This window comes from Aegilops tauschii, chromosome 2, assembly GCF_002575655.3.
Source record: "Aegilops tauschii subsp. strangulata cultivar AL8/78 chromosome 2, Aet v6.0, whole genome shotgun sequence".
NCBI classification, from domain to species: Eukaryota; Viridiplantae; Streptophyta; class Magnoliopsida; order Poales; family Poaceae; genus Aegilops; species Aegilops tauschii.
In genome coordinates, this window is record NC_053036.3 from 227,063,816 (window position 1) to 227,135,904 (window position 72,089).

General features: G+C 47.6%; 1 protein-coding gene across 1 annotated transcript; it reads left to right on the top strand.

Annotated features, from left to right (window-relative positions):
• The first annotated feature begins 13,747 nt into the window (after positions 1-13,747).
• LOC141040904 (uncharacterized) lies at positions 13,748-30,118 on the top strand. Its single transcript, XM_073507020.1, has 3 exons — positions 13,748-13,795; positions 13,850-14,092; positions 29,627-30,118. Exons 1-3 carry the CDS (start codon positions 13,748-13,750, stop codon positions 30,116-30,118), a joined length of 783 nt encoding a protein of 260 aa, XP_073363121.1.
• Positions 30,119-72,089: the final 41,971 nt, after the last annotated feature.

Sequence of the window (72,089 nt, forward strand, 5' to 3'; positions counted from 1 at the left end):
GAAATTACTATCCTGACTCTGACCCATGTAGCCTATCGGCCCGATGTCCGAAGGTCTAAACCGGTGTAGGTTTGTAACTTCACCAAGACGCCAGTATCAACCACCTCCGAGAACTATTCATACACCGTGGGCGCCTAAACACCCATGCGTTCGGCCGAAATCTATCCCGCCCACTATTTGGGACACCCTATATTACTGTCCTACCCCTAACCTGCAAGATGTCCAAAATTTTAGATGGGGGCAAAGTTTGTAACTTCCCCCCAATTTCAAACAAGCGCGTCCCAAACCGAAACACTGTTCCCCCTTAGTTCCCCCTCCCTCCGTTTCCCCATTCATATGCCGTGGGTGCCAAAATGCCCTCTCCACCAGTCGCGAAACCCTAGCCTCCTCCGTCCTCCACCCCATCGTGCCCAATCCACCGCCACCTCCTCCATCATGCCGGAGCCGGTACCCCGGCGCAATCGTCCAACACAACCGCAACCACAACGCCCTCAAGGACATAGCAGGTAAAGCTGAGGCAGAGCTGCCTCCATGACGCCGATGTCGACGTGCGCTATACCAGAACCACTTTCACCACGCTGTCATGTGCCTCATCGCTGTTGCTCCACTGTCACAACCGTCCACCGCATCGGAGCTGTTCCCGCTACGCCGTCATTTACCGCCTCGGATATGGTTCCCCGCCGCCGACATATGGCCACCACACCACACTCAACAACTTGGCCATGGGTTCGTCCAAGGCACCAGAGGAGGAAGGAGAGAAGGCAGGGGAGCGGTGGCACAGGCCTGGTTTGGTCGCCGCGTGACGCTCACCGTGAGGGAGGCCGACGGTAGCAGAGGTGCTGAGAGGGGTGGAGCTCCACATCGACGCACCCATGGAGGTCACTGTGAGGCCAAGAGGGAGAAAGGGAAAATCAGAGGAGGCGAGAAATCGAGAAAGAAAGGGGAGAACGAGGACGAAGGGGTCCTGGTGGTGCTGCTGCTTGCAGCCGGCGACGAGCTGCTCGTGATCCCCTCGGGATCGAGCAGAGGAGGCGCTGGTGGATTGAGGGGGCTGTTGATTGGTGGATTCGGGATCAGGAGGTATCCCGAGGTGAGTGGCGGCGAGGGCGGCTAATAGGATGGGACAAGGCTCCTAATTTCTAGGGTTCGGTCGGATTATATAGGTAGGGGACTAGGTTTTCGACTATTTGGTCCCTCTGATAATAATTGGACGGTCCGAAATAAATAGATTAGGGAGTCCAAAAATGAAACCAAACATATTTGGGGGATGTTCGAGGATGATCCAGATCCATCGGTCATGATAGCCCGGTTCGGGTTCAGGGAAGTTTCGGACGCGCATGTGAGGATCTGACAAAAGACCACGGATACAAGAGGGTTTGATGGGCTCAGAGAAGAGAGCGGTCCGGTTGATCTGAGAGGAGGTCAACAGGGACAAGGAGGAAGGGAGAACTACACGCGGATGCAAGTTTTATGAAAAGATGTGGATGTAATGCTCAGGATGACATGATGAAATGCAACAAACAATTAGAACACACGACGACAACGAAAACATGGAAGGCTTCTGGAGCGTCGGTCTCGGGCTGTTACAACTCTCCTCCACTTACAAGAAATCTCGCCTCGAGATCTAGGGATGACAAACGGAAGAGGAAGAGGAGGTAAAACTAAGTTGCTCCTTCGACAAATGAGTGAAACCATGAACCTTGAGAGTTTGAACAAGTTGAAAGAAAGAATACAATGGAGATGAAGAAGATTGCAAACAGTCCATTGGACAAGAGGAACAAGGAATATGATGAGAACCAAGAGCTTAAGGGACAAGATAGACTTTGAAACCACTCCGATTAACGAGAGAGAGAGAAGGAATAAGAATGAAAGAATTCGGATAGCACTCCGGCTGAAAAGAGATGCAAGAAATAGAACATGAACCTGACAAGAGGAGATGATGCTTGATGATAGAAACAACACAGTGCCACCAGAAGAAATGAAAGAATGGAAATAAATGAATGGAGAAGAACATGTAAACTTGGAAGAGTAACATTACAGAAAAGGGTTGAACGGAGTTGTTGAAGAAAAACAACAACAAAAGGATAAGCTTGTTGTGTGCTTACGAAAAACACCTCAAAACTTGAGGTGAAATTCTGCCACTACCAAATGATTGATCAGTTGAGAGGAACCAAGAGATGCAAACTTCTTTCGCCGAGAGGATAGGAGAAAACTTTGGTCATTGATAAGCACCACAAATAGCAACATTCCTTTGGGAAGTCTTTTAGGTGAAATATATACCAAGATAATACTCCAAACACAAGATTGATGGATTTAAAATATCTCATTCTTGATAACTTGTGAATCATGAAACACAAAGGCAAATTTTCAAGAATGACATAACACCACCTCAAAAGATAAGGTATAAATAATTGCATTTTGCATTGCAAGATGAAGAATATTTGAGCTCCTCCAACCAAATCTTGAAGAACACTTCGAGAATGAATTAAATCTTGATGAACCATCATGAAGAAAAGTCTAGAAGGACTCCGGTAATAAAAGTATTATAGAAAGAAAGAGGAGTTTACAGAACAAGGTGAAGCCTTGCAATGATTTAAATGGAGATTCATGACGAGATAACCAAGAAGCTTGGAACTTCGGGAAGAAAAGATGAAGCACTTGGAACCGAGAATTTGATATCATGGAAAAACTCTGAAAGGAGGAATTACATCATTTCCACAAAAACAAGAATAAGAATTATGTTATGCTTATCCTTCATCAACTTAAATTGATGGCAAGCAATGGATTTGCCATACTACTTATTCTTCTTGAAAAGATTGAAGAGAGATATAGCGTAAGCTCAAAAGACCATCGATAGGAGTTTGATAACAATGAATGAAATGACACGAGAACAATGGAAGAGGAATCTTGAATGAACCACTGTAAGAATATGACAATGAACGAAGATAGAGTATGAATTGCCGAGAAGAATTAGAAAACGAACGAAGATACTTGAGGTAATTTAGATGCAAGAGAACGAAGAGATCACGAGCTGAAAGCTGAGAATGAATAATTCCGAAATGATGGCCTTCATAGGAATAAAATGGAAATAACTCATGAAATGCTTCAGATGGGTATGAAAAGAATTCTCACGATTGGAAATGATTTGAGAGGATGACAGCAAGCTAGAACCATGAATCTTCAAGAGAAAGGACAAAGATTTAAGAGAAACTGTTCTTCGGTCCTCAAATGTTGAGAATGACGATGAGAAACACCACCATGAATTGTTGGTGCACTCCAGAACAATGAAGAATAGAAATGTTGAACCAACGATTAAAATGTTTTGAAAGCGATCTTGGAGAAGGAATATGACTGATGATAATTCATTATTACATCAAACTTTGAAAAGAATTTGAGAATAACTCTGAAAAATTTAGAAGAGTCAGGTAAGATCCTGGGAAAAGACCTGTGGGTTAGGGCCCAATCAAAAGAAAACACCATTGAACGATTATTAAAGAGAGATTGCACCGGTTGATTTAAATGGCTTGAATGAGATAACAACCTCCAAATAGCTTGAACAGATTAAGAACGGAAACACGAATCTTTGGAGATATCTTCAACACTTTGAAACAAATGAATAGCAATAGGTGAATGATTGAGAGGTGCACGGGCATGAAAAGGCATTTGAAACGAGGAAAGGGATATGATCAACACCGAAAGCTTGCATTGAATCCACTAGAAAAGAAAAGTGAACGAAGAATCATAAACTTTGTCGGTGCAACGAAACCTTGGCATATGTTGCCCAGACTGTACACAGTCACGGAGGCAAGGTTGCAACAACAAGACAAGACTAAGCTATGGAAATAGCTCTTTAAGGGATCAAAGGGCGGATCAAGAATACCAAGACAAGACAGAAGAGCAAGGCATCACCAAGGAAAAACCTCCCTTACCGGGCAGGCAAGCCTAGTCAGGTCGAGGCCACACTGAGGACAAGTCTCAAGACTCCCCCGACAGGCTTGCCGAGGATGCCGAGGGTGGATCAGCCCGCCATGGCATCACCGCTCCACCGCTTAGCGATAAAAGTCACTTATTAGTGCGGTGTCGAGCCACCAAGTGATTAAGTGGCTGTCATCTGGCACGTGGCAGCCATTTGGGGAGAAGATTCACCCTGCATGACACCTGTCTAGAGGCATGTCAGGCAGACAGGGCGAGAGACAGCTAAAGTGGCGCGGCAAGGCTTGCCGGGCTACATCCATGACGTGGCACTAAGCGGTGCACTTAATGTGCCTTGTCCTGTCTGCAGAGTTAGGTATGATATCACTGTTTGCTATCTAATAAGTGCATAATGACTGATTGTCACTGTGGTAACCCCTTAGCCTATAAAAGGAGGTCCATGGTGACCTGAAACAGGATTCGGACCCTTGTACACTCTTATGCGCATAGCTGCTCTCCCTGAGTTAACCTTGCCGGGCTTGAGCGTTGCGTGTTTGTCACGGTCCTCCATCAAATCCACCAAAGTAGGAGTAGGGTTTTACACTTCGCAGCGGCTCGAACTTGGGAAAAAACCACTATGTCACCATTGCCGTGCTGCCCCTGTGACCTCTGCTCTTTGTGCAACGTGCCCCTCCCCCTTGACGAACCACAAGGGGACAATGGCCCCATAGGTGATCGTGTTATGCCACAATATCTTTGGTGCTCCAAGTAGGGGGAGCGCTTGCGTGAACCCGAGGTTGTAAGCGCGCCTCAATCTTCATCATCGTCTTCTTCATCGACGGCTTCATCATCCATGGCGCCCAAGAAAAAGCCCGGCGCTGCAGCTCACCCGTCCACCTTGAAGGCCCCCTCTCATGTAGCCACTGATGCCGTGGGGGCTACAGAGGCGCATGGGGATGTGGACGCCGTGGGGAATGTGACCTGCGTAGGTGGCGCCATTACCGTTCCCCCAGTGGCCGAAGCGGGAGCAGGAGGCGCCGGAGGAGGACATCATCAACAGCACCCTAGTAGCCATGCTCCACAAGATGCGGGTGGGGAGAATATTCCATCTCCGCCTCTCCACCTCACTGAAGGACGCAGCCGTAGCGATGGCACTCGCTCTAGTGTGAATCGCAACCCTCTAGCTGCCCCTACTGCGGGTGTGGCTACGAGGGCAAGTTAACCAAGACAATGCGTCAAATGGGGTCGTCAATCCACAAACGCATCCGCCTCGTTGCCACGCCACCAATACTAAAAAATACACTTCTGTGATGATACGTGTTTGTCACAGTAGGTCATGTTTTCTGTCATGCATGTACATCCATGATGATTTTATGACAGAATCAAGATAGTCATACCTGTGCTGTCGTAGAAGTGTTCCATGCCATTACCAAAATTATGATCACGGAAGTGTCCACTTTCATGATGATAAATGGTGCATCATGGAAGTGCTTTCGTCAAGGGTGACCGACACGTGGCATCCACCATAACGGGTCGCCGTTAAGCTATCGGGTCCGGTTTTGGATCCAATAACCTGCTAACAGCCCAGACCAATGAGGATTTTCCATGTGTAAAATTCTCATTGGCCGGAGGAAACACGTGTTGGCTCACCGTTGGGACAGATGTCATCCATTCATTGGACAGGAGGCGCCTATGATACGTTGACACGTGGCACAACTCAACATAGCCCATTCTGGTGAAAAGGCGGACCCATTTGACTTGGTCAAAAGGTAACGGGCCGGCCCATGGAAAGGCTGTTAACGGCCTGTTCGTATATAGCCCATTTACGGCCAGCTAACTCACGGCCTGTTACGGCCTATCGAAATTAAGCCCAGTAGCTTGATGTGGGCCGTCCAATATGATTCCATCCCGTTGTAACTTCCAGCCCGTTGTATGGCCCATGATGTCTTTCGGCCCATACGAGGCCATTTGTAACTCTTGGCCCATTAACGGCCCGTGGTGAATCTAGCCCGGAATGAATAGTGTACCGCCTTAAACCCATTAACGGCCCATTATTCCTTTGGGGCGTTTCCAATTTCCAACCCGTGTTATCTTTCGGCCTTCTCAGGGCCCATTTATTCTTGGGCTCATTTCCAGCATTCGGTTACTTATGGCCCGTTACTGGCCTTTTCTGCTTGTGGGCCAAATTCAGCACGTGGTTACAATCGGCCCGTTTGCGGCTAATCCGTTGGGCCGTTTTCATAGCGTCATAAAATACAGCCGATTACCGACGGCCCATGAACGGATGATTCCAAATCTAGCCTGTTTACGGCCCATAATGCGGTCTGTTATTGGCCCATGTTTGGCCGATCGATCATACGCCCCGTAGAAGGCCCATTGATGCTATGGCCCGTAGAAGGCCCATTGTTTCTATGGCCCTTAGAAGGCCCATTGTTTCTACGGCCCATAGGAGGCCCATGGTAACTAAAGTAAATATGTAGCCCATGGTCATTGTTCCCTAGTTTAAAAAATAGGTTATTGCAGCCACTAGCAAACCGCGGAAAAAGAACTACACTAACTACAAGCAAACAAATAAACAAGACAACAAGGAAATAAATAAGCAACTAACTTATGCTTGGCTATCATGGATATTACACATATTACATCCACAGGGCATCAAAGATCACCACCAGTGCAAATATAGGGAACAAAGCAGCATATCATATACACTGGTTGTCAAAGTTGGCGACTAGTGCAAATAAACGCCGCAGCAAAACAAGTGCAGAACTGCAACTACTTCAGAATAGCTCAAGAAACAATATCTTGGGTACCCATAATGCTGGCAAGATGCTTAGCAAGATTATTAACTTTCTCTTGTTTGGTGCTTAAACCAGCCAGCACTTGCTATTGCACCAGAAAGTATGCATCTGAATTCTGCAGGGACTTTCTCAGTCCTTCGGCTTCCTGTCGCATAACATCTGATCGATGTCTTTCAACTTGAAGTTGAGACTCAAGAAGTCGAACTGATTCAGGCAGCAAGTTCGAAGAGCTGGTGCCAGCAGTAGTAGCCAGTAACTCGAACACTACATCAAGACATGACTTGGGGTTGTCTCAGCGTCTTCAATATAGTTTTTATCGGCTTTCTTGGAGACCAATAGGGATGTCTCACTATCTTGAACCTTATCTGCATTACTTCCTTTACCATTGCAAAATGGGGTACTCTTCTCCAATATTTTATTCACGTTCTAAAAGACAAACAAACAAACACATCACTGGTTTACCATGTTGTATATGAAACTCATTTTGGTAAACCAGTTCAGTAGTAAGGTGGACAGGATAACATCATGAAAAAAACATATATCTATGTAGTATGGTCACTGTATGGTCTATATCGTTCTAGTTTATGTTGCCAAATCAAGATAGAGACAGTTAGAATCATATCTATTTAAGACAAAGCAGCATAGACAGAATATAAGTGTGGGAAACTACACAGCAATAACAACACTTGTAATGTGCATGGCATGAGAACATAACTATTTATTCAATTGAAACTGAAATCAACATAGAGCAAGTTACAACAGCAAACACGTTAAAGAAACAGGTTTAAAACATACCTGTTGCACCATTGGAGTTTCAATCGCATCCTTTAAATTTGAAATTAGTTGGTATGAGTAAATACAGTGATGCAAGAGCAAAGTAGTATGAACCATACCTACAGAACCTGACCTGAGAACAATGCTTCTTCTGCTTTAAGCGTTGACTTGGGGTTCGGAGTGGTGGTTCTCGTGCTTTGGGCACTGCATTTGCCTTACTAACTGCTCGTGTTTGGGTTCTCTGTGGTGGAGACAGTGCTGTGTCAACTGGAATTGGGTTACTATCTGCTGGGGTTGGGGTTAGAAGGGGTGTAGCTGGTTCTTTGTCCAAATGGGTAGGGGTACAATCTGCGTGAGTCTGGGTTATGTGTGGTGGGGCTGGTTTTTGGGTAAGTACAACCGTGGTTCCATCTGCATCGACAAGTAGCACGATCTTTTCTGAAGACCATGTTTTTACTCCCACAGATACTGCCATCACCCTCTCCAATTGAAATGGCTGATAAAAAAGAAAAGTAATTGAACATACAGACATTGTAAGATAGACAGGTGCAATGGATAGTAGGGAAGAAAACAGGGCATGAAATAATTCACATTTATGTTGTCTGACCAAACAGAATAGCAGGACCTAATTTCACATATATGATGGCTAATTAAACAGGATAGCATGACACAATTTCACATGTATGATGGCTAACTAAACAGGATAGAATGACATACTTCAACATATGATGACTATGTAAACAGGATGACATGATATAACTATACAATGTGTCTATTAAAGTGGTTGGCATGCCATAAATCACAAACATGCTGTCGATGGAAACATGATGGCATGATATAATTCACGGATAGAATGACATAATTCAAAATATGATGACTATGTAAACATGATGAGATGATATAACTATATTATGTCTTTAGAAAATGGGTTGGCATGCCATAATTCAGATACATGCTGTCTATGTAAACATCATGGCATGATATAACTCAAATATATGATTTATATACTGAGCAAGTGAGCCGAGGGCAATCGCATACATGATGTGTCAACTAAGGAGATGGCATTCAATATTGTGTATATGATGTAAAAACTAAGCATTGCAATACAACATATGCATGATATGAGTAATATAACCCTGCCAAGTTTGAGCATACACCTCAGGGGGGTAATAGGATTGGTCATCTGCCTCTGAATCCTCCTCTGAAGAGCTATCTGTAAACAGCAAGATATCTGCTTCAGCAGGTAGCATTGTCTTCTCCGAAGACCTTGGTTTCACTCCAGATTTCTCCATCACCAATACAAATGGCTGATGCACAGGAAGAGCAGTTGAATATACAAACATTGTCGACAAATGCAACGAGAAATACAAAGAAAGGATGGCATGATATAATTCACATATATGACGCTTGGCTAAACAACATGGTATTTTATAATTCACATATATAATGCCATGCAACAAGATAGCATTGCATAATTCACATATATAATGTCTTGCAACAAGATGGCATTGCATAATTCACATATATGGTAATTAGACAGAAACAGGTGGCATTCGCACAAAGCATGTCTAAACTAAGCAAATGACATAGCAATGAAAGATACCATACACACGATATGAGCAACATAACCATGCCAAGTTAGAGCATGCACCTCGGGGGGAAATAGGACTGGTCATCTGTCTCTGAATCCTCCTCTAAGGAGCTATCCGTAACCAGCAAGACATGCACTTCGTTAGATAGCATTGTCTACTCTAAAGACCTTGTTTCCACTCTAGATTTTTCCATGACCGTGCCGAATGGCTGATGCACAGGAAGAGTAATTGAATGTACTAAAATTGTTGACAAATTTAACACGTAATAAAAAATGATGGCATGATATAATTCACATATAAGATGACTGGCTAACCAGGGTGGCATTGCAAAATTCACATATATGATGCCTGGCTAAACAAGATGGCATTGCATGATTCACATATACGATAAAGAAAATAAATAGATGGCATTCACTCACAGCATGTCTAAACTAAGCAGATGACATATTTGATGTATAAAGTAAGCAACGCAAGGCACCATATGCATGATATTACCAACATCAGCGAGCCAAGTTAGAGCGAAGACCTCAGGGGGTAAACAGAAGTAGTCTTCTCCTTCCGAATCCCCCTCAGAACTGTTATCTTCCTCTTGATTACAATCCAAAATGGGTGGAGGGGGGGCTGCCTTTGCGCCCACCATGGAGCCACATCTGCATGAAATTTTATTGCACGCAAGGCTCGTCTCTTTTGCTCTACATGTTCAGTTCCATTTTGTACAATAACTGATATGCATAGGAATAAAACATAGTGTGATTATGTAAGGAGTGCATGCACAAATCAATTATAGTAGGTAGATAATAGCTTTAGTTAAAAAATATAGAAACTGGCTCCTTTAATGTTTGTTTGCACCCAACATGAAACTCATAGTAGACACCCGAGATTAACCAGATAGTAGACAGATAGTACTAATTGCTGCCCCAATATGTACCCCACAACCATTTATAAACTCAAGTTTCAGCATTAGTTTGGACCTGACTCGGAGTATAATAGGTGAACACGATGATAAAGTAGCATGTCATCATATTAAGCGATGCATAGCGTAAGCAAACACAGAAGAGTGCGACCTCTCCTGCGGACCCGTGTAGTCCTCAAGGTCATCTGCTCAGTTGATGATCGTAATGCAGTTTTCGTGGCTGCCGGCGGCGGGGAAGAAGATATGAGGCAGTGAAAGACAGTCTAGAGAGCGGATCCCTATTGTGGTGAACCCTTCCATCGTTGGAGCAACTGAGCTGGGGTGGAACACAATGCAGCAAGAGCAGGACAAACCACACAAGGTTTTCTTTGACACATATCTGTAACAGAAGTAATTGTGTAAGAGCTAGTTTGAATTTGAGGATTCTAACAATGCAGGGATAGGAAATAGACAGGAATAGGATAGGAATGCACGTGCAAAATAGAGAATTTAAAAACACAAGATTTCTGCCAATCTGGGTGTTTGGTTCACAAGAATTTGAAGATCACTGGATGCAAAGAAGCATGGTGAGATTAAGTCAAACCACAACAAAATGTACGGTTATAATTATGCTACAATCTCTTAGTCTTGTGATTCATGAATAGGAATTTGAAAAGGAGTTGGAAATTAAAATTCCTATGGTTTTTCTTTCAAGTAGACACTAAAGGAACAAATCCTACAGTTTTCCTTTGCTCCATTCCATTGAACCAAATGCATGAATAGTAGTACCATAGGAAACTTTCCAATTCCTATGTTTTCCTTCACTTTTCCTTTCAAGCACTAGCGATTCTAGTAGGCAGGCTTGAGCAAGGAAAAGCCTACACTCAAAAATTGTTTTTGTGCTACTTCTACTACTTTGGACCCAGGCCACTGCCCTACTAGCTCAACTCCTAGGCCCATCGACAAATGCACAGCTCAAACACGCAGAGATAAATAATGATGGTGTTCAAGAGAGTCCATCACGGATAGCTAAGTTGCCTGGTACCTCACAGCTTGTCATATAGTAGGATAAAATGATCGTATTTCACGTTACTACGTGTGCTCAGTGGACAATATATATAACATGTAGAGTAAAAAAGAGATGCAACAAGTGTCCAACCTCTTTGGCGAAGCCATGTCGATCTCAGCGTGATTGGGTTGGTCGGTGAGGATGCTCCGGCTGACTTGGCTGTCGGAGGAGGGGAAGAAGATCTTAGGTGTCTGGAGATGGAGCCCGGGGTATTGCTCCGCTGTGATGGAGGGTTTCGTCATTGGAGCAGCTCCGTTGAGTTGTACGACGCCGAGACTGAAGCAGGACAAGAGAGACAACGTTAACCTGAGTGGAATTCTAATAGCATCTCCAATAGATGATGACAAATACATAACCACAAAGTGCTAGATGTAAAATACATTAGCCGCTCATCTCTGAACTTAACTGTCGAAACTAAATTTAGCTATCGAAACTGAACTTAACTGTCGAAACTGAATTTTGCTGTCTAAATGGAATTTTACTGTCGAAACTGAACGCACTAGTAGTAGAAAAGGAGTAGCAGCAGCGCGCGCGAGAGCCGGGGCAGCTGGTGGTGTAGCAGCATCAAGTGAGGCTACACGTTAGTCGACTGACTTTTTCATCTCTAGTCAGTTGATTTTCCAGCCGTTGGATACAAAATCAAGGGCATGCAGTTCATCTTCAACCTCCACTCCCCTGAGCCAATAGCCACCACCAGCCAAACCGCCGCCCCCGCCGCCTGCCCCTAATCCTCACCCCACCGCCGCCCCGGCCATCCCTCTAGCCCCCCCGGGTGCTGAGCTTTTTCTCCGGCGATCCCCACGCCACCGCCCCGCCACCGCTGGCGACCACCGCCCCCACCCTGAAACCTAAGATAGATAGTGGCGTACCTCTCCGGCGATCCCCCTCCCCGCTGCGGCTGGTTCTTCCTTAACTCCGGTGCCCCCCACCCCTTGAAAATCGACTGACACAAAAGTCGATTCAGTCGACTGAAGTGTAGCTAAATCGGAGCAGCATCGCAAGCAAGAGCAAGAGCGAGAGCAGCAGCGCGAGCAAGAGCAAGAGCAAGAGCAAAAGCAATAACAAGAGTAGACCAGGCACGGGACCGAGAGCAAAAGCAGAGCAGCAGCGCGAACGAGAGTTAAAGTAGCAGCAGCTCCTACTGATGTGGATGTCGCCGCCGAGGGAGCGACGCCGTGGAGGAAGTGGCCGGCGACGCCGCCGTGGATGGAGCCACGCCATGTCGGCTCGGGACCGAGCTCCGGCAGCACCGTGAGATCGAATCAAGAAGAAAATGTGGCGATTAGTGTACAACCTCTTTGGTGGCGCCGATTAGGCCTCAGCTTCATCCATGGAAATGGTGATGATGATGCTCTTTCGGTGGTGTAGGTGAAGACGGTGGTGCGGGAATGGAGGTGGCGCGAAAGACGAGGGGAACGTCGGGGCAGCTCCTTAGAGGTGGAGGACGGGGTGGCTGAACCAGCGGGACGATCAGATCGACGATGGATCCTCATCCGGTACGGTGGATGAGGGACGTCGGGGTGTTGCTGTCGACGACGTCGTCGGGGAAGAGGCCCCAGCTGGGTGGCGGACGGAGGAGGTGTGGGGCTTCGTGGGTTTTTGCGGCCTCGGTGTACGAATGGGTGGGCTGATGGGATGGGAGTGGGGAACCATGGCTTAGGGACGCACTTGTTCGTTATGTGGGGTATGTTATGAAAGAATCCCCACCGATTTGAGCTAGGCGGTTCTTTCGGTTTAGGGGTATCATGGGCATTTCGCGTGTCGGGATTTCGCAGGAGGTGGGAGTTTTCCCGAGCGTTGTAATTTTGGGATAGCAAGGCGTGGGTTGAGATGGAGGGAGTTTTCGGAGCACAACGAGACAAAGATACATCTTAAATATTTCGGTGTTACAAGGCGTGGGTTGAAGAGGCGGGAGTTTTGCAGCATGATATACATAGATGTTAGCTTGAAATTTCGGCATAACAAGGCGCGGCTTGAAATTTCGCGAGAACAATCTTAACGTGTACCAAAAAAAGTCAATTCGCACCTCACCACTAGAGAGAGCCATGTCCCGTTTAACTATATTACTAGAAATGCATTTGAATACAACAAAAGAATAAAAAAATCAGGACAACAAACATAATGTGTATAGTACCAAAATAATTTGCACTCCCCTCAACAATAAAAAACAATGTGTGTTGTCTAGCATATGGACTAAATTTGAGTACATTTTCCCTGTTTGAATGGGATTGTACTCGGGTTAGTTATACAACCATCTAAATATTATCTTCACAACACATGACATGAATATTGGAGATGTAAATTCCTATATAAATATGAACTACATGTACATACGATCTCAAATTAAAAAATATATATATATATATCCATTTTATGTTGAATTCAAATCATAGTACATGTATGCTCTAGCTAGATGTTCGTAAGCTAAACCATATACGATACTACGTACAAGGTGTTTTGTTAACAGATAGCCTAATTATTTTTTAGATATTGTTGATATCTCTAACAGATCTCGGCCTGATCTTGCTATTCTTCTTGTGCAAGACATGAGCTGTTTGTAAGGCTATTTATAGCAACTATTCCAATCAATGAAATCAGTTGCCCCAAACCGAGATTTCCTCCTGCCGTTCGTAGTTTGGGCTCCTTCACGGTATCAGCTACCTAGATCACATCCTCTCCAGCTTCCGCCGCCACCTCCCCTCCCGCCGCCATGAGCTCGATCGGCTACACCTCCGCCTCCTCGGACTCCGACGATGATGTCTTCGAATAGTGCGGCATCCCCATCGCAACTCAAACCCTTCCCACACCGCAGCTGCAGGCTCTCCGAATCCGTGACCACGTCCTCACGCTGGATTACGAGAAGGAGAACTACGGCATCTGGAGCCGCCAATTCCTCACCGCCCTCTCCAAGTTCAGGCTTCGGGATCACATCGACGCCTCCCCCACCCAGGGCACCACCGACTACGTGCTCAACGACTTCGCCATCGTCTCGTGGTACGACGCCACGGTCACGGCCTCCACTCTGGCGATCGTGGAGCCGCGCAACGCCACCGCCGTATCTCTTTGGCGCTGTCGGTGTCAAAACCGGTGGATCTCGGGTAGGGGGTCCCGAACTGTGCGTCTAAGGTCGATGGTAATAGGAGCCAGGGGACACGATGTTTACCCAGGTTCGGGCCCTCTCTATGGAGGTAATACCCTACTTCCTGCTTGATTGATCTTGATGAATATGAGTATTACAAGAGTTGATCTACCACGAGATCGTAATGGCTAAACCCTAGAAGTCTAGCCTGTATGACTATGGTAATGAGTATCTCCCCTTCCGGAGTAAGTCCTCCGGTTTATATAGACACCGAGAGGATCTAGGGTTACACAAGGTCGGTTGCAAAGGAAAAGAATCTACATGTTCGGTCGCCAAGCTTGCCTTCCACGCCAAGGAGAGTCCCATCCGGACACGGGTGCAGTCTTCGGTCTTCGTATCTTCACAGCCCATCAGTCCGGCCCATGGCTAACAGGCCGGACGCCTGAGGACCCCTTAGTCCAGGACTCCCTCAGTAGCCCCCGAACCAGGCTTCAATGACGAGGTGTTCGGCGCGCACATTGTCTTCGACATTGCAAGGCGGGTTCCTCCTCTGACGACTTCCAATTAATGTATTCGTCTTGTAATTCAATGCCACACCCCTCGGCTTCTGTGCATTTATGTCTTCAGCTTCCACGCGTCGGGCGAATGCGGACGGTCAGGGTATTTTTTGGAAATAACACCCCGGCCATGCAAGGAAGAGCGTCTATTTAAAGGGATTGGATCTCAGACCCATTCGGCACCACGCAGAGAAAATTCTCAGAGATTGCTAGGAAAGACTAGTCGAACATGGCTAGCATCCCCCGCTTCTCTTCCTGTTCCAGCCCAGAGAAAGGCGAGTGGGAGAGGTGTTCCATATCTCATGGCCAGCTGGAGAAGCTGCAAACACAGGGGTTTCTCCCCCCTGCAGATCTGGTCCCTGTTCGGACAGGGTTGGCTTCCTTCAATGGCAAGACCCAGGCGGAGGATTTCCCCAATCCATCTGCGGGGGAACGAGTGTGTTTCGTCCCCTATCTCCTGAGGGGCGTGGGGTTTCCCATTCACCCATTTCTCCGAGGGCTTCTGGAATATTATGGCCTCCAACTGCACAATTTTACCCCAGCCTCCATCCTGCACATTGCAGGTTATGTCGCTTTATGCGAACTATTCCTGGGTTGTGAGGCCCATTTTGATCTGTGGAGAAGGTTGTTTTGCCTTGTCCCGCGCAACCACGAGGGATCGATATTTGAAGTGGGCGGGGCCGAAGTATGGCGTATTGCTGAGACCGGATACCTATCCGGCACACCGGAGAAAGCTTCCGAAGAGTGGACCTCTGAGTGGTTCTACATAGATGACGTCGTACTTCCAGATCCTTTCCGGAGAGGTCTCCCCGAGTTTGCGAGTGTTCCTCTAAAGAAGCGCCACAGCTGGCGCCCTCGAATCCCCGAGTAGGAAGATAGTGCGGAAGTTCGCTAACTCCTGAGCAAGATCAAGATGCTTGCCTAGTACAGGTATACGATAGTCGAAGTGATGGCGACCTCCATAGTACGGGGAGTTCAGCCAGTCCAATATAGAGGACTTCCCATGTGGAATTACAATGGGGAAGATGACGCCTCCCTCTGCGGCAGGAAAGGTCCAGACACCCCTGCCGTCCTAGCCAAAACATTGGCCAAACTGTTCAAGGGTGAGGAAGAGGAGTTCATGCGCATCACGCACAGAGAAGGATATTCCATGTACAATCCTCCAAGCTGGGTGAGCTCCCAACCGTTTGCTCCACTAATTCCTCTCCCTGAGCTTTATTAACCCGTCCATTTATAACAGCACTAGCGAAAGACTTCCGAGGGGCTTTACAGCCGCGCCCCGCAGCCCGAGGGCCACAATCGGGACCTTGACCCCGGATTCGAAGAGGATCCGGATATATTTGTGGTGCTGGAGAATGGTGTGTTTTACCAGGCGAGCTACGACGGCATCGAAGTGGCCATCATCGCCGATTACCCTGGTCCTCTCCTGTAACACCCCGGATGTAACTTTCCATATTTGTAACTCCAACTCTTGCCATTTTCGGCTATGTGTTATGATATTCCCTCCGTGGTCGGGTTTTGTTTTTCGTTTTGCATTTTGTTCATGTCATGCATCTCATATCATGTCATCATGTGCATCTCATTTGCATACGTGTTCGTCTCATGCATCCGAGCATTTTCCCCGTTGTCCGTTTTGCAATCCGGCTCTCCCACATGCACCGGCGCGTCCATCTTGTTGTTCCTCAAGGCTGTCTTGCCAACCTCATAGTCTCTCCTACTTTGGAAGATCAAATTCGTGAGGCACCACTTCTTGATACCATGGTGAAGAACGTGAAACGTGGTATCGACAAGGGTCTTTCCAAATACAAGTGCTATCGCATTGATGACAGAGACTCTTTATTCTTCGAGGACCGGATTGTGGTTCCTAAAGGTGATCTAAGGAAAGTCATTATGAACGAGGCGCACAATTCTCTTCTTTCCATTCATCCTGGAAGTACGAAGATGTACCATGACCTCAAGCAGTCGTATTGGTGGACTCGAATGAAGCGAGAAATCGCGCAATTCGTGAATGAATGTGATGTCTGTCGAAGGGTGAAAGCAGAACACCAACGACCAGCTGGTCTCCTCCAACCTCTTGCTATCCCAGTATGGAAGTTTGATCATATCAAAATGGACTTCGTGACTGGTTTTCCCAAGTCCAAGCGCGGAAATGATGCTATCTTCGTTGTCATCGACAAGCTTACTAAAGTGGCTCATTTCCTTCCAATCAAAGAATCCATCACAGCAGCTCAGTTGGCAGAGCTATACACCTCCAGGATTGTCTCCTTGCACGGCATTCCACAATTGATTTCTTCAGATCGTGGAAGCATCTTCACTTCTAAGTTCTAGGACTCCTTCCAAAAGGCCATGGGCACCAACATTCGCTTCAGCACAACTTTCCATCCTCAAACTAGTGGCCAAGTCGAGCGAGTCAATCAAATTCTTGAAGATATGCTCAGGGCTTGTGTCATTTCCTTTGGCATGAAATGGGAATATTGTCTTCCATATGCTGAATTATCCTACAACAACAGCTTCCAAGCGAGTTCGGGCAAGGCCCCATTCGAGATTCTCTATGGCAGAAAGTGTCGTACTCCTCTCAATTGGTCAGAGACTGGTGAACGCCAACTTCTTGGCAATGACTTAATCACAGAGGCTGAAGAAATGTGTAAAGTCATCCGTGAAAATCTCAAAGCCGCGCAATCGCGCCAGAAGAGTTACTATGATAGCAAGCACTGTGACTTGGCTTTCGAGATCGGAGACAATGTCTACCTCCGCGTCTCTCCAATGAAAGGCACTCGTCGTTTTGGTATCAAAGGGAAGCTTGCCCCTAGATACGTGGGTCCTTTCAAGATCATTGGCAAAAGAGGCGACCTCGCCTATCAACTTGAGCTTCCTTCCAACTTCGCGAACATGCACGATGTGTTCCACGTGTCACAGCTTCGCAAGTGCTTCAAGACTCCTGAGCGCACCATCAACTTCGAAGAGATTGACCTCCAAGAAGATCTGTCTTATCATGAGCACCCTGTTGCTATTCTTGAAGAAACTGAGCGCAAGACTCGCAACAAGTCAATCAAATTCCTGAAAGTGAAGTGGTCGCACCATTCCGACCGAGAAGCCACCTGGGAACGCGAGGACCACCTCCGTTCCGAATATCCGGAGTTCTTTCAGTCCTAGATCTCGGGACGAGATCCTCTCGTAGTGGTGGAGTGTTGTAACACCCCGGATGTAACTTTCCATATTTGTTACTCCAACTCTTGCCATTTTCGGCTATGTGTTATGATATTCCCTTCGTGGTCGGGTTTTGTTTTTCATTTTGCATTTTTTTCATGTCATGCATCTCATATCATGTCATCATGTGCATCTCATTTGCATATGTGTTCGTCTCATGCATCCGAGCATTTTCCCCGTTGTCCGTTTTGCAATCCGGCACTCCCACATGCACCGGCGCGTCCCTCTTGCTTCTTTTTGTGAGTGGGTGTTAAACATTCTCGGAATGGTCCGAGGTTTTCCAAGTGGCCTTGGTACACCACCGGTGGACCACCTGTCAAGTTTCGTTCCATTTGGAGGTCGTTTGATGGTCCAACGGTTAACCGGGTAACCACAAAGTCCTTTTGTGTTGTAGCAAAACCCCCTCCAAAACAGCCCAAAACCCCATCTAAGTCACTTCCATGCTCTAGGTCGTTCGATCACGATCGTGTGGGCGAAAACGGCACTCCATTTGGAGTCTCCTAGCTCCCTCTACCTATAAAAACACCTCCCCCCGAATTTTTTTCGCAGATCAAACCCTAGTCTCTTCCACCCCGCGCCGTCGGACGTGTCCGGTCCGGCCAGACGAAAGCCGCAGCCACCCTCGCCCAACCACTGCGCGCCACGTGGCGCCCGTAAAGGGCGGCTCTGCCGCCGGCCCGCGAGCCCGAGGCGGGCCTGCCGAGCCCGTCGCCCGCGCCCGAGCTCCTCCTCCGCCCGAGCCCGTGCGCCGCCTCGCCGTCCTCGCCGCGTTCCCGCCGGCACCGCCGCGCGTCCCCGCGCCCCGCCGCCCGCAGCTCCCAGCCGCCGCGATCGTCGCCGTCCGCCCCGACGCCGGCGCGCCGCCTCCCCGCGCCCGAAGACTCCGGCGACCGCGCCCCCGTCTCCGGCCGCCGCCATCTCCCTCCTCTCCACTCCGGTCGCCGCCTCCTCTTCTTCTCCGGCGAGCTCGCGCCGCCACCTCGGCTCCCGAGCACCCGATCCAGATCCGCTGCTAGGTTGACTTCTCCCTCCCCCCGAAAATCCTTTAAGTCCTGATAATTTTTACAATATATGCTCATGTTCATTGCATCATAACTCTCTGCATATAGCTTCGTTTCGTGCGTGTAATATATCGAAGTCTTTGTCTTGAGTTGCTCTTCATTTTGTTCCAGTGTGTGATGTTCATTTGAGACCATCTTTGATGCCCAAATCTCTGGTGCAAGAGTGCTATATGATGTTAACTGCTGTTACTTAGCAGAACTTGGTGTTTTGTTATTTTTGTTGCATTTATTGTGTGCATCTTATGAGTATGAGCTCTACATGTGTTTTGATCTATGCCATGCCATTTTTACAGAGGTGTGTGCCATGTATTTTTGTGATCTATGTGGTGACTAGCACAAGCATGCAAACTAGGCTTCGTGATGTTTCTGTTTTCAGGGACTTAGTATTTTCACCAAGTCTGTTTCTGCTGTTATTTTTTTGTTATGTATCCATGTGTCTACACTGAGATCCATGCTTATTTTGAGTATGGTCAGTAAGGCTGTTTTGTATATATAGTTGTGCTCTATCCATCCTTGCCCCTTTTGCAATTATGGAGTGCCATAGCATGTCTTAATCTTGCTCTACTTTTTCTATAAAATGTTCCTGGCAGATTGTTTACGTGTTACTCAATTTTGCGAAGGTTGTTGTAGTTGTTTCATACATGCTATGTATTTGCTCTTGCCATGGATAGCTTCATAAACATGTCATATTTCTGTAGGTATGGTTTTTTGTCATGCATTGCTTTGTGGTGAGTGAATCAAGCTCACCAACATGCCTTCATGATACTGTTTCTGCCATGATCTGTTTTCTGCTAAGTCTGAAACCTGTTAACGAAACTTTCTATGTTTACATGGTTGCCATCATATCTTCTGGTCCTTTTTGGCTCATGGTCAGTAAGGGACTTTTGTTCTATGCATTCAGTAGATTCATGCCGTGCCTTGTTTTGCTATTTTAAGTTCTTTTAGCATGTTGTTTGCTTGCTCTGAACATTGCTACCTGTTGCTGTTTATGCCATGTCCAGTAATTTCACCAAGTCTGGGAACCTGATATCTTTTGCACTTTTGCCTTGCTTGCTTGAACCTGCTGTGGTGTGATCTAGCCGTAGCTCAGTGTTCATATTTTGTCAAGCATCTCCAGTAGATTACTAGCAAATGCTTTGTTGCTATGTTGGAGTGCTGTAGCATAGTTTCTTGATGTATTCTAAGTGCTATCTTGCTGTTAATCATAGATTTATGTCATTCTTGTTTTGCTTGCCATTTGCAAACCGTGCATCCGTTTCCGGTGATCTTTATATCGATTTTGACCGAAATCATGTCATCTTTCAAGTGGCATGCTTTTTTTGCCAAGTTACTGCCTTGTTCATCATTTTTCTTCCGGAGCACGCATATGCATCGCATACCACATCTCGCATATCATAAATGTTTTGCATCATGTTGCTTGTGCATTTCCCGTGATTGATTGTGGTTCCGTTGCTTGTGTTCTTGTTTTGGGTAGATCCGGGAGACGAGTTTATGAACGAGGAACCTGTTAAGTACGCTTACGAGGATCAAGCTTTCGACAACTCTGAGAACCTTGCAGGCAAGATGACCATACCCTCGAAATCACTTTTATCTTTGCTTTGCTAGTTGTTCGTTCTATTGCCATGCTGCGCTACCTACCACTTGCTATATCATGCCTCCCATATTGCCATGTCAAGCCTCTAACCATCCGTTCCTAGCAAACCGTTGTTTGGCTAAGTTACCGCTTTTGCTCAGCCCTTCTTATAGCGTTGCTAGTTGCAGGTGAAGTTGAAGTTGGTTCCATGTTGGAACATGGATATTTTGGGATATCACAATATCTCATTCTAAATTAATGCATCTATATATTTCGTAAAGGGTGGAAGGCTCGGCTTTGTGTCTGGTGTTTTGTTCCACTCTTGCCGCCCTAGTTTCCGTCATACCGGTATTATGTTCCTTGAGTTTGCGTTCCTTACGCGGTTGGGTGATTTATGGGACCCCCTTGACAGTTCGCCTTGAATAAAACTCCTCCAGCAAGGCCCAACCTTGGTTTTACCATTTGCCATTTAAGCCTTTTCCCTTGGGTTTTCGCGAGCCCGAGGGTCATCTTTATTTAAACCCCCGGGCCAGTGTTCCTCTAAGTGCTGGTCCAAACTAGAGCACCGTGCGGGACCGTCCCTTGGCAACTTGGGTTACGTTCGTACCTGTACGCTTCGCTTATCCGGTGTGCCCTGAGAACGAGATATGTGCAGCTCCTATCGGGATTTTTCGGCACATTCGGGTGGCTTTGCTGGTCTTGTTTTACCATTGTCGAAATGTCTTGTAAACCGGGATTCCGAGACTGATCGGGTCTTCCTGGGAGAAGGTTTATCCTTCGTTGACCGTGAGAGCTTATGATGGGCTAAGTTGGGACACCCCTGCAGGGTATTATCTTTCGAAAGTCGTGCCCGCAGTTATGAGGTAGATGGGAATTTGTTAATGTCCGGTTGTAGAGAACTTGTCACTTGACTTAATTAAAATACATCAACCGTGTGTGTAGCCATGATGTTCTCTTCTCGGCGGAGTCCAGGAAGTGAACACGGTTTGAGTTATGCATGAACGTAAGTGGTTTTTGGATGATGTATGAATTATATTATGTATTGTCTGAAGTGGCGATTGTAAGCCAACTCTCGTTATCCCATTCTTGTTCATTACATGGGATTGTGTGAAGATGACCCTTCTTGCGACAAAACCACAATGCGGTTATGCCTCTAAGTCGTGCCTCGACACGTGGGAGATATAGCCGCATCGTGGGCGTTACATCTCCCCGCTTCACACGTAAGTATTCAGGAGACATCTTCCCCGAAAGGATTCCCTCGTTCCGCCTCACCCACTGCACTGTCTCGTGCTTCGAAGGGGAGGCGTTCGACATACCGTGCTACTCTAGGAGCGACTCCAAAGAGAGCGGCTCCCGCACCGGGCAAGCCTTCGAAGACGAAGGCACGCGAAGACCCGGTCAGGCCCTCGTTAAAGAGGTATGGGTTTGCAAATATGTTTTTTAATAGTTGCATCCAACTGTGACTTTCATGTTCATCCCGTATCAGGAAAAGAGCCCGCCGGACTGTGTCCGGGGGTCCGTGCAGTAATACTCCCAGCAGCCAGGATCCAGCCCCAGCCGAGGGGGTGGGGGCTGATATGGGAGTGATGCCGGACTGTCCTTCGGCCGAGGGCGCCATGAATCATCAGCACTGGAGGGCCATTTTACGAGACCCCTGGTGTTCAAAAGAGGCGTTTGATGCCTTCATCTCGGCTGACGCATACATCCGAGATGCTCGAGATGGGCTTAGCAGAGCCACAAAGCAGCATTTAACGGATGTGCAGGTAAGATTTATTTTGTCCGAAAAGGATAAGCACGTGCTAGTAGCCCTCGAGACTGAAAGCAGTTGGCACAAGTGATTTAAGGATCGATGTATAACTAGGTTCTGACGGAGAGGAATAACCTGCTAGTTCAAGAGCTGGAGCAGTGTCGGACACAGCTAAATGCTTCTACCACCGAACTGAAGAGTCCAAGAAGTCATCTTCTGGTAAGGTTCCCCTCTATCGAGGAATAACAATTATACAGTAGCTGTGCTAATACTGTTGCTTATCTCATAATAGGATCATCAGGTCAACTGGAAGAGAAGTTGAAAACCGCTCAAGCAGGAGAGAAAGAGGCGAAAAGACTACATGCCGCAGGCGAGCGTATCCTGGTCCGAGTCAGAGAGGAGAAAAACAAACTCCAAGATTCAAACACCAAACTGGGCGAAGAACCGAAAGATGTACGAGCCCAGCTAGCCGACTCCCTGAAGGAGAACAAAAGGCTGCGAGGCTGCATATTCAGTACGTGGCCAAACTGACCTTATAATGGTTTGGAGGTAAAAGTAGCTGATATAGCTGTGATTGCAGGTATGTTGACGGGCCGTCTCGAAGAGGAGGTGTCTGGATCATCAAGTGATCTCCTGGAAGGGCTGTCACAGTTGCACGAGCAAGCTCAGCAGGCAATGCGGAGGGTAGCCAAGGCCATATGGCCAGCCGACTCCCCTCCAGGGAGTATGGAGAAGCTTGTAGAGCTGTTCAAGGGAGCGCGGCAGCGTATCTGACCATGGAAGATATCGTCTTGCCGAGAGGGTGCGCAAGAGGCCTCGGCCATGGTAAAAACACGATATACCAAGATGGATCCGAATCACATGGCCCGTGTCGGACCGCTAGGGTTAAATGGGGAAGAAATTCCCGTTAGTTTAGTATATAACCAAGTAGAAGTAGCCACCATGTATTCCCAGAAGGATTGTAAGTTAGATAGCATGTTGGACGGTATAGAGGAGGAAGTTTTTGAGTCCATGTGACTATGTACTTTCCTTTGCATATGTAGCTCTAGCTGAAAAACGATGGTGATGGCGGACCTTTTCGCTTCAACCTCTCGAACCGAAGGTGCGGAGTGTTTCCGAATACCAGAACGGCCGAGTAGATCGGGTATGCATGAAAACCAGGCGTAGGGGTCATAGTTGCTTGAACAGACAATTATCCGGCTAGTTATGTTATACTACATAAAAGTGTAAGAAACATCTTCCAGAGAGAATAGTTCTGTTAAGGATTCCTTTCCCTGGGTGTGCATGCATCGATGTGCATGTTCGAACTGTGATGAAGAAATCACAATGTGTACAGCTTCTGGGGTTCATGATGGGACGAATGCAAAAACATCTTCAGTTCACCGACCGAATATTCCCTTAAGAACGCTAGCTTTCGGCTTCACCCAGTCTGAGGTACACATCCGGATGACCCGATAGTAATAACCGTAGAGGTGCTCCCTTTATGCCCTAGCCGAACTAACGGGAACGTAGGGCATAAGCACAGGAGCCAGGCAACCCAGCTTGGCCAAAACTTAAGTCATATCGATGCATATAATGGCGAAGAAAAGGTACATATGGGAGAAAATGCATATGTAAGGAGGTTGATGCTCAGAAAATAACAATAACAAGCTTCTGTCCAAGAAGCCCCCAGGTACAATAGACGTACATACTTCAAGATATATGCGTCGGGGGTGTATGGTCTAACCGCACAAAAGCTTTTAAAGCTAAAAATAAAAACGAAAAGAGAGAGAAAAAATAATGGAAACAATAAGGGGAAGGAGGCGAACAAAGATTGCCGCGCTAGGCATAGAATCTTCGGAGTCTGGCCGCGTTCCAGGGGTTCGGCTCTAATCGATTGTCTGACGCATCACGCAGGCGGTACGCCCCTCCGGTGAGAACTTCGTCGATGATGAAGGGACCCACCCACTTGGGCTTGAGTTTTTCCTTTTTCTTCTCCGGCAGGTGCAGAACGATTCGCCGACGTTGTAAGTTTTGGCCCACACCTCTCTGCTTTGGTACCTGCGAGCCTGCTGTTGATAAAATGCGGAACGGGCTTTTGCGACGTCGCGCTCCTCCTCCAGGGCATCTAAGTCGTCCTGCCGATCGAGCTCGGCCTCTCTCTCTCTTCGTACATGCAAACTCGAGGTGAGTAATGAATAATGTCGCAGGGTAGTACTGCCTCTGCACCGTACACCATGAAGAAAGGTGTGAATCCGGTAGTGCGATTGGGCGTGGTCCGCAGCCCCCAGAGTACGGAGTCGAGCAACACAACCCATTGCTTGTCTGACTCTTTCAAAGACCGCACTAGTCTATGCTTAATGCCGCTCATAATAAGACCATTGGCTCTTTTGACATGACCGTTTGTTTGTGGATGATATACAGAGGCGTAATCGAGCTTGATGGCCAGATTAGCGCACCAGGTTTTCACTTCGTCGGCGGTGAAGTTGGAGCCGTTATCAGTGATGATTCTATGCGGAACACCGTAACGGTGTACGACGCCGGATATAAAGTCTATTACTGGCCCGAACTCGGCCGTTGTAACTAGTTTAGCCTCTATCCACTTGGTAAATTTGTCCACAATGACTAGCAATTTTTTTTTCTTATGGCTTGCTGCTTTAAGGGGTCCAACCATATCCAGTCCCCAGACAGCAAAAGGCCAAGTTATGGGGATTGTTTGTAGGGCGGTGGGGGCATATGGCTTTGGTTGGTGAAGAGTTGGAATCCGACGCAACGTTGGACAAGGTCCTGTGCATCCTCTCGGGCCGTCGGCTAATAGAATCCTGTATGGAAGGCCTTGCTAACTAGGGCCCGAGCTGCGGCCTGGTGCCCACCGAGACCGGCATGAATCTCAGCCAGTAGCTGTCGCCTTCCTCCTCGGAGATACATCTTTGAAGGACTCCGGTAGCGCTTTTCTAATAGAGCTCTCCATCGTGAACCTTGTAGGCCTTCGAACGTCGGACAATGCGGCGGGCCTCATTCTGGTCCTCAGGAAGCTCCTTCCTGTTTAGGTAGGCCAGGTTGGGTTCGTTCCACGCGGCAATAACTGCCATGATGAGATGCGCCGACGATGTTATTTCGGCGGCTGAGCCTCAGATGATGTCCGTGTTTTCGGAATCTGGGCTTATGTTTGGGTCCGGACTAGTATTGCCGTTTTCCCCCTGCCACACCATGGATGGCTTAAACGAGCAAGAACTTCCACCACTTGATTACTCTCTCGAGCCACGTGATGGTACCCGAGCCCCTCGAACCGAGCTGACATTTTTATGACGGCATTACGGTAAGCTGACATCTTTGGATCCTTGGCATCGAAGTCTCCATTTATTTGAGATATTGCGAGGTTTGTGTCCCCGCGCACTTCCAGGCGTTGTTTGCCCATGGAGACAGCCATCCGGAGACCGTGCAATAAAGCCTCGTATTCGGCTGCGTTGTTGGAGTCTGTGTATAGTATTTGGAGTACGTACTGAACGACGTCTCCAGTAGGGGACGTTAAAACGACGCCCGCTCCTAGCCCTGCCAGCATTTTGGAGCCATCGAAGTACAAAACCCAATTGGAATATGTGCCGTACTCTTTAGGGAGTTCGGCCTCTGTCCATTCGGCGACGAAGTCAGCCAGTACTTGGGATTTGATAGCTCGATGTGGTTTGTATGTAATATCAAATGGAAGGAGCTCAATGGCCCATTTGGCAATCCGGCCCATGGCATCACAGTTGTTTATTAGGTCGTTGAGTGGTACTTCGGAAGCCACCGTAATTGAGCACTCCTGGAAGTAGTGACGGAGCTTTCGGGATGCCATGAAGACCGCGTATGCTATCTTTTGATAATGGGGGCACTGGGATTTGCATGGTGTGAGGACAGTGGATATGTAGTATACTGGCTTCTCAAGCGGGAATTTGTGTCCGTCCTATTCTCGCTCAACGACGAGCACGGCGCTCACCACTTGATGTGTTGTTGATATGTATAATAACATCGGTTCACCGACGTTTGGCACGGCCAGGATTGGGTTGCTTGCAAGAAGGGTTTTTATTTCCTCGAGTCCGGCTGTTGCCGCGCCTGTCCACTCGAAGTGATCGGTTCTCCGTAGAAGGTGATAGAGTGGTAGTGCCTTTTCTCCCAGTCTGGAGATAAAGCGGCTTAGAGCTGCCACGCAACCCGCGAGTTTTTGGACTTGTTTAAGGTCTGTTGGCATAGCCAATTGTGACAGAGCTCGGATTTTGGCTGGATTTGCTTCAATTCCTCTGTTGGAAACGATGAAGCCCGGCAGTTTTCCAGCGGGGACGCCGAAAACGCACTTTTCCGGATAGAGCTTAATGTCATACGCGCGGAGGTTGTCGAATGTGAGACGTAAATCATCTATTAGTGTCTCGACGTGCTTGGTTTTGATGACGACGTCGTCGACATAAGCTTCAACTGTCTTGCTGATCTGTTTCTCTAGGCATGTTTGAATCATGCGTTGGTATGTGGCGCCGGCGTTCTTAAGCCCGAAGGGCATGGTGTTGAAGAAGAATGGCCCATATGGGGTAATGAATGCTGTTGTATCTTGATCGGACTCCTTCATTTTGATTTGATGGTATCCAGAGTATGCATCAAGGAAACACAGTGAGTCGTGTCCTGCGGTAGCATCGATGATTTGATCGATGCAGGGGAGAGCGAAGGGATCCTTAGGGCAAGCCTTGTTGAGGTCTTTGAAATCGACGCACAGACGCCAGGATTTTTCCTTCTTTGGTACCATCACCAAGTTTGCCAGCCAGTCCGGATGTTTTATTTCTCTAATGAATCCAGCCTCAATTAGCTTGGCTAACTCCTCCCCCATGGCTTGCCGTTTGGGTTCGGAAAAGCGCCGCAGTGCTTGTTTGACTAGTTTATATCCCTTTAATATTTTGAGACTATGCTCGGCCAGTTTACGTGGGATTCCAAGAATATCATAAGGGTGCCAGGCGAATATATCCCAGTTTTCGTGAAGGAAATCTCGTAGCGCTGAGTCGACCGTTGGGTCTAGTTCTGCTCCAATAGATGTTGTCTTCTTGGGGTCCGTTGGGTTGACCTGGAATTTGACTATTTCTTCTGCCGGCTTGAAGGAAGTGGATTTGGGTCGTTTGTCTAAGATCGCATTGTCCTTATCCACCGTAGAGCGTAGTGCGGTTAATTCTTCGGCCGCGAGGGCTTCAGATAATGCCTCAAGGACCAGGGATGCGGTTTTGTTTTCAGCGTGTAGTGCTATGTCCGGATCACTAACAAGAGTGATTATGCCGTTTGGTCAGGGCATTTTGAGCTTCATATACCCGTAATGGGGTATAGCTTGGAAGCGTGTAAAAGCGTCCCACCCCAACTGGGCGTGGTATCTATTGCTGAAAGGAGCCACTTGGAAGGTGATCTCTTCAGACCGATAATTCTCCAGCGTGCCGAATACCACGTCAAGTGTGATTTTTCCCGCACACCGCGCCTCCTGACTAGGAATGATTCCTTGGAAGGTCGTGCTGCTTTGCTTGATGCGGCTCCTGTCTATTTCCATTTTGTGGAGTGTATCCTCATAGATGAGGTTTAGTCCGCTGCCGCCGTCCATGAGGACCTTGGTGAGTCTAAAGCTGTCCACGATGGGACTGAGGACTAATGCGGCTGGCGCTCGGACTGTCTTGTATTTCGGTTCGTCACCGGCATTAAAGTTTATAGCCGTGTTGTTCCAAGGGTTTATCGCGACGATTTGGTAGACTTCGGCGAGGTCGCGGAGTGCCCTTTTACGCTTACTATTTGAAGCGAATGTCTTGAACACCGTCAATACTCTGGGGTCGTCGTCTTCTGGAGGGTGTTGCTCTGGGGCGTTTTTGGTAAGGATGTCCTCGCCGCTATTGGCTACCTGCCGGAGTATCCAACATGCTCTAAGGCTGTGGGTTCTTATGGTGTCCGGTTTTTTGTGTATGTTGCATGGGCCATCGAGCCATCCCTCTAGAACGGTTCCATGCCGCCTAATGGGTTTATATTTCTTGGCTATTAGACTGGGCGTGTCACGAGGATGTGCCCTTTTCGCGTGGACCAGCGGTTGAGTTGGGACCGATGGCTCCCAACAAGCTGCCTGATCTTTCCAGGCGCTTTCCATTGTGATGTACTTCTATACGATAGTTTCCAAGTCAGTGAAGTGTAGTATACGGCGGCGATTAATGGCGTTGAGGACTCCTTCGTTCGTGCAATTGTTGCAAAACGCAAATATCGCGTCCTAGTCGCGGCAATCTTTGACCTTGTCCTTGACAAGGAGGAATCTAGCCCAGAAGTGGTGGACCATTTCCTGAGACTGCTGTTGTATGCTCATGAGAGCGCCTATGTCTGGGTGGGTGGGCGGAATTGGATTCGAACCCTGACTAGGTCGATGATCCAGAGTCTGAAGGTTTTCCAGACTCAACAGTCCGGCCTCCGGAGTATTTTCTGGTTGCCTGCGCCCGCCGTCCGATTCTATGTTCGGAAGGCCGGTCACCTCCTTTTGCTGGTGGGTGTCCGGCTCTGCGGGATCGGCTACCCAGACATAGTCCATCTTCAGTATAAGGGAAGATTTGATTTCTCTTTGGTCGGGTTTAAGCCCGATCCGATCGTAATCTGTGGCAATTCCTAGGGCGGTGATGCGATCAAGGAGCTCGTTTAAAGACGAAAACTCTGTCGGATCCATCTCCTTGGAATGTTTGGGGTCGATACGAAGGGGATTTTAGATGGCCCGAGAGGTCATCGTTGGCTTGGCGGCCGAACGGGCGGTCATGGTAAACCCGCCCAGCCGGAGGATTTGGCCTGGGGCCATCTCTCCTCCAGCGGTGATATTGTCTTTAAGGACGAGGCGAGTCATCGATCCTGTCATCGACGGCACAGTGGAACTATCAATTAAAGCACCAATGTCGGTGTCAAAACCGGAGGATCTCGGGTAGGGGGTCCCGAACTATGCGTCTAAAGTCGATGGTAATAGGAGACAGGGGACACGATGTTTACCCAGGTTCGGGCCCTCTCTATGGGGGTAATACCCTACTTCCTGCTTGATTGATCTTGATGAATATGACTATTACAAGAGTTGATCTACCACGAGATCGTAATGGCTAAACCCTAGAAGTCTAGCGTGTATGACTATGGTAATGAGTATCTCCCCTTCCGGACTAAGTCCTCTGGTTTATATAGACACCGGGAGGATCTAGGGTTACACCGGGAGGATCTCGGGCGTCCGGGAGGATCTACATGTTCGGTCGCCAAGCTTGCCTTCCACGCCAAGGAGAGTCCCATCCAGACACGGGTGTAGTCTTCGGTCTTCGTATCTTCACAGCCCATCAGTCCGGCCCATGGCTAACAGGCCGGATGCCCGAGGACCTCTTAGTCCAGGACTCCCTCAGGCGCGGCATCCGCAGCGTCTTCCGCGACAATTGCGACACGCGCGCCATCTACCTCCGCAACAAGTTTCATGGTTTCAATCAAGGCGACCTCTGTGTCGTCGAGTACACCTCCAAGATGAAGGAGATGGTCGACACGCTTGGCGATCTTGGCTCTCACGTCCGTGATTGCGACCTCGTCCACAACGTCCTCCGCGGCCTCAACGAGCAGCTGCAGCACACCGTCCCGCACGTGACGCGCGGTCGCCTACCGTCCTTCGTCAAGCTCCGCAACTTCCTGCTCTTGGAAGAGCGGCACCTCGGCCGCCGTGCTCGCATCGTCGCCCACAACGCACTCCTAGCCCAGGCACATCTCACGTTTCAGGCCACCGGCGCTTCCATGCTGGCCTACACCAACCCTCCGCCTCCGTACTTGAACCCGATGCCAGCGGGCTTCTACGGTGCGGGCTTCCCCCACGCCGGCCCTCTCACAGCTCCCGGTTAGGGCAAAAAAAGAAGAAGGGGGCTGCTCCCAGCGCCTCAGCTTCGTTCGCCCGTCCCGCCGCGGGCACGCGTTCACTTGCTCCACACCCGCCTGCACCTGCCCTCGCTGGCACGTTCCAGGCCTGGGCGGGTCCCGGCATCCTCGGGGCCGCTCCCGGCGCACGTCCGCCTACCCCGGACTCTCCCCACGGCCTCGCCGTCCATGCCGCGTCGACCGCTCCTCCGGCTGCCCCTCCGCCACAGTGGGATCAGTCGGCCCTCATCGCCGCGCTGAACGAGATGGCCCTTCAAGCGCAAACGGGACAAGGCAGCGAGTGGGTCCTCGACAGCGGTGCTTCCTCGGACATGGGCTCCGGTTCCGGTATACCACTCTCCCCTCGCCCTCCCAATTTTCCTTCTCATATCATTGTCGGTGATGGCTCCTCTCTTCCTATCACCGGCACTGGTTCCGTTCACTTTCGAACACCCATTCGCCCTCTCTCCCTTCTGAACATTCTTATTTCTCCTAAACTCATCAAAAATCTAGTGTTTGTCCGCGCTTTTACACGTGATAATTATGTTTCCATTGAATTTGACCCTTTTGGTTTCTCTATCAAGGATTTTGCAACGGGACGGGTTATTCACCTTTGTAACTCCACCGATGACCTCTACCCCTTCGTGTAGACGCCCCAATGCTTTCTCGCCACCGTCTCTTCAACTTTGTGGCATCAGCGGCTTGGACACCCCGGCTTTGAAGCTTTGGCCAATGCATCCAAATATTTGAAATTCAGTTGTAATGAAAGTTTACCCACGCACTGCGATGCATGTCGTTTAGGCAAACACACTAGACTTCCTTTTGCTTCCTCTACCACCAAAACATCTGCTGCTTTTGAGCATTGCGATTTATGGACTAGTCCTGTATTAAGCATCTCAGATTTTCAATATTATCTTGTTATCTTGGATGAATTTACCCACTTCACTTGGAAGTTTCCTATTCGTAATAAGTCTGAAGTTCATCCTCTTCTTGTGGCGTTCTATGCTTATGTTCGCACGCAGTTCTCATCCTCCATTAAAGATTTTCAGACCGACAATGGACGAGAATTCGACAACACTGCAAACCGTGCTCTTTTTACCACAAATGGAACTCTTCTTCGCCTCACCTGCCCATACACCTCCCAACAAAATGGCAAGGCCGAACGTATCATTCCTACACTCAATGATGGTGTCGGCACTCTCCTTATACATGCATCCATGCCATACCCATGGTGGGCTGAGGCTCTCGCCACCTCCACATACCTCCTCAATCGCCGCCCATGCAAAGCCAACGTCATTACCACTCCCTACGAGCTTCTTCATGGTCGTGCCCCCGATTTTAAGTCTCTTCGCGTGTTTGGCTGCCTGTGCTATCCCAATCTTACTGCCACCATGATACGTCTCTAACGTATCTATAATTTATGAAGTATTCATGCTATTATATTATCCATCTTAGATGTTTTATATGCTATTTTATATGATTTTTGGGACTAACCTATTAACCTAGAGCCCAGTGCTAGTTTATGTTTTTTCCTTGTTTTTGAGTTTTACAGAAAAGGAATACCAAACAGAGTCCAACTGATGTGCCAATTTTTGATGATTTTTTATGGACCAAAAGAAGCCCCTGGAGTAAAAGAGTTGGGCCAGAAGAGTCCCGGGCTGTCCACGAGGGTGGGGGGGCGCCCACCCCCCGGGCATGGGCCCCTGCCTCGTGGACGACTCGGAGACCCCCCTGACGTGAAACCAATGCCAAAAATTCCTATATATATAGAAACCCCCAGAAAATAACCTAGACCGGGAGTTCTGCCGCCGCAAGCCTCTGTAGCCACGAGAAATCAATCTAGGCCCTCTCTGGCACCCTGCCGGATGGGGCCATCATCACCAGAGGCCATGGAGGAGGATCCGGGGGGGCCATCATCGCCATGAAGGCCAAGGACCAGAGGGAGAACCTCTCCCCATCTAGGGGGGCATGGAGGAGGAAGCACAAGGGGGAGAACCTCTCCTCCTCTCTCTTGGTGGCACCGGAGTGCCATCAGGAGGGGAATCATCGCCGCGGTGATCGTCTTCATCAACATCACCATCATCATCACCATCCTCATCTCTTTTACGCGGTCCACTCTCCCGCACCCCGCTGTAATCCCTAGTTGAACATGGTGCTTTATGCCACATATTATGATCCAATGATGTGTTGCCATCTTATGATGTTTTGAGTAGATATCTTTTGTCCTTGGTTTGATTGATGATCTAGATTGGTACGAGTTGTATCTTTTATTTTGGTCCTGTCCTATTGTGCCCTCTGTGTCGTGCAAGCGTGAGGGATTCCCGCTGTAGGGTGTTGCAATACGTTCATGATTCGCTTATAGTGGGTCGCTTGAGTGACAGAAGCATAAACCCGAGTAAGGGGGTTGTTGCGTATGGGATAAAGGGGACTTGATATGTTAATGCTATGGTTGGGTTTTACCTTAATGATCTTTAGTAGTTGCGGATGCTTGCTAGAGTTCCAATTATAAGTGCATATGATCCAAGAAGAGAAAGTATGTTAGCTTATGCCTCTCCCTCATTTGAAATTGCAATGGCGACTACCAGTCTTGTTAACGATTGCCTAGGATAATTCCGCACACCGACCCATCATTATTCCACACTCGCTATTTATAATATTTAGTAATATATTCTAACTTTATGATAACAGCACCTACTTTTATGTTTTAGCTCTCCGATATCATGCAAAGTTATCCTCTTCATACCCACAACATAGTTTTATTTCTCGTTTCTAGCTGGAAGCAAACGTTCAGTGTACGTAGAGTCGTATCAGTGGCAGATAGGACTTGAGAGAATATTGATCATACCTTTAGCTCCTTGTCGGTTCGACACTCCATACTTATCACTTCCACCATTGGGAATTGCTACGGTGATTCCCTACACTTGGGGATTATCACACCGCACCTCACAAACTCGCACCCCGTTCCACTCCTTGCATTTTTCTCGGCTATCCGGACGGATGCAAAGGGTATCGCTGCTATGATCCACTGACTCAGCGCATTATTTTCTCACGGCATGTTACCTTTGTGGAAAAGGTGTTTCCTTTCAGCTCCATGGACTTCAGCAGAGCCCCGGCATCTCCGTCACGCGAAAGCCACGACGATCCTCCTCCGGCTTACATCGATCATGTGGCGCCCCCTGCATGCCACAGTGACGGGCCATGCAGCCCGTCCCCGCGCGGATCGTCCTCGGGCCGCTCCTCTTCACCATCCATGGCCCGCGGCTCAGCCCCCTCAGCTTGCGGCTCCGCGTCTCTGATGCCCGACGCCGGCTCAGCCCGCGGCTCGGATTCTTCGACCCGCGGCTCGGCTTCCTCGGCACGTGGTTATGCGTCCCTGACGCCGGACGTCCGCGCTGCCCATGGCTCCGCGTCCCTGACGCCCGACGCCGTGCCTTCTAGCTCGGCGCCTGCTTCGTCGCTGTCACGCCACCACATGGTCACTCGCGCTCGGCATGGCGTCTTCAAGCCGAACCCTCGCTACGGACATGTTGCCACCACGACGGTGTCACCCCTGCCATCCTCCGTCCGGGAGGTTCTCCGCGACCCCAACTGGCGCCAGGCGATGCAGGAGGAATTCGACGCCCTCTCGTCGAACACCACCTAGACGTTGGTCCCTCGGCCTCGCCACACCAACGTCGTCACCGACAAATGGGTCTTCCGGCACAAGACACGCGAGGACGGCTCCCTCGAGTGGTACAAGGCTCGCTGGGTCGTGCGTGGTTTAGCCCACCGTCCTGGTGTCGACTATGGCGAAACTTTTTCGCCGGTCGTCAAAACGGCAACGATTCGCCCTGTGCTCACCTTCGCGTCCTCCCGTAACTGGCTTGTGCACCAGTTGGATGTGAAGAATGCCTTCCTCAACAGCATCCTCGACGAACAGGTCTACTGCTACCAGCCGGCCGGTTTTGTCGATGCTCATCGCAAGGATCACGTCTGCAAGCTCATCAAGTCTCTCTATGGCTTGAAGCAAGCGCCACGCGCGTGGTTTCAGCGCTTCGCCACCTTTGCCATCACCATTGGCTTCACCGCCTCTCATTCTGACGCTTCACACTTCATACTACGGCGGGGCACTGACGTGGCGTATCTCCTGCTATATGTTGACGACATCGTCTTGACGGCTTCCTCCTAGACACTGCTCCACGATCTCATTGGCAAACTCAAGGTCGAGTTTGCAATGAAGGACTTGGGGCCCTTGCACATCTTCCTCGGGATCCGTGTGTATCATACGTCTTGTGGCTTCTTCCTCAGTCAGGAGCAGTATGCCGAGGAGATCCTCCAGCGCGCTGGCATGTTGCAGTGTAAGACCGCCACCACGCCTGTCGACACCCTTCCCAAGGTTGCCGCCGACGCTGGTGACCCGGTTGTTGATCCCTCCGAGTATCGAAGCTTCGCCGGTGCCCTTTAGTAGTTTACCATGACGCGTCCTGATCATGCATATGTCGTGCAGCAAGTCTGCTTACGCATGCACGATCCGCATGACGGTCATCTCGCCATCATCAAACATATTCTCTGATACGTCCGCGGCACCACGAGCTCTGGTCTACTGCTCCACAACTCCTCTCCACTTGACATCGTCGCTTACTCGGATGCGGACTGGGCAGGCTGCCTGGACACACGGCGCTCTACCTCCGGCTACTGTGTTTATCTTGTCGGTGCTCTCATGAGCTGGTCTTCCAAGCGCCAACCCACTGTCTCGCGCTCGAGCGCCGAGGCTGAGTATCGTGCTATTGCCAACACCGTTGCTGGTTGTGTATGTCTAAGGCAACTCCTCGATGAGCTCGGTTCACCTCCCTCCAAAGCCACGGTGGTCTTTTGTAATAATATCTCAGCGGTGTACATGTCTACCAGTCCAGTTCATCATCGATGAACGAAGCACATTGAGTTAGACATTCACTTTGTGCGCGAGAAGGTGGCTCTTGGCGAACTTCGGGTCGTTCATGTGCCTACTACTCAGCAGCTAGCTGATATCATGACCAAAGGACTCCCTACGGCGTCATTTCAGTCATTCTGGTCCAGTCTATGCCTTTTGCCTAGCGCCAACGTATCGACTGCGGCGGGGTGTTAACAGATAGCCTAATTATTGTTTAGATATTGTTGATATCTCTAAGAGATCTCGGCCTGATCTTGCTATTTTTCTTGTGCAAGACATAAGCTGTTTGTAAGGCTATTTATAGCAACTACTCCAATCAATGAAATCAGTTGCCCCAAACCGAGATTTCCTCCTGCCGTTCGTAGTTTAGGCTCCTTCATGTTTAGCATGCACAACACACACACACAAACACCATTTAGACTAGTAAGGTACATGTGCATTGCACGCATGAGATTTGGCAACAAAATTATGAGTAAATAACACATTATAGCATGTAAGCTTTGAGTGATATATGCATGATGTAGATGTTCGTTTAATTCTTATAGTTCATTTCATTCAAAATCATCTAGGTTTTATAAGAAAGCTAATCTATTTTAAGATTCATGGAATTGTGCATTGTAAAGCATAAAGTAAAAACAAATAATGGCAAATCATGTATTAAAACATTTGGGCAATTCTGATACGGAAGATGCTAGAACAAAGAAGAAGTGCTTGTGTTTTGAGGTTTGTGAATTATGCTTAAGTTCAACCATGGAGTCTTTTAGATTGTACATGTGGGAAAATCTGGTGGAATCTAGATGATATCAAACGGCCAGTAGTGCTCAAATTTTCCATCTCTGCACCACCGGATTGGCTTCATCCAATGACCATCTTTCAAAGTTAAAGTTATCCGCACACTATATAAAAAATATAATATATAGGGGTATATATATAGATATGTGATGCGAAAGCCACCCATCATCTCCAATTAGAATAGTGTGTCCATGCACAGATGCAATGTGGCCAAACGATGTCTGCTATCGGTATCTCAAATTCAAATCAGTTTGACCTTGTTCAATGTGTATACAGTACAACATGCTCGTTTCCAAACCACACCACGCATATCTCAGTTATATTCATGCATGCATGGGTTCAAACATCATGATCTCTTATTCAAATATTTGAATTCAATTTTACATTGATTATGACCTCACCTAGTCTTTTACACCCACACAGTCGTCTTCTCTTTATAATTGTACCACTAACTTTCTCTCGTGCATGCATGCACACACACTACCAGTCGGCATTATCCATCGCACACATGCAATCTTTTTCTTCAGGTCGGTCTCCCATGCATGCACAAACAAACCTCCCCGTCTCCATCATATCGGGCATTCTTTATCTCTCACGTGCATGCGCAACGATCGATGTTCCTCTATGTGTGTGTGTATATAGCTAGGTCCTTCATCGTTTTCCACACAAACCGATCGATCTATATATCTAGTGAGGTCTCACCCTCTTTCCCACGTCCACATCGATCAATCTAAACCTCTCTATATAGGATTACATAGCTAATACACCCACATTAATTTTATATCCAACGTCCCCCTCTCATCATCCATGCCTTCCACTTCATCTCTCAGACGCGCGCACAGTGGCGAAGACAGGAGGCAGCAAGGGCCCTGCCTCCCCCCTAACATCACTATATATTGGGGCTAATATGAATGTGATCATTAGACAATTGCTGGTAAAATGGTTTAAGTTGATGAATTGGCCCTCCTCGTAAAGGATTATCAATGCTTGGCCCCCTAGCTCATTTCCTTTTCATGGCTCCGCGACTGCGCGCAACAGCGCATGTTCTCGCCCCCTCTCTTTAAATATCGATCTCGCACTTGTGCACTCCTTCATAGTCTCCATCCACATGGCCCCTCGCACCATCTTCCAGCCCCCCACCAGATTTCGCCACATGTACAATCTAGCAGACTCCATGGTTAAACTTAAGCATAATGCACAAACCTCAAAACACAAGTGCTTCTCCTTTGTTCTAGAATCTTCCCTATCATAACTGCCCAAACTTTTTTTCTAGTTGAATTGTCATTATTTGTTTTTTACTTTATGCTTTACAACGCACAATTCCATGAATCATAAAATAGATTAAGGGCTTCTTTGATTCAAAGGATTCTCAAAGGAATTTTGGAGGATTCTAATCCTTAGGAATTTTTCCAATCTTGGTTGTTTGATTCGTAGGATTGTAAACCATAGGAATTTTTCCATCGGATTCATTTGCACTAGATTTCATAGGAAACATCCCAACCAGTCGAACCTCTTTGAAAGAATCCTGCATTTTTTCTATGCACAATCAAACATTCGTACAATCCTGTAGGATTCATGACAACATTCCACTCTAATCCCGCGTTTTGGAAATCCTACGAATCGAAGAGGCCCTTGCTTTTTTATAAAAACTAATTGATTTTGAATAAGATGAACTATAAGAATTAAACGAACGTCTACATCAGGCATATATGACTCAAAGTTTACATGCTATAGTGTGGTATTTATTCATAATTTGGTTGCCAAATCTGATGCGTGCAATGCACGTGTACCTTACTAGTACTTCGATTATGTGCGAAACACGTAAACTAGAATTCCAATGTCACGCTACACAATGTCTCTCTTACAGTTCATGAAGCCACGTGGCACATGTGGAGGCGTTGTCGTGACCTCCTAGTGTGGATTGATCACAGTGACGTGCTGCTCGTTCTAGAAGAATTTACTTGTCCTCTCTGAGGCACACTGGCGGTACATGCACGAAACGAAGATGTGCCCGCATGCCACACACGCACTCATTCCCTCGCACGCACACACGGGTACACGGGGGGGGGGGGCATTTTTGTACGAAGATCTACCCCATGTGATAATTTGACGCATGTAAAGTCCTTCACTTCATTGATGGTCAATTAATGCAGCGCATGCAAATTGAGTGGACGTGAGGGAGGAAGAGAGACATTACTACTCCACTGCGTGCATGCGAGTAGTTAAATCATGGGTTGCTACTTCCATTGGTCTTCTTCGTATTTTGTGCCAGTTTTTGACCATATTTTTAAGTAACATAATATTTATGCATGTCATAAAAAGTGGCACAAAAACAAGGGGCCAATAAACCAGGACGCAGGCAGCATGATCAATTTTTGCCATGGCTACTATTGGTGGCGTTTTTATTTAAATATGGACGGAGTGGAGTAGTACTATCTTTATCTTAGCCTCATAGGGCTCTCCCAGCGCCTAGGCTCGCCTCCCCGCCTCACCCACCGGATCCCGCCATGGATAATCCCTTAGATCCTAGGATCCCGCGGGCTGCCCTCTCACTACGGCCCGCAGAACTGCCGCCTTTGAGCGAAACCCACATGTGTTTTAGAGGGGATCCATTGCTCTGGAATCACAGATCAGTGGCGCCGGAGGACATGCCTGGGCTGCGTTTCAGGTGGTGGGAAGCAAAGGCAAATCAGATCGAGGAAGCGTCACGTCGATTGGAAAGAAGTTCCAAGGAGCTGCGCCTGGCGCTACACAAGGCGGAGGAGCAAGTCGATCTCAAGGGAGAGATACTGAGGGATGTCAGCATCTGGCAGTGTTGCATCGATTTCGAGCTAGGGCTAATGCCAGAGATCATATTCACGGAGTCGACTGCGGAGGAAAGAACACGCTTTCCTGCGCAATGGCATGAGTAGCCGGTGCAACTGCTCAAATGGGTGGTAGGAGAAGCCCAATCCCGGGACCAGTTGCGGCGGCGCCGCTGGGCATGCATCGTAGGCGAGGTGAGCTGCGCTCCTTCCCCGCCAGCGATGCAGTGACCTAGTCGGTGTCTGCTGCATTGAAGTTGCAATGCCATGTCGGTTTGCAACCATGACAATCACTCCATCTATGTGTATTGTATTCCTATGAAAATACTTGGTCGTTTGGAAAAATATGGTAATTGATTTATCACTAGTTTTAGAATGCTTAGTCGTGACAATCAACCGATGCCACAACCAGAAGTCTACATCATGTAATATTTTACGGTCAGCCGCACCCGCGTCTCACCGAAGGGACACGCATCGGCGTGGTCTGACATGTACGACCAGTTGCATCATTGACCCGTGCGACCGCATTTGAGCAGTGTAGTACTCCCTCTATCTCAGTTTAAAAGTCTTGCACGTGTACCGAGGTCGTTAATTTGACCAACTTAATAAGAGGCATACATTACGAAAAATATATCATTACAAACTTCAAATATTCTATTTTTTAATGATATATGTTTATGTTAAACAATTTATTTTATAAACGTTACATTGATGACCTAGATACACATGCAAGCTTTGTAAACTGAGATGGAGGGAGTACTTGAAATTTATGTTCCTCTAAACTCATCGGGAGCCGTTTCGGTCCTCGAAACCAAAACCATCAATTAAGCTTTACCTTGTTCCCATCACATTCCGAAGTACTAGTGCTACAATTAAGTGCAAGCCTACTCACACCTACAAGTAGTACGTACCAAACCTGGACGTGTTCCCACTATGCAGGTTTTCGTACTAGTGCTAGTACTTTGGTTATAAAAAGGGGAACTACCTACCCGAAAATTACTCTACCTTCTTCCTCATAAGTCCTTCTTCTTCGTCCGTCCTTACCATGGCCGGTGTGTAGAGCTCTAGGTCGAGAACTACTCATAACAAGGGAGCGGCAACTAAGGCTGCGGAAAAAAAGAGTGTTGGCCGCCTCGCAGAGATCTCGAAAGATCTCTCACGGGCAGGCGATGGCTCCTAGGAGCGCCCTAGCCGCGGAGGCGAACATGCCGAGCCGGCGGCGCTAGAGTCGTTACCCCTCGACGGCATGCCCAGTCAGCTCAATAAGCACCTCAATAAGCTGAAGGAGTTCATCCACGGCTTGGTGGAGCTGCTGAAGGAGAGCCTCGACGACATGCCCGCTGAGCTCAATGAGCAAGGGGAGTTGACCGCCGGCTTTGTGATGCTGCTGAAGAAGAGCATTGCCTTGGAGAAGAAGGTGACCGGTGAAATCCTGCAACTTCAGGAGGACAAGGCGAAGCTCTGCCACGAGCTCGACCTGCTGAAGGAGGAGAACGCCGGCTGGAAGAAGCTGCATGAGAATAGTAGTTCCTCAATGAAGATGCTGCAGGCCCTCGTCATGGAACAGAAGGAGGAGTTGGCGAAGCTCCGCATCAAGCACCCGGTTGCTGTCAAGGTACGTAATGCGGCCGTGGAACAGATGATGAAGGCTCGCGTCGAGAAATCCCGCATCATGGACAGAATGAAGAAGATGGCGGAGGAGACGCGCAAGGAGATGGAGGTCGTGGAGGCGATGAAGAAGCAGTTACGACTCCGCGGCCAGCAACCCTTTATGTAGTAGAGAGTAGCACCCCAGACTTGTGTGTGTGTCTTCTTTCTTTTTGTGGGTGATAATCTTCCTTCTTCTTTTGCTCCTGTGTTTCTTCTTTTCCTTCTGTTGTTTCGCCGCACGTGTCACGTTCTCTGCGAGGCATGAATAGAACAATGCTAACAATGAGATGACTAGCAAATTGGATCATTTTTTATCGCCATATGGCACTGGGCTGCCATGTTTCGTGCTCCTCCATCGTACTACCTCCGTCCTGGTTTATAGGTCACCTTTGTAGTTCGTGCCAAATTTTGGCCAAATATTTAGCTAACAAAAAGTTAATGCATGTCAACAAAAATTATATCATTGGATTCGTATTTCAACATAGTTTTCAATGATATAATTTTTGGCAACATGCATGTACATTTTGTTAGTTCAATCTATAGTCCAAATTTGACACAATATAAAATGGGGACCAATAAACGAGGACGGAGGTAGTACTCCAGTGGAAAACTTGAGTATACCGCGCGGTTCTTTGCTCCTCCTCAGGTCGTCGGTACATTTATACGAGCAGTCAAATCACAAGGCCCTGCCTTCCAACAGTAATGAACCGTCTAATCAGAAAGGCCCTCGCCTCTCTTGAAACCGACCAAACTAGACTGCTCCACCCTCTTGCCTTTTAAAAAATGTATACTTTTGTACAGTAGTAGTACCGTTGGATTGCGCCATGGAGCAAAACTAACAAAATGAAATTAAAGAAAAAAGGTGGCACATATAGAGAGCGCTCGTTGCCAAATTATGTATATAGTACTATTAAAAAAGCAAGTACGTGATTAAATGGGGTGCTAAATTCTATTAAAGAAATTAGCATACCTATTTAATTCTTTGGTTCTTATTATTTATGCCACTAGTTGTATATCACTACTCTGTTTTGCCATTAAAAGTTACAACTACTCAAAAATGCCATCGATCTGTGAGATGCCTGCTCAAATATGCAATTAGATATCTCAAAAATGCCATCGTTAAGTTAGATGTTTGCTCAAAAATGCCATTGGACATTGTTATTTTTGCGTCAAACCCGCTGACCATGTTATATGACAAAAATAAGCCGATTCTCACAATGATAAGTGTGGCCCCGCTTGTCAGGAGTAACCAAGCGAATAATTTTATAGGAAAATAAGAACGCTGTTGGGATCAAGTAGGCCCCACACTTTATTTCACTATAGTGAGATAGAGGGAGAGCTGGCATGTTGGTCCATCATTATTTATGTCATTATAACATGGCAAAAGAGATTTGAGTCAAAATAATGGTGTCCAGCACAACACACCCCTCAAATAAAATTAAGCACCCTGAAATTCTTTGACAAAACTAAGCACCCTAAAAATCTTTGATAACTAAATTGCTGGCTATATGATGTTGGCCATATATATTGTATGTATATAATGTGAAGAAACGAGTGGTAGTACTATACCAACTAAAAGATGAACTGTAAGAAATACTAGTATGTACATACTAAAGAGTTAAAGTAACGAGAAGGAACATAACATAGTTCTGGTGGGGGCTCAGCACAAAACACACCTCAAATAAAACTAAGCACACCTGAAATTAAACTAAGCAACTAATCCGATAGACACTGCATTAGAACCACCATGAGCAACGACACTGCCACCTTACTCGGACTCCTCGTCCACATGCTCGACTTTGTCCTTGTCCCTCTTCCTCTTGGGCGATACTTCTTTGCTTGAACCGCACAATTGGCTCTTGCTCTTCATCCAACCCTTGTAGATATTGAAACAAAGGTAGCCATCCATTGCAGCGTAGTGGATGTGGTCTATATCTAGTACATTTCACTTCCATGCATGATGAAACTTGGGCGGAGGTTTCTTCAGTTTACCGTACGAAGGATGAACCATGGCTCCTGCCAGGGTCAGCATTGAAGGCTGATCACGCGAGGGCACCATCCCATTCTTCTGGAGGTCGACGAGGTTGCCTACAACGAGGCTTATCCGGCCCAGGACTGTTTTGTCGTTCGTAAAGTCTATAGTAACAAATTTCACTAGGCCGCCTTTGAGGAAGTTCTTAAATTCCTCGCACTCAACGTCGGCATGGCATATGTGTTAGACCAAGCATAAGTCATGCACGCAAACCTGGATCACGGCGGGCTTCATCTTCTCTTCCACCTTTATATTCTTATCTTTGTCCATGGTTGTGGTGTACTCTACATCTAGCCCAGCGACCCACTCATCATTTGAGTTTTCGAACATGCGTCTGAAGCAAGCAAGGCATCCTTTCACTGTCGCGGAAGAACGGGTGTAGATGATGTCAAACTCATCGCCGGTGATGGTCTTCTAACCTTGTACTCACGGCTGATCATGCAGATTTGGAACGCCATGGATTTCGGAGGAGGGTTAGGATTAGTGGAACTGTCGTAATGTGAAAGGACGGGACGACTAGGAGTGAACTGCCGTAATGTTAAAGGACGTCTGGGGACGAGTAGGAGCGAACTGCCAGCGGTTTTTCGATTGTAAAAATGTTGTGTGGGGCGTGCAAACGACAGGGTAGTGGCTTGCCTAGTGGATAAATGGATTCATGTACAGTACTATGGGGACCAATTAGATGTCATGTCTACTCGACGCCCAATTAAATGGCTTTCGATGTCATGTCAAGCGTCGAGAAAATTACAGGTGATACAAAGCTTTCCATTCTCCCATGATACAGGCTTCCGAGAGCCCTTGGAAAAGCCCTGCCCTCGACTTTTAAATAGTACTCCATGGATTGTGGCATGGAGCAAAGCCTCAAGAAAACGGAGGTACACATGTACGGAGTATACAGCACGCCCATCGCGTTCGCGTCGCACCCCAGACGGTCGGTCTGTCTGGCATCTCGCTTTCCGAATGGAACGCGCGTCATATTGCGTTTGCACACACATGTGGGACCGCAATTGAGAACTGACCATAGGCACACTCCCCGGCCCGGCAAGTCGGGTGAGTTAATAGAAGAGAGAGACGAGCGATAGTAGAGTACTAGAGAAGTGTTGTACAGACGTTGGTGCCTGGACAATCCCTGCATGACATGGAAGATCAGTTCGTCCATGCATGTGACCAGACTCCAGCAGACACGCCTGCATTGGCTATTGTCTACATATCGTGCAGGTTGTGTTGTACAGGGCTGTAGTTCTCACGAGAAATCTAAAAAAAGGTTTCTTGTCATCTCGCGGTATTAGGTGTCATGTGTTTCGGATCACTGCGAGGGTTAAATAGCGACAACTGAGTTCCTCCAAGGTGCTGGTCATTGGGGCACATGCACGAAGACTACTCGGCTGACATCTAGGTCAAGCCGGCTATGTTAATTAGGACATCTATCGATGGACCTCTTTTCTACGAGTTTATCTTTAATTTGAGCTTTGATCCTCGCCTAGTTTGTCCATCGGGATCATGTTGTCTCCTTTGGGCAGTGAGGTTATGGTTTCTTGTCATGTGGCATTTTTTCGTGTTATATGTTATAATCCGCTGCTTCATATCAAAATGACGACAACTGCGCCTCCGGGGCACGTGCATGAAGACTTCTCGATAGTCATTGACGAGGTCAAGCCGGCTCCGGTAGACCAAAGAAAACTAGTACTCCACTATATAGGTAGGAGCCTCCGCGCTTGCTTGCTAGTGTTGCTCTCTGCACACTGACTCATCTTCTCCAGATCTAAACACGACAGCGGTGGCCACACTCTCTCTTTGCTCACCGCTGGTCACAAATCCAGCCGGATACTCTCCGCCGGGGAAGGTGAGAAGGTGCAACGTTCACGTGGACGTCCTCGGTGACGGCTCTTACCAACTGTCGGCGCGTCCTGATCAGCGTTCCTTGCCATTCTCTCCCAAGCACCACTGGGTAGGGAGGGCCTCCAACCCCTTCTTCCTCGCTGCCGTACTGTGGGCAGATCCGGCCTCCCGCTGCCCACCTAGCGACATCCCGGTGACCCTCAGGTATAACTTCCTTCGAAACCGGCCTTGCTCTACTTCCCGAGCTCCTGACATCACTGCATTTGTATCTTTTACTATTTCTCAGGCCCCCTCGTAGATAGGATCGATCGACTGTTCGAAAGCTACCTAAATTTTACTGTTAAGAGGTAAAACTAGTTCATGCACTTGAATCTAGTACTACTTGGTTCAAAAAAGGAAGAAAGGGGGTGGGGGTGGGGGAAGATTTGTTACCTGAATCTATGACTTGGTCGAAAGAGGAAATAATGGTGGCGAAAAGCAGCAGAGATTGGATATCCAACTGGTCTGTTGGTCTAATAGGGAAATAAAGGGAAACACAGTACAAACTCAATATAAACCCGATCTATTGGTTGAAAAAGGAAAGACAGTGGGGACTGGGGGACAAGTCAACAGAGTAAGTCCAGCACTAGATTTGCTAGCCTCACACAGTATAAGGTGGCTATACCGAACAAAAATGGGACCAACCCAGATATCCTGTTCTGATGTTTGTTGCCCCGAGCCACTCTTATGTAATGCCACTGGTAAAATGTAGCAGTCACACTGTTAAAAGTAAGGACACGTTAAACCAATGTTGTTTCCAATGTAATGCCTCCAGTAATATGAATCAATGGCACTTTTTTTTCATGTCCTGCTAAATTTCCCATTAAGATAAGTTGATTCTTTTCGTTAGAAATGCAATTGTCCTGGTCCGCATACTCTCCTGTGCCCAAATACCAACTCTGTAGCAGCTGTTATGTAATGTTGCTGGTAAAATGAAGCAATGGTACCATTAAAGTAATGTTGTATTTAATGTTTGTCATAGTTAATCCTAATGCCCAAACTAATATCTAGCAATGTTGCTGCTTTAGAAATTGCTACTGTCCTTGTAGGATTGTGTCGGGACCCCGATTCCAAGTCACATCGATCTAGCCGGTAACACCTCATATCATTTTGTGGCCGCACGCACGGTATTCCCACGGGTGTCGCCTTACCATGGCCCGGGACCGTTTGCGCCTTTTGGCTCACGTATATGATAGTGTCGCTAGCATCCATATGACAGAGAACCCGGGCCGACATGACTAGTCATGAACCCAAAGTGGCACTAACTTACGGGGACAGGCATACATGAATCAACATCGAGCATGTCGGTCAGCAGCGTGCGAATCCGGGCTGTAGCACTGGGCTAACAGGACTCCGGGAACCCGGGCTCTAGCAGGCTAGGCAGGACTCCGGATGTCACCGCGTGACATTTCCCCGAAGGGACAGACACAGGAACGAAGTGAATCACATGCCGGCCAGTCAAGTGTTCTGGAGCAGTAGTGCTGGGCTAGCAGGACTCCGGTGAACCGGGCTGTAGCGGACTACTATGGCTCATGGAAGCACAAGACTACATTTCCCCATAACAGAGGCTACCAAGGATAAACCACTAGGTTGTCGGATCCCACACATACCAAGCATTTCAATCATACACACAATATGCTCGATATGTGCAAATACAACATGGCATCACAACAAGACTCTACGACTCAGAGTATTTATTCATTAGGCTCTGAAGAGCGAGATATTGCAAACATGGGTCTCATGACCCAACATTCAGAGCATACAAGTCAAAGCACATGCGGAAGCTTAACATGTCTGAGTACAGACATCTATAAATGAAAACGGCTGAGAAGCCTGACTATCTACTAGATCCTGCCAAGGGCACAAGATCGTAGCTGAGGTATCAAGCTAAACGTCGAAGTCCACACGGAACTACTAGCGAGACTGACGTCTCCCTACAAAACATAAAATAAGCAAACGTGAGTACAAATGTACCCAGCAAGACTTACATCAGAACTATCTACATATGCATCGGTATCAACAAAGGGGGGTGGTGGAGTTTGACTGCAGCAAGCCAGCTTTGACTCGGTGGCTATCCTAAACTATGACTACAAGTAACTCTTTGAGGTGGCGCACACGAGTCCACATATTCACCATACCAATACACCACTATGGATCCGCTCCTGTCTCCCTACGAGAACGCCATCCATAGCACTCACGCTTATCTTGCGCATTTTAGAGTATCCACTTTCACTTGTCTATGAACTGTACAGGCAACCCAGAAGTCCTTTACCGCGGACACGGCTATTCGAATAGATCATATTAACCCTGCAGGGGTGTACTTCGTCACACACGCTCTCGCCACTTACCACCATGTACACGTCGTGTACCTCGGCAACCTTCAAGCGGAAGCCTGGCGAGGGAGTCGGCCACGACCTGACTAACCACACAAGTCTCTCGTCCAGGTTTATCGCCTATTCGGGTTCCATCCGCAAGGAGATCCGACCGGGGTGTCGCTCACGGCCCCAAACGATGTGTGCAGGGTTCCCGAGCCCACCATCCGGGTGCCACTCGGTACACCAGGCCACGTGTGCCTAGTCTGTCCCAAGCCCACCTGTACCGGGTGCCACTTGGTAGACTACTAACACTACCTACGAACACCAGAAACTAGTTGCATCTCCTGGACAGAGATCAAGTTGATTAATAAGTCGAGAGGGGCACTTAAGCATTCCAATGTGTGGTAGTAACTGTTCATGGATCACAAACACAGAACTCAGTTCCTGAGGATGGTTTCAATGAGAAAACCCACCATGTACTCCTACATGGCCTCTCACCGCTACCTTTAGCAAATCGTGTTCACACACTTAGCTCTCACACAGTAGGACATGTTCACCACTTTCCAATTCATTCCCGATGAATCAGACCTGACACAACTCTAAGCAATAGCAGGCATGACAAACAAGCATGAATGAGTAGGCACATCAGGGCTCAGACAACTCCTACTCATGCTAGTGGGTTTCATCTATTTACTGTGTCAATGACAGGTCATACAGAGGAAAGGGGTTCAACTACCGCAGCATGTAACAGATGAATCGGTGTTGTCCTAATGCAATAAAAGAGAGCAGGAGCGAGAGAGTGGGATTGTATCGGAATAAACAAGGGGGTTTTGCTTGCCTGGCACTTCTGAAGATAGCATTGAGTCTTCATTAGTGTCAACGATCACAACGCCGGAACATCGTCTACCGAGAGGGGACAAATACCGGCAACAGAGAAGGAAAACACAATCAATGCAATGCACAATATGATGCATGATCATGACATGTCAATATGCTGTGTTTTGAGCTAATGCAACTAGCAACATGTTAAATGGAGTTGGTTTGAACCCTAGGTTCAAATTCAAACTCCATATGTGAGGGTTTAAATGCCATTTATATGATTTGGCCTAAACAGCAGCCATAAGTTGTCCTAACATGCATGAAAATGGTACAGATGGATAGATTGGATTTTTCTGATCACTTTTCATATATAACTTACCTAATTTGGAGTTATGGTTGAATTTCTATGATTTTTAGCAGTTTATAGCATTTTCTGGAATTTCCTGAATAAGTTTAAATCCAGAAAATTCTTTACTGCATCAGCACTACGTCACTGTGACGTCAGCTGGTCAACGGGGCGGTCCAGGTCAAACTGACCAGTGGGCCCCGTGTGTCAATAACTAAACTAAACTAACTAGGTTTAGTTAAAACACTAATCTAGGTTAGTTAGTAGGGCCAGGCCCACATGTCATTGAAGTGGTCAACTAGGTCAGTGTTAATCCGGTGGTTAGCCGGAGTTACGTCGCCGGCGATGAGCCGAGACGGCGGACGAGCTCGGCATCGCTCCTCCGACGACCAAAACAGCGGTGGGGACTACCTACGCGAAGCCCGGGTTTGTGCGCATCCAACGGAGCAAACAGGGCGAGCTGGGGTGGCCGTAGTCCTCGCCGGCGTCGAGCTCAGCGGCTGCCGGACCTCGGACATTGGCGGAAACGGAGCTACGAAGGACGGGAAGGCGCGGGGTTAGCTCCTACAAGCCTTAAGCAATGCGGTGAGTGCGTTAGACACGGTGGCGAGGCCGTTTCATGGCCGGATCCACGTCGGCGGCGAGCTCAGGCGGCGGCGGGTTTCGGTCATCAGTGAAACAGCGGCTAGAGCTAGCAAACATCGCGGAGACAAGGGGGAGACGGTGAAGGAGCTCACAGCGATCTCAAAGGAGGACTCAGCGGGCTCGGGGAGGCAGAGACGGCGGCGAATCGCCGGTGAGGTTGCCGGCGGCCGAAGGTTGGGGATGAGCTCGGGGAAGACGCTACAGGGCTCCCGCGGTCGAATGGGTTGGGGTAGACGACGCAGAAGGCGATGGCGGTTCCTCTGGACCCATCGGGGAGGCACGGGATGGACATTGGCCGCGGTAATTTGCGTCGGCCACGACGAGCTCCGCTCGGGTGTGCTCGGGAGAGGGAGCAGAGGGCGAGGGAGAGAGCAGAGAGTGAGGGAGAGGAGCGAGGGGGTCGAGGGGAGGTGCGTGGCGTTCACAGCCGCGTCGGGGAAGCGGTGGGAAGCAGGAGGTGGCGCGGGCGCGTGCTCGGCGGCGGTGCACTGTCCCACTCCTCTGCCTACTGGCAAAGGTAGGTGGTGACTGGCATGGGCCAGGTGGGCCGGCCCAGTCCAGGTAAGTGGCCTGAGGCCTATATCTCTCTCTCTCTTTTCCATTTCCTGTTTTCTTTTTTCTGTAATTGTGTTTGGCTTTATTAAAAATGCCAGAGCATTTCCAAAAATCATGCAACTGACTGTGCCACTATTTGGAATATTTCCAATAGTAAACATTTCAGTTTGTGATTATTTGAGCATTTAAATGCCCAAATGCAAATACTATATGATTTAATTCAGAGCCCAAATATGTCATGGAAAAATGTGCAGCACCTCTGGTTATTGTTTCCAGCATTTTCCAGAAATGATGAACATTTTTAAAAGCCATTTGGAAACACTGAGAATATTTTGGATGAACCTAGTGAATTCCTTTGATGCTAGGGTTTAGGCAATCCCCATTTCAATTTTCTACAAAAATTCAAACATGATGCACACATGAAGCTAGCCTAGTGCAATACGAGAAGCTAGGGATGTGACAGATTGCCATTCAGATAAGGAACATGCTTCTTTTAATTTGATGTATGTTTCAACACTTGTTAGTCACCCTCCTTTCCACCTTTTTTGTGCAAACAAAGATATACATTTCACGCTTGATCTTAGTTGAACTGCACAAATGATATCCAAATTATAGTTGAACATTCCAGGAGCTTCACAACCAACCTTGATGTTGCTCAATTTTATTGCAACTAATGAAGAAGAAGCTCTGTGGGTTTCGTTTTCTGATGGAAATGGAATCGGGGCTGGAGCCCTTTTCTTAAAAAAATTGAAGAAGAGGCTGCTACCTCATGGGACATTGCTTCATTTTAGGTGAACCGCACCAAAAGGTCCCATGATTGAATCATCCATGTTGGTGCCTGGTGTCATCCCTTCTACAATGGCGTTGACTGCAAATATGGTTCCCATCACGAGGTATGTTCCTTTTTGGTCTGACTGTTTTGGCACTGCCATGATAAAGCAGTAATGTTATTATTTTGCACCTTAATCTAGTGGCACTATTAATTTGAGGCAATGTGACCGATTTTTTTATATCAAAAGAGGGGGTTTCTTCCGATTTCATTAAAGAAACCCAACCATAGAGAACCATTATCCGACAACATCTCAATGTAAACGGGCAGTTATGCAACTACTACTAGAACAGACCGAGTACTAGCAGGAGAAAAGTTCACCACATATGCTAGGCAGGTAGGGGGACGCAGCACCAGCTCGACCAAGTTTGGATTATAACCCAAATGCTACCAAATAAACATCAGGGGGGAAGATAGGGACTGAAAGAGCCAGCTTCAACATCCCAGTCTAAGCACCCCCGGCCTCCATCCTTGCGACGCATGGTACACCTCGTTTGCCACCTGCTCGACCCTAGTTCCACTGATAAAATGAAGTAATAATGCAGTTAAAATAGAGCGAGTGTCCTCTCTATCATTTCATTTCCAATGTAGATAAAGAAAGTGCTTCTCTTTGTTAGTATATGTTTCATCAACTAGTCCCATTGTTAATGTTTAAGCGTTTCTGCAAACTGGGGTGCTTAATTTTAGTTGATCTGCACAAAAATAGAGAATGGAATGTCTCAAGGCCCCTCCTTATACTACCATTGTACACTGATGTTCATCACTGGCAGAAGGTGTATCGTGGAGACTCTGGTCGATTTCAAGTATGAGGCGTACCGTATGAGGCGTCGCAGGGCCCATCTCGCCCTCGCAGCATGGCATACTATGATACTATTGCAATATTTTCATGTATTTATTAGTGTATGTTTCATCAACTAGTGCCACTATAATGTAATCACACTTTTTTATTATCTGTGCAAACAGGGTTATTCAGCTGCATTTTGGGGGAACTGCACAAATGTATGGATGGAACCAACATATATGCAGAGTGCGAGGTGTGCCAAGTAAGAATTACCGAAACCAACCATGCTCCATGCACACATTGGCATCCACCACCACCAGTGGGATGTGTGGCGCTCTTTGTGGACGGATCTCTCTCGGCAGCAATTCCTCTAACAAAATACTAGTAGCTTATATTGGTAGTTTTCTAGGAAGTACTCTTTTCTGAAAGGAGCACCAATCTATTTTTCTTTATTTCTACAGTGTCACAACTTTGACCCAAAGGTCCAGAGCTATTTTAGGGTGATTGGCGTAGTACTCGGAGACTGATTGTAAGCATGATTTTCATTAGCTGTCACACTGATTGTAAGCATGAGCAGATGGAAGATTAGGTTAGTGTGAAGCTTGCCTTAAACCCTACCGCCGCCATTCAAAGAAGGCGAGCGTCGACGGAACCGTGGAGAACGGCGGGGAAGCGACATCGTGCCATCTGGCCTCCTCTTGCGGTGGGAGAACGAATACTCCTGTGGCTCCGGCTGGCTTTGCACCCTCATGAACGGCACACCGTACTCGATCGATTCGTTATCCTCTAGGTGCTCGACCTTTGACCTGTACGCCCACCACCTCCGCCTGACTTTCGCCTCGGGAAAATCTGTCTGCTCCATCGCCCAAAGGAGATACTCGATGAACTCGAAGGACTGCGGCATGACTGCCGCCAAGGAGTACATTGCCGCCCTCATCGCCGCCGTCTCGCTCTTTCGCATACATTGCCACATGGCCCTCACCGTCCTCGAAATCTCCCACTCATTGTCAAACCAAGTAAGGATCTCCTTCAACCTGGCTAACTTTACCTGGTGGCTGCCGGCGATCTGCCTGATTCGGTGTTGCATCCTCTCCATAGATGTCCTTCTGAGTGGTCCGGTCCTAGCTTTGGAAGATGGGAGGAGAGACGGTGGTCTTGCAATAGTGAAGAGGGAGAGGCAAGACAGTGGTTTTGGAATGGAGATGATGGAGAGGAGAGGGGGTGGTTTTGCAATGGAGAAGAGGGAGAGGCGAGACGGTGATTTTGGAATGGAGATGATGGAGAGGAGAGGAGGTGGTTTTGCAATGGAGAAGAGGGAGAGGAGTGTGCGGCAGCGATTTAGGATTGGTCGGGCAGGCTGCCGCGCTGTGACTGGATCAAAATCAAAATCAATTTACCCTTCAATTAAGCAAGTGACCCCACATTAACTAGTCTCCCTTTTATTCTGGGTCATAATTGACCATGATTTTCATAAATAAAATAAATGTTATATGTTGCAAAAATAATATAATTTGAAAGTACATTCAGGTACGAATCAAACGATACAATTTTTGGTGACATGCAATCACATTTTGCTTGTCAAATACAGTATGTGGTCAAACTTTGACCCAAAATACGCAAAACAAAAAAATACTTCCAAGACCAGCGCCGCTCCTCTCCTGTTCCAATCTAAATCTAGCGCCGCTCCTCTCCTCTCCCATTTCAAAACCACCGCCGCTCCTCTCCCGTTCCAATCCAAAACCTGCGTCGCTCCTCTCCTGTTCTAATCCAAAACCAGCGCTACTCCTCTCCTCTTCCATTGAAAAACCACCACCATCGAGTGAAGGTGCTGTGGAGAAGTAGATCGATGGATGAGTACAACCAATACGTGACCCTGTGAAGCAAGCTAGGATGTTCGAGATACAGTCTTGGTTTGACAGCAAGGACCAACTAGCGGCGACGGCGACATCCATGGCAAAATATCTACAACAGAGGGAAAACGCGGCGATACTCCCGAAGGGAGTCGCGCGGGAGTACATAGAGCTGCTCCTCTGGGCCATGGAGCAAAAAGATTCACCAAATCCAATCGTGAGGGAGCGGTGGTGGGACTATCGATCCCAGATGGAGCATCCACCAGAGATTGAAGGATCGAGCATCTACAGGGTGCCGTTTGTGAGGGTGCCGTGCCAGAGCGAGCTGGTGGAGTCTTCCTCGCTCGAACCCAACTGCAAGAGGATAAAAGCAGTTGGCCCGACAACGCTTCCCCGCCATCCTCTCCCTCGCCATTCACATCGTCTCACAGGGCGGTTGTCTGCCGCCGAGGAATAGGAGGGGACTGCCCCCCCCCCAACCCAATAGTCGGGCAGGTTGTGAATTGTCAGGAGGAGCTTAGGGTTGTCAGTATTTGCGGGTTGTGAATTGTGTGTTGTGTTGTGTATTTTGAGAGTACTTTCAGATATGAATGTCTTTTGAATTTCAGATTTGTAGTATTGAGCACATGAAGTATTTTATGAATTCTGGAGACCTATTTTTAGCACTTAAAAAATGTAGTTTCATAGGAGTATAAAAGTGCAGACAATGTGATTCTCAGAGAAGAAACTGCAAGTTTCAGTTTCAGATAAGAAACTGCAACTTTCAGAGGCAGAGCATTTATGTTAACATGGCCTTCAGTTAGGGATAACATCATGTTGGAAGTTTTATTCATGGTCGAAAATGGAACTACCAGCTAGTTAACATCATGTTGATCCACATTCATGCATAGCACATTTTCATATGATTCATAGTCAAAAAGATATGCTATTTTCAAAATGCCCACACAATGTCGAGTGTGCGAAAAACAGAGAAAATGATGGACGAAGTTTTGGCAAGTGTTGGATGTGGTGTGCGTTGATGACAATGGGGACCCACATGTCAATAATGGCAGAGGCAAAAAAATTGGTGATATTTTCCCTGCACAGGTGGAATCGAACCCGGGCGGAATAGCTGTCGGGTAGTGTCACTTGGACACTGGGCTAGTTCAGTACTTTCTTTACAAATAAGGCACTGCCTCAGGTGGTCCGATCTCCTCCTGCGCCTTTGTGCGCTCCCCACGGTGCCGCTGTCTACCGTTTTGAACATGCTGAACAAACGTGTGGAATCTGGAGATGACTGTACATGGAGAGGCAGACAGTCAGGACCCACCAGGTCTATGGCCGTACGCAAGCAAGTGCCTCATTGAAAAAATACTTCCTCCTAATGCTATACTGACGTTGGGGCCCACGGGTTTGTCAACATAGTTACATTTTTTAAGGTGCTTCAACGTAGTTACTAAATGAGATAAATTCACAACGAAGCCAGGGAGCTTGCAGGTATCATTCATTATCAATGGGGCAGCAAGTATCAGCTGGGTTGTGGGCTGCCCCGTATAGGCTTTCTTTTTTTTAACATGCACAGCCCAGGACATGCCAGTTTGTATTTTCTTGAGGGCCGTCATGTATCGATCGGCCTATGGACCTCCCATCCGAAGTTTTATTTTTCCTGAAACATCGGCAACCCAATTTATGTACTTTTTTGAAGAAAACGCAGAGGTCTGGTGTATTTTTCTATATAAGAATAGGAACGCCTGGTCCAACTTATGTTTCGCTTCTAACTATATTATATATATTTAAATTATTTTATATGTTATTATATATTATTGTTATTGTCATCATATATTTAACAGATACTTACATATGTAAGAAAACAATATCCCACATCTTATTACCTTATAAAAATAATTTCTTAACAATAAAATCCTGGATTTTTTTGGCACGAAAATCCTGGTGATTGTGTACAAAAGCTTGGTAAGATTTAAGGACCAATGTAATAGTAAATCACTTATTATTTAAATATATTTATAACAAAATGCTCAGCCCCTGTTTCGAGAAAGTGCAAATGGACTATAATTTTTTAGGAAAAAAATAAATGGGCCGCATGGACACTACATTATTTCTTCACCCAGCCCAGCAAATGGACTGTAATTCTAAAAAAAGGGACCAAATTGACTGTAAATTCTGAAAAAATGGGTTGAATATGTGCCACATTTTTGGAGGCTGAAATGTGGGCCAATAGATCGAAGCCAACGCAAGTCGTTGTCAACTTAGTCAACAAATGATTCTTACATCGTTAGCCGTTGGATTTACATCCAAGTACCGGCATCCATCTTCAATCTCTCGTCTTCTTCCTCCAGCGCCGCCTGGACCACCTGCTCCTGCCTCCTGCTGCTAGCAGCTCTGCTTAGCACACTTCGCTGTGAAGCGCTACCCCACCGCCGGACAGGCCATCCCTCCACCCCTCCACACCTCATGTTCTTCTCCATCGACTGCCGAACCACACCGCACCAGAACCAGTAAACCCTCGTACACCTCTCCATTTGCGAGTCCACTCCCGCGTCTTCCCATCTCCGGCTCATTGCTGTCCGGGGCCTCGCCGTCGTCCACCACCTTGGATGCGCTCGGCGCGGAGTGGTCAACGCGGTCAACGAAACACATCCATCGGAAGTGGACTGTACGTGGAGAGGCTGACAGCTGGGTCCACGGCCGCACGCAAGGAAATGCCTCCTTATTACGTACAAAATAATGATTCCTCCACCTGACAGCTGGGACCCACTGGAAGGGCCTCTGTATTTCGTAAAAAAAACATTCCCCCCGCTGACAGGTCGGACCCACTGGAAGGGCCTCTGTATTTCGTGAAAAAAAACATTCCCCCCGCTGACAGGTCGGACCCACCAGCTATATCTTCGCACGCAAGGAAGTGCCTCCTTATTACGCACAAAAAAATGAATACTCCCCCTGCTAGCTGGGACCCACCATAGTGGAAGGCTGACTTGTGGGCCTACTAAGTTGACGCGGACGGAGGGCCTTGTCAACTTAGTCAATATGAACGATTCTACCTCCAGTGACCATATGATGTCCATCCAACGGCCGTAGTGCTTCTTGAACCTCTGGTCTTCTTGCTCCAGCTGCCCAAAGCGGCGCCCGTTGTGCCGCCTGCTCCTGCCTCCCGTGGCCGGCTGTGCTGCCGCGGAGGCCTCACCGCCCCTTACTACTCCCACCGCTGGCCAGGCCCTGCGGCGACGACAGCCTCACACCGTAGCCGACCCAGTGAACCCTCGTACTCCTCTCCGCATGGGCGTCCACTGCCGCGTCTTCCCTGGCTCCGCGTCATCCCCTTCCTAGGCCTCGCCGTCGTCCACCGCCTTGGTGCTCTCGGTGTGGCGTGGTCAATGTGGTCAACGAACGACTTCCATCGGAAGAGTACTATACGTGGAGAGGCTGACAGCTGGGTCCATGGCCGCAGCAAGGAAGTGCTTCCTTATTACGTGGAAAATAATGATTCCTCCACTTGATAGCAGGGACCCACCGGACGGGCCACCATATTTTGTGAAAAAACGCTTCCCCACTGACTGCTGGGACCCACCAGCTACATCTTCGCACGCAAGGAAGTGCGTCCATATTACGGGCAAAAAACATTTATTCGCGCCCTAACTGCTGGGACCCACCAGCTACATCTTCGCACGCAAGGAAGTGCCTGACAGTCGGGACCCACCTAGTCAAAGCGTACGTAGCGTTGTCATTCTGGTCGCGAATGTGTACGTACATACTGGTCGATCGGTCTATCTGCAGGATGCAGCGATGAAACGTGGCTATGTAAGGAAGGGAATGCGTCATAGTAGAGGCGTGCACGTAGCGTGTACATGTACGTACATCGGCCAGGGTGCAAGAAAGTAAATATGGCCACGTACGTACATACGGGCGAGGTCTCGAACGCCTACTCGTGCATACGTACGGCCAGGGCTCGTGTACATGGCTGGGTCGGAACAGAGAAACTGCGTCCTCGTCGTGTTCATGGGGAGGCAACAGAATGCATCATGTTCATCGGGAGGCAACGGAATACGTCGTGTTCATCGGGAGCCAACCGACTTGGACGGAATAGCCGATGGAAACGAGGTCTGGCGTATGGCAGAATGGAGGAAACGGCCTTGGGTTCGACCGGCCACGGTCGAAACGGGATCCTCTTCATCCGGAGGGGTCTCGCGTAACGCAAAACGGAGGAAACGGACTTCTCTTGGACCTCCTACGGTCGAAACAGGGTCCTGTTGATTGGGAGGGGTGGGGCGTACCGCAAAATGGATGAAACGGACTTGTGTTGGAGCACTTCGGTCGAAACGGGGGTCCTATTCATCGGGAGGGGTGTGGCGTACTGCAAAATGGGACTCCATGGGATACTGTTCATCTCCACCGTCGACCTCCTCGACCCTCCATGGGCTACTGTTCATCCACCGTCGACCTCCTCCAGCCTCCACCTGCGACTGTTCATCCAACCTCCACCGCTCCTCCACCGGCTGCTGTTCAACCAGCCCTCTCCACGGGGTCCTGTTCAACCACCCCTCCACGGGCTACTGTTCATCCAGCCCTACACTAGCTACTGTTCAACCAACCCTCCATAGGGTCCTGTTCATCCTGCCCTCCACGGGGTCGTGTTCATCCACCCCCCTACCGGCTCGATTGGTCGGGGTCCTGTTAATCCAGCGGCAACGGCCTCTACTACCACGGGGTCCTGTTCATCCACCCCCAACTAAGAACTGTTCATCCAACCCCGCCAACAATGCTGACTGTTCATCAAGAGGTAGCAGGTACGATCGGCTTCAGTTATCAGCAGTAGCGAAGGAATCGCTCGATCGGGTTCAGTTAACACCCATCGATCGATCGCTCGGGTTCAGTAACACATAGCCTGGAGTGCAATCGCTCGGGTTCAGTAGGCGAACGCCTCGCTAGGGTTTAGTTAGAGCCCAACGCCACGCACCCACACGCGTACGTGTAAGAGAGAAACACGCATCGCTCGGCCCCCGACCACCCACCGTAACCGGGAACTCCCCGATATTTTCCTCACCCTCGCTTCTACCACGGTTTTTTCCGTCATGGACGGCCAAAAGAATGTCATGCAGCTGTGTCTCCGGCCCGCCCAGGATGAAAAGCCCATTTTCTGTCATGATTTTTTATCATATAAGTACGAGCCCACCATATCTATGATGATACCGGGTTTTGTCACAATTATCGTCATAGAAGTGTCATAAGCATGACATAAAAAATTTGTTCGGCCGAAAATGTCACGGTTGTGTCTTTTTTTTGTAGTGCACCCTGGCGACTGGCGAGCAACAATGAGAGCACGGTGCCACCACTACCGGCACCGACAGAAGTCAGGCGACATCGCGATCTGTATCGCCGCTTCGGAAGCCATGGCACGAGCCCAACTCCTGTTGACATTTCCGCCAGCGGCCAATCAAATGGATGAGTGGAGAGCCACCATTCAGAGCCTGATTGGTTTTGTTGAGGCGGGAGGATCAGAGTTGGCAGGCCCACCATGGCCTCCATAGGCAGCGACAACGGCCCGAGCCGCTGGACATACCGAAGGGGCCACTCCTACAGTGCAGTCCCCTCCATGGCAGCCAGCGCAGCGGCCGCAGCCAGAGCCACGCGGCCAAGAGCCCGATGAGGTGTTGATGGCTTCATCTGATCCTCGAGCCCGTCGGGACCAGCGGCAGGTCTTGGAAGAAAGGCGAAGGGAGGACGCGCGCATCAGCATAAAACAACGGCACGAAAACCGCCGCCAGTCTGATAGGCGCAATGGCCCGACATCGACGAGCTCCTGCCCGGTCGAGAAGGATACCTGCCTTTCGAGGTTCGGTGTCCTGCCTTCACTCGTGAGCTACGGCAAGTCTGTTGGCCATCTCCCCGTATTTTCAAGCAAGAGATTCCAGAAAAGTATGATGGAAGATTGAACCCGACAGAGTTCTTAAGCATTTACACCATCGTCGTTCAAGCTGCCGGAGGAAGAGATGAAAACATATTCGCCAACTACTTCCCTTTGTCACTCAAGCCAAACGTGAGGTCGTGGCTGATGCACTTGCCGGACAACTCCATCTCGACCTGGGCTGAACTGTGCAATGAGTTTGTTAGCGCCTTCACGGGCGGCCATCAAGAACCAGGGTGGCCCAGCGGCTTGCAGGTCCTGCCACATAAGGAAGGAGAGAGTTTACGGAAGTATCATCCCCAAACATCTACAAAACATCTCCATTTTCTTTATTGGACTCCCTAGCCTATTTATTCCTGTCCGTTGGTTTTCGATCGGAAGGTCCAAACTCTCCCCCTTCCCTATATATAGTTCACCCACATGCCTATTTGGACAAACCCTAGACCAACTCCCTAAAATTCCTCCTAGCTGCCGCCACCCCTGTCCATTCTCTCCTCCTTCCTCGGGATCTCACCCGCCTACCCATCCACCAACCGCCACTCTCTCCATCGGGATCCCTCCCGATCCACCAGCTCCCCTCGTTTTCAGCCCCGAGCCAACCAACGGCTCCTTCTCGTCCCCGTGGAGCAGTGAGCAGTGCCTGACCCCGCCTCATCTCCGCGCGGTCGACGAGCTTCGTTCAAGATGAGCCACGCGCCCCCTTCTTTTCCTTTCTCTCCCTTCCCCTAGTTCTTCTCTCCCCTGACCGCACTGTCTTCCTCTTCTCTGGTTCACAGGAAGGCCATGGCCTTGGAGCTTCACCCACGTCCATCTCCCTCAGCGCGCCCGAGATCCTTCCTCCCGAAGCAACCAGCCACCTCGTCCTCCTCCTTCGTGCGCCCCTGTGCCCGCGAGCGCCGGGACACCAGCCTCCTCTCGTGCCCGAGGGGCTCCTCGAGCACCTCGTCCCCGCCGCCAAGTCGTTGCCCAAGGCCCCGTCCTTGCCACCCTCCGGCGACCTCGTCCTTCACGCGTTGTTGGAACCCCTCGACGCTCTGTCGCACCTACAAGGCATCGTCCCCTGAACCTGTTAGTTTTCCTCCTCTGCAACGAGCCGGAGCGCTCATCTCACTCATCCGCATCCACCCCGCGGCCCTGGCCTCAACTCGCGGTCGGATCCATTTCCTCTCGACGTCCATGACGAGCTCCACCCGGTCTCCTCGCGCCCCGCCGCCAGCTGCCTCCTCTGCATCACGCCGGCGCGCCTGACCTCTTGGTCGCGCTGTTCCCCTGCTTCTGCGTGCGAGGAGGACGACCAGCGCCAAGTCCCGCAGCGCCCGTTGACCGTATCGTTGCCTCCAGATCCGGCCCAGCCAGCGCCCTCTCCACCGACCTGGGCCTCAGCCCATGGTGAGCCAGCGCTACGCCCCTTCCACCGTTGGCCCAAGTGCAGATTCGGCCCGTAGATGTTTTTTTCCAGTTCTGCGAATTTAGCATTATCCAGTGATTTACTGTTTTGCAGAAAAACCCTGATGATCATGCATTTAATAACTCCACAACCGTGCATCAGATTAAAATGAATTATATATGTAAAATGCTTAGAATTTCATCTAGTTTCATAATATGCTGCTTGCATCCTTGTTTAAAATGTATAAAATGCTGCTTGCATTTAATTTGCTAAATGCCATGTTAAAATGATTTATTTCAGAACTAATTAACCGTAGCTCGGGTTTAAATAAACGTTATATGTAAATGGGGTAGAAAAATGCATAGTTTCACATGGTGGCATTACTTTGCATGTTTAAAAAATCTAAAATATTCTTTAGGACAGAACAGTACCAAATCTAAAATATGGACATGAGGATTTTCCGGAATTGTTGTTTCTTGTTCCGGCCTCATTTAAACTTGCCTAAATATATAGTTTATTTATTTTTCACCCCTTACCATTTTTAATAACATTTAATATTGTTGGGTACATAAATGAGAGTGAACTAAATATTTGAATGTGGTGTTTCGTCAATATGCAACTCGTTGCATATTGAGCTCCACTTAATTTGTGGTATTGTTTGTGCACTTTGCCATGCCATGCATATTTAAACCGGACATGCATCATACTTGTTTGTGCATCATGCCATGTGTATGTGGTGGTTGTTTTCTATGTTGTTTGTTTCTTTCCGGGTTGCTTCTCTCGTTAGCTTCGGTTTCGTTCCGGAGTTGTGAGGATTCGTTCGACTACGTCCGTTTGTCTTCTTCATGGACTCGTTCTTCTTCCTTGCGGGATCTTAGGCAAGATGACCATACCCTCGATATCACTTCTGTCTTTGCTTGCTAGTTGTTTGCTCTATCGCTATGTTCGCGCTACCTACCACCTATTTATCATGCCTACCATATTGCCATGTCAAGCCTCTAACCATCCTTTCCTAGCAAACCGTTGTTTGGCTAAGTTACCGCTTTTGCTCAGCCCTTCTTATAGCGTTGCTAGTTGCACGTGATGTTGAAGTTGGTTCCATGTTGGAACATGATGATTTTGGGATATCACAATATCTCTTATTTAATTAATGCATCTATATACTTGGTAAAGGGTGGAAGGCTCGGCCTTATGCCTGGTGTTTGGTTCCACTCTTGCCGCCCTAGTTTCCGTCATACCGGTGTTATGTTCCTTGATTTTGCGTTCCTTACGCGGTTGGGGATTTGTGGGACCCCCTTGACAGTTCGCTTTGAATAAAACTCCTCCAGCAAGGCCCAACCTTGGTTTTAACATTTGCCACCTAAGCCTTTTTCCCGTGGGTTCTGCAGACTCAAGGGTCATCTTTATTTTAACCCCCCGGGCCAGTGTTCCTCTGAGTGCTGGTCCAAACCGGGCGATGTCCGGCGCCCCCTGGGCAACCAGGGTCTATGCCAACCCGACGTCTTCCCCATCCGATGTGCCCTGAGAACGAGATACGTGCGACTCCTATCGGGATTTGTCGGCACATCTGGTGGCTTTGCTGGTCTTGTTTTACCATTGTCGAATAGTCTTGTAACCGGGATTCCGAGACTGATCGGGTCTTCCCGGGAGAAGGAATATCCTTCGTTGACCGTGAGAGCTTGTGATGGGCTAAGTTGGGACACCCCTGCAGGGTATTATCTTTCGAAAGCCGTGCCCGCGGTTATGTGGCAGATGGGAATTTGTTAATATCCGGTTGTAGAGAACTGGACACTTCACTTAATTAAAATACATCAACCGCGTGTGTAGCCGTGATGGTCTCTTTTCGGCGGGGTCCGGGAAGTGAACACGGTTTGGGTTATGTATGAACGTAAGAAGTTTCAGGATCACTTCTTGATCACTTCTAGCTTCGCGACCATTGCGTTGCTCCTCTTCTCGCTCTTACTTGCGTATGTTAGCCACCATATTTGCTTAGTGCTTGCTGCAGCTCCACCTCATTACCCCATCCTTTCGATAAGCTTAAATAGTCTTGATCTCGCGGGTGTGAGATTGCTGAGTCCTCGTGACTCACAGATTCTACCAAAACAGTTGCAGGTGCCGACGATACCAGTGCAGGTGACGTAACCGAGCTCAAGTGGGAGTTCGACGAGGAACTTGGTCGTTACTATGTTTCGTTTCCTGATGATCAGTAGTGGAGCCCAGTTGGGACAATCGGGGATCTAGCATTTGGGGTTGTCTTCTTTTATTTTGGTTCCGTAGTCGGACCTTGATTGTACTCTGAATGATGTATGTTTAATTTATGTATTGTGTGAAGTGGCGACTGTAAGCCAACTCTTTATCCCATTCTTGTTCATTACATGGGATTGTGTGAAGATGACCCTTCTTGCGACAAAACCACCATGCGGTTATGCCTCCAAGTGGTGCCTCGACACGTGGGAGATATAGCCGCATCATGGGCGTTACAAGTTGGTAATTAGAGCCATCCCCGAGTTAGGAGCCCCCTGCTTGATCGAATCGCTGGCGTTGTTGAGTCTAGAACAAAAAATGTTTTGAGTCTTAGGATTATATATATCGGAGAGTAGGATTCTTTTTACTTCTCAGTCCCTTCGTCGCTTTGGTGAGGCCCCTTGACGTAGAAGTTTTGACTCTAGTCTCCTCAAATTTCACTAAAAAAATTTTAGGATCATGTGTGTATCTTGGAATCGTTCCGATAGTCTTGTGACGAGAACATTGTTCTTGTTGCCTCCTGACATTTACGGGTTGTGGCAGTGTCCCAGGGAGGTTAGCTGTGAGGTGTTGTCGCCACAATTTTATCGTTGCAGTTCTGGAATACCTGAGTTTCGCCGACATCAAAAAATCTCTTTTATGCAGTTGTTGGTGAGATCACCTCGACGCCACCCAGTACTGGGGTGGGAGCTCGGGAGTATTGACATAACTCGTATAACGGATGCTTTTCGAAGGTTGATGTAAATGATTTCCGAAGGTTTCTTGGTTATGTGTTGAAGCATGGATACAGCTGGATCTAGGTATTGTTAGTTTGGGTGAGATATATTGCGTCCCCTGTATCCCCAACACCAGATTGCATAACCAGAAAGTTTCGGGAGTTTATAAGTGGGAATTCAAGTAGCTCCTAGGATATCTTTCCGACAGATGCATGATATGAGATTGGGGTTCGACGTCTAGTGGTCCACCTATCCACGGTTGGTTTTACAGTGGTCTCGTTGTGTCTTAAAGAGTCCTTGGCTATGCTGACTCGGGGACGCTTCGTATGTCATGTGCACTGCCTTGTACATGATGGTGCTGTACGATCAAGCCCGTGTGGGCCCCACCACGAAAACTTCGGACGAAATCGCTATCATATGTTTGTTCTGGCTTATTTTGCAAGCCAATCCTTTGTTTTGTTTTGAGTTGTGGTATTCGAGTTGCTTCGAAGTCAAATGTGGATTCCATACCTTTTCTGAACGGTGTTCTCATATTTCTATGGGAGTGCTAATCCTGCTTGATCACGGAGGTTGTCATGTCAAATCTTTTCCAACCGATGTGCTTCTCTTCAAGTGGATCCGATCATTTCAACATTCGCAAGATCACCTCTCAGTTTCCCAACGTTGTTTGTTTCATCTGTCCCAAGTTGCCTTTGTTTTCCCACCCTCCCACCCTTTTTCTTCAAGGACTCTGATTTCTTAATCATGTATCCATCTTATGGATGTGAAGTTTCTCCATTGTTTTCTTTCAATGTTATTATCCGGTGATTCTCAGGAAGATACTAACGGAGCTTCAAGTTCATCATTCTCTTTTCTTCTCCGGTGGATTCAATTAAAGTTTTCGATGTTAATCACATTCCTTTCCTTGTTTCAAATGCTTTCCCATGCCGGTGCACCTCTTAATTGTTCATCTCTCTTTATTCATATCCGAAGTGACGAAGATATCACAGAAGATTCGCGTTTCCATTCTCGATCCGTTCAAGTTAGTTCGAGGTTGTTATCTCATTCAAGCCACTTAATTCAACCGGTGCAGTCTCTCTTAAAAATCATTCCAACGGTGTTTCTTTTGAGTGGGCCCTAACCCACAGGTCTTTTCCCAGGATCTTACCTGACTCTTCTAAATTTTCCCGGAGCTATTCCCAAATTCATTTCAAAGTTTGATGTAAGAATGAATTATCATCAGTCAAATGTCTTTCTCCAAGATTGTTCAAATTCTTTCCATTGTTGGTTCAACCTTTCTAATTATCATCCAGGAGTATCTCAACAATTCATGGCGGTGTTTCTCATCGTCATTCTTGGATCTTGAATACCGAAGAGGAGTTCCTCTTAAATCCTTACCCGTTCTTCCAAAGATGCGAAGTTCAAGCTTGATGCCATCCTCTGATAATTGTTTTTGATTGTGGGAATTCTTTTTACCCATCCGGAGCATTTCATGAGTTGTTCCCATTTCTTTCCTCCGTAGGCCATCATGTCATAATTATTCATTCCAGCTTTCATCTCTCATTCTCCAAATCTTACCGGTGAATCATTCAAGTATCCTCTAGTCAGCTCTTGATCTCTTCGTTCTCATGTATCTAAATACCCTCAAGTATCTTCATTCGTTTTCCAATTCTTCCCGGTGAATTGTGCCTTTGTTACTTTCATTCTCAATTATTATGGTGGTTCATTCAAGAATTCTCTTCCGTTGTTATCGTATCAATTCATTCGTTCTTTCCAAATTATCTTCCGTTGTTACCGGTGGTTCGTTGAAGTCCTTCTCAAGTTTGCGCTATATCTATCTTAATCCTTTCTACGAGAATAAGTAGTATGCCAAATCAGTTGCTTGTCATCAATCTAAATTGGTGAAGGATACGCATAACATAATTCTTATTATGGTTTCATCCAAGTGATCTAGTTTCTTCTTTCCAGAGTTGTTCATCATGTCATTTTGTCGGTTCGAGATGCTTCATATTTTGTTTTCCAGAGTTCCAAGTTTTCCGCATTATCTCGTCGCGAAGCTCCATCTAAATCATCGCAAGGCTTCACCTTGTGTTTTCAACTTCTCTATCTTTTTATCATCCTTTTATTACCGGAGTTCTCACGAAGGCTCTACATGATAGTTCATCAAGGATGCCTTTCATTCTCGAATAGTTCTTCAAGATTTTTCTCGAAGTTAAGATCCGCCAAGCTATATTCAAAGATAAACATGGTGCTCAACACATGTTTTGTCTTGAGGAGTTCAAGCATTCTTCATCTTGCATTCCGAAGTGCAATTCTTTCTACCTTATCTTTTGAGGTGGTGTTATGTCATTCTTGATAATTTCCCTTTGTGTTTCATGATTCACTAGTTTTCAAGAGTGACATATCTAAATCTATCATTTTCTCTTCGCTCAAGACATCTTTTCAACCAATCAACCTCTTCATTGGAGTTATCTTGGGTTATATTTCACCTAAAGCTTGCCCTAAGGATTTTTCCTATTTATGGTGCTCATAAATGACCCAAGTTCTTCGTTTATCCTCCCGGCGAAATAAGTTTCTCGTCTCCTTGTTCATATCAATCCAATCTATTGTTTTTCCGTTAGTGGCAGAATTTCACCTCAAGTTTTTTAGATGTTTTCCATAACCCACAACAAGCTTGTTCTTTTCGTTGTTGATTTTTCCAACAACTTTGTTCAATCCTTATTTTTAAGGATGCTTTTCAAATTCAATTGTGGTAGAAGATATCATTTTCTTCTCAAATCTTTCCTTTCCAACGATCCAACTTCTATTCTTTCGTTCCGGAGGCATTGTGATGTTGCTCTCTTCACTCATCATCTCGGATAGTGAGGACCATGTTCTTTTTGTGCTTATCCATTCAACCGGAATGTCGTGTCCTCTTTTCAAGTATCCTCTCATCTTGTCAAGATCATGTTCAATTCCTTCCATTTACAGTCGGAGTGCTGTCAAAATTATATCATGCTTATTCCTTCCCTATCTTGTTTTAACCGGAGTGGTTTCAATATCTATGTTGTCACTTAACCTCTTGGTTCTCATCGTATTCCATGTTCTTCTTATCTAACAGAGTGTTTTCTACTTCGTTCATCTCCATTGTATTCTTTTCAAAAAAATTGTTTAACCTCTGAAGGTTCCTTGGTTTCACTCATTCGTTGAAGAAGCAACTTTGTTTTACCTCTTCCTCTTCCGCTTTTCTCCGGTGCCATCCTAGATCTCGGGACGAGATCCTCTTGTAGTGATGGAGTGTTGTAACACCCCGAGACCGACGCTCCAAGTGCCTTCCTTGTTTTGCGATTCAGCTGTGTTATTTATTTGTTTGTTGCACTCATCTCATAGCATCATGCGCATTGCATTTGCATGTTTTCATAAAGCTTGCATCCGTTCATAGTTGCCGTGTTCCCCTTCCTTGGTTGACGGTTCCGAGTCCCTCGGGTTTTCGCTTCCCTCTTGACCGTGACCCCCTAACCCCCTTTGCGTGGGTGTCCCACTTCCCCGAACTCGATCCGGGCAGTCGTGACCGTTGGATTCAGATCATCCCCAAACATCAATAAAACATCTCCGTTTTCTTTATTGGACTCCCTAGCCTATTTATTCCCCGTCCGTCGGTTTTCGATCGGAAGGTCCAAACTCTCCCCATTCCCTATACATAGTTCACCCACATGCCTATTTGGACAAACCCTAGACCAACTCCCTAAAATTCCTCCTAGCCACCGCCACCCCTGTCCATTCTCTCCTCCTTCCTCGGGATCTCACCCGCCTACCCATCCACCAGCCGCCACTCTCTCCATCGGGATCCCTCCCGATCCACCACCTCCCCTCGTTTTCAGCCCCGAGGCAACCAGCGGCTCCTTCTTGTCCCCGTGGAGCAGCGAGTTGTGCCTGACCCCGCCTCGTCTCCGCGCCGCCGACGAGCTTCGTTCAAGATGAGCCACGCGCCCCCTTCTTTTCCTTTCTCTCCCTTCCCCTGGTTCTTCTCTCCCCTGACCGCACTGTCTTCCTCTTCTCTGGTTCACAGGAAGGCCATGGCCTTGGAGCTTCACCCACGTCCATCTCCCTCAGCGCGCCCGAGATCCATCCTCCCGATGCAACCAGCCACCACGTCCTCCTCCTTCGTGCGCCCCTGTGCCTGCGACCGCCGGGATGCCAGCCTCCTCTCGCGCCCGAGGGGCTCCCCGAGCACCTCGTCCCTGCCGCCAAGTCGTTGCCCAAGGCCCCGTCCTTGCCACCCTCCGACGACCTCGTCTTCACGCGTTGCTGGAACCCCTCGATGCTCTCTCGCACCTACAAGGCATCGTCCCCTGAACCTGTCGGTTTTCCTCCTCTGCAACAAGCCGGAGCGCTCATCTTGCTCATCTGCATCGACCCAGCGGCCCTGGCCTCAACTCGCCGCCGGATCCGTTTCCTATCGACGTCCATGACGAGCTCCGCCCGGTATCCTCACGCCCCGCCGCCCGCTGCCTCCTCTGCATCAAGCCGGCGCGCCTGACCTCTTCGTCGCGCTGTTCCCCTTCTTCTGCGTGCGAGGAGGACGACTAGCGCCAAGTCCCACAGCGCCCGTTGACCGCGTCGTTGCCTCCAGATCCGGCCCAGCCAGCGCCCTCTCCACCGACCTGGGCCTCAGCCCATGGTGAGCCAGCGCTGCGCCCCTTCCACCGTTGGCCCAAGTGCAGATTCGGCCCGTAGATGTTTTTTTCCAGTTCTGCGAATTTAGCATTATCCAGTGATTTACTGTTTTGCAGAAAAACCCTGATGATCATGCATTTAATAACTCCACAACCGTGCATCGGATTAAAATGAATTATATATGTAAAATGCTTAGAATTTCATCTAGTTTCATAATATGTTGCTTGCATCCTTGTTTAAAATGTTTAAAATGCTGCTTGCATTTAATTTGCTAAATGCCATGTTAAAATGATTTATTTCAGAACTAATTAACCGTAGCTCGGGTTTAAATAAACGTTATATGTAAATGGGGTAGAAAAATGCATAGTTTAACATGGTTGCATTACTTTGCATGTTTAACCACTCTAAAATATGCTTTAGGACAGAACAGTACCAAATCTAAAATATGGACATGAGGATTTTCCGGAATTGTTGTTTGTTGTTCCGGCCTCATTTAAACTTGCCTAAATATATAGTTTATATATGTTTCACCCCTTGCCATGTTTAATAACATTTAATATTGTTGGGTACATAAATGAGAGTGAACTAAATATTTGAATGTGGTGTTTCGTCAATATGCAACTCGTTGCATATTGGGCTCCACTTAATTTGTGGTATTGTTTGTGCACTTTGCCATGCCAAGCATATTTAAACTGGACATGCATCATACTTATTTGTGCATCATGCCATGTGTATGTGGTGGTTGTTTACTATGTTGTTTGTTTCTTTCCGGGTTGCTTCTCTCGTTAGCTTCGGTTTCGTTCCGGAGTTGTGAGGATTCATTCGACTACGTCCGTTTGTCTTCTTCATGGACTCGTTCTTCTTCCTTGCGGGATCTCAGGCAAGATGACCGTACCCTCGATATCACTTCTATCTTTGCTTGCTAGTTGTTTGCTCTATCGCTATGTTCGCGCTACCTACCACCTGTTTATCATGCCTACCATATTGCCATGTCAAGCCTCTAACCATCCTTTCCTCGCAAACCGTTGTTTGGCTAAGTTACCGCTTTTGCTCAGCCCTTCTTATAGCATTGCTAGTTGCAGGTGAAGTTGAAGTTGGTTCCATGTTGGAACATGATAATTTTGGGATATCACAATATCTCTTATTTAGTTAATGCATCTATATACTTGGTAAAGGGTGGAAGGCTCGGCCTTATGCCTGGTGTTTTGTTCCACTCTTGCCGCCCTAGTTTCCGTCATACCGGTGTTATGTTCCTTGATTTTGCGTTCCTTACGCGGTTGGGGGTTTGTGGGACCCCCTTGACAGTTCGCTTTGAATAAAACTCTTCCAGCAAGGCCCAACCTTGGTTTTAACATTTGCCACCTAAGCCTTCTTCCCTTGGGTTCTGCAGACTCAACGGTCATTTTTATTTTAACCCTCCGGGCCAGTGTTCCTCTGAGTGTTGGTCCAAACCGGGCGATGTCCGGCGCCCCCTGGGCAACCAGGGTCTATGCCAACCCGATGTCTTGCCCATCCGGTGTGCCCTGAGAACGAGATACGTGCGACTCCTATCAGGATTTGTCGGCACATCGGGTGGCTTTGCTGGTCTTGTTTTACCAATGTCGAAAAGTCTTGTAACCGGGATTCCGAGACTGATCGGGTCTTCCCAGGAGAAGGAATATCCTTCGTTGACCGTGAGAACTTGTGATGGGCTAAGTTGGGACACCCCTGCAGGGTATTATCTTTCGAAAGCCGTGCCCGCGGTTATGTGGCAGATGGGAATTTGTTAATATCCGATTGTAGAGAACTGGACACTTGACTTAATTAAAATACATCAACCGCGTGTGTAGCCGTGATGGTCTCTTTTCGGCGGGGTCCTGGAAGTGAACATGGTTTGGGTTATGTATGAACGTAAGCAGTTTCAGGATAACTTCTAGCTTCGCGACCATTGCGTTGCTCCTCTTCTCGCTCTTACTTGCGCATGTTAGCCACCATATTTGCTTAGTGCTTGCTGCAGCTCCACGTCATTACCCCATCCTTCCTATAAGCTTAAATAGTCTTGATCTCGCGGGTGTGAGATTGCTGAGTCCTCGTGATTCACAGATTCTACCAAAACAGTTGCAGGTGCCGACGATACCAGTGCAGGTGACGTAACCGAGCTCAAGTGGGAGTTCGACGAGGAACTTGGTCGTTACTATGTTTCGTTTCCTGATGATCAGTAGTGGAGCCCAGTTGGGACGATCGGGGATCTAGCATTTGGGGTTGTCTTCTTTTATTTTGGTTCCGTAGTCGGACCTTGATTGTACTCTGAATGATGTATGTTTAATTTCTGTATTGTGTGAAGTGGCGACTGTAAGCCAACTCTTTATCCCATTCTTGTTCATTACATGACATTGTGTGAAGATGACCCTTCTTGCGACAAAACCACCATGCGGTTATGCCTCCAAGTCGTGCCTCGACACGTGGGAGATATAGCCGCATCATGGGTGTTACAGATCTGGTGGTTCTGGACTCTACGGCGGCTGGAACTGATTTTAGTTGACTCCCCTAGGGTTTCTAGAATATTGGGGTCTTTATAGAGCAAAGAGGTGGTTCAGGGGGCACCTGAGGTGGGCACAACCCACCTGGGCGCGCCTGGTCCCCAGCGCGCGCTAGTGGGTTGTGCTCCCCTCGGAGCACCCCAGGTGCTTCTTCAGCCCACTTGATGTCTTCTGGTCCAAAAAAATTCTCCAAAAAGTTTCGTTGCGTTTGGACTCTGTTTGGTATTGATTTCCTCCGATGTAAAAAACATGCTGAAAATAGCAACTGGCACCTGGCACTACGTCAATTGGTTAGTACAAAAAAATGATATAAAATGATTATAAAACATCCAAGAATGATAATATAACAACATGGAACAATAAAAAATTATAGATATGTTGGAGACGTATCAGCATCCCCAAGCTTAATTCCTGCTCGTCCTCGAGTAGGTAAATGATAAAAACAGAATTTTTGATGTGGAATGCTGCCTAACATGTCATCTCATATTCTTTTCTTTATAGCATGGCATTTGGACTTCTATATGATTCAAAGCAATAGTCTAGTTTTGACATGATGACTTAAATACTCAAGCATATCAACAAGCAACCATGTCTTTCAAAATATCAACGCTAAAATAAGCTATCCCTAGCCCATCATGCTCAATCATTGATCCATTCATGAAACACACTCGCATATTAACTACACCCAATACTCAAGTACGATCATAGTTCCTCCTAGTTGGTGCTTTTATAAGAGAAGATGGAGACTCAAATTCAAAATAAAAATTGCATAAAGTAAAAGAAAGGCCCTTCGCGGAGGGAAGTAGGGATTTGTTGAGGTGACAGAGCTCAAAGCGAAAAAACTTAGAGATAAAAACATATTTGGAGGTTTCCAACACTTTCCATGCTAGATATATCATAGGCGGCCCCCAAACAGAAAATAAGTTTATTCCTTTTTCCACCATACTTTCACTTTCCATGGCTAGCCGTACCCATGGTTGCCCTCCATACCAACACTTTCCAAGGAATTTATTATTTGACAACATAAATTAAATTCATTTTTTATTTCAGGACTAGGCATCCCTAATACCTTTGCCTTACTCTCGTGCAATGACAAGTGAATAAACACTCATCGTGATAATAACACATCTAGCATGGAAAATATAAGCCACCCATCACCGCCTCACGAGCGGGATGAACACACAAAAGAGAAGTTTGTTTTGAATATTAGTGATGGTACATACAAATTTTCTTAGAACGGCAATAGAATACCGCATATAGCTAGATATAGTGGACTCATGTGGCGAAACTGGTTTAAAGGTTTTTGGTGCACAAGTAGAGATCATACTTAGTGCAAAACAAAGGCTAGCAAAAGATTGGGAAGAGACCAACCAAGAAACGACTAATCTCATAAGCGAGCATTAAGCATAATTAACACCGAATAATGCACCACAAGTACGATGTAATTTCATTGCATGACTATTGACTTTCGTGCTTGCATAGGGAATCACAAACCTTAACACCAATATTATTACTAAAGCACAATTACTCATCAACATGACTCACATATCACATCATCATATCTCAAAACTATTACAAGGAATCAAGTTTATTTTGTGCAATGATCTTCATGGAAGTTTTTATTATATCCTTCTTGGATATCTATCACTTTGGGACTAATTTTCATGTCTTTCTTTTGATAAGCTCAAACAAGTATAAGTTAAGGTCATGAGCATATTTTTTCTTTCTCTCAAATTAATTTATGTCAAGCAAGAGAGAATTTCTTCAAAAAATTTACTAACTCTCAAATAAATCTAAGTGAAGCAAGAGAGCATTTCTAACAAGTCATGGCATAATTTTGGCTCTCTCAAATAGCTCTGTCCAGCAGGGATTCTTGACTTAAAAAGCAAAACAAAACAAACAAAGACTCATATCATACAAGACGCTCCAAGCAAAACTCATAGTATGTGATGAATAAAAATATAGCTTCGAGTAAAATACCGATGGTCGTTAGAAGAAAGAGGGGATGCCACTCGGGGCATCCCCAAGCTTAGTTCCTTGCTTCTCTTTGGATAATAGCTTGGGGTGACATGCGCATCCCCAAGCCTAGGCTCCTCTTGCACCTTATTCCTTCATCCATCGTAAGATAACCCAAAACTTGAAAACTTCAATCACACAAAACTCCAACAAAACCTTCGTGAGATCCGTTAGTATAAGAAAACAAATCACTACTATAAGTACTGTATCAAACCAATTCATATTTTATTCTTGCATTATATCTACTATATCCCAACTTTTATTTGCAAAACCTCATCAAAGAAAACCATAGAATCATCAAAACAAGCACAATATGCAAAGAAAACAGAATATGTCAA

What these genes read in the sequence shown, in the direction of transcription:
- LOC141040904 (XM_073507020.1), top strand. Translation starts at nt 13,748, where the DNA reads ATGAGCTCGATCGGCTACACCTCCGCCTCCTCGGACTCCGACGATGAT. An exon ending in CCTCGGACTCCGACGATGAT is followed by an intron (nt 13,796 to 13,849) that starts GTCTTCGAATAG and finishes CCCACACCGCAG; the next exon opens with CTGCAGGCTCTCCGAATCCG. An exon ending in AGCCGCGCAACGCCACCGCC is followed by an intron (nt 14,093 to 29,626) that starts GTATCTCTTTGG and finishes CTCTTAGTCCAG; the next exon opens with GACTCCCTCAGGCGCGGCAT.